The 72089-nt window shown below is 38.3% G+C and overlaps 3 protein-coding genes and 2 pseudogenes across 4 annotated transcripts; 3 read left to right on the top strand and 2 right to left on the bottom strand.

Moving 5' to 3' along the window:
- Positions 1–35953: 35953 nt before the first annotated feature.
- Positions 35954–38344, bottom strand: LOC143617386 (wall-associated receptor kinase-like 1; annotated as a pseudogene).
- Positions 38345–39208: 864 nt separating this feature from the next.
- LOC143617384 (cytochrome c6, chloroplastic-like) lies at positions 39209–40425 on the bottom strand (annotated as a pseudogene). The gene is made up of 5 exons (XR_013150821.1): positions 40248–40425; positions 40053–40140; positions 39940–39971; positions 39808–39862; positions 39209–39737 (listed from the first exon to the last, which is right to left on the bottom strand). The product of XR_013150821.1 is annotated as a cytochrome c6, chloroplastic-like (transcript).
- A 2639-nt stretch (positions 40426–43064) lies between these two features.
- Positions 43065–45692, top strand: LOC143617385 (14 kDa zinc-binding protein-like). The gene is made up of 6 exons (XM_077089962.1): positions 43065–43136; positions 43276–43356; positions 44449–44535; positions 44999–45146; positions 45320–45437; positions 45538–45692. The coding sequence occupies exons 1-6, from the start codon at positions 43090–43092 to the stop codon at positions 45603–45605; spliced, it is 549 nt and encodes a 182-aa protein (XP_076946077.1). The 5' UTR covers positions 43065–43089; the 3' UTR covers positions 45606–45692.
- Positions 45693–54389: 8697 nt separating this feature from the next.
- On the top strand, positions 54390–57133 carry LOC143617387 (wall-associated receptor kinase-like 22). Its single transcript, XM_077089964.1, has 3 exons — positions 54390–55251; positions 55346–55519; positions 55697–57133. Exons 1-3 carry the CDS (start codon positions 54411–54413, stop codon positions 56872–56874), a joined length of 2193 nt encoding a protein of 730 aa, XP_076946079.1. The 5' UTR covers positions 54390–54410; the 3' UTR covers positions 56875–57133.
- Positions 57134–57554: 421 nt separating this feature from the next.
- On the top strand, positions 57555–58425 carry LOC143617383 (secreted RxLR effector protein 161-like). Its single transcript, XM_077089961.1, has 2 exons — positions 57555–58050; positions 58250–58425. The coding sequence occupies exons 1-2, from the start codon at positions 57555–57557 to the stop codon at positions 58423–58425; spliced, it is 672 nt and encodes a 223-aa protein (XP_076946076.1).
- The last annotated feature ends 13664 nt before the right edge of the window (positions 58426–72089 follow it).

The following is a 72089-nucleotide window of genomic DNA, read 5'->3' as shown; positions in this document are numbered from 1 at the left end:
TCTCGCCAGCAATAGGAGAATAAGAAGTTGGGGAGATAACAACTGACAAACAAATCGTACTTTAGGATCCGCCATCCTCAAATAACCAAGGATCCTGGATCCTCCCAATTAAAAATACATCCAAGATGGAGAAATTCCAGCAACAGAGAATCAGAAATCAGCCAGCAGAACCAATGTATCCTATATCCTCTTTTTGGTCTTTCATGAAATGGGGAATGGATATTGTTGGTAAGCTACCAAAGGCACCAGGTGGAAAAGTATTCATGCTTGCAATGACTGATTACTTTTCAAAATGGATAGAAGCAGAAGCTTTTGTTCAAGTCCGCAAAAAAGAGGTGATATCTTTCATTAAAAGAAATATTATTACTAGGTTCGGTATACCTTCAGAAATTATTTGTGACAATGGTTCCCAGTTTATTGGAAAAAGAACTACTAACTTTTGTGACAGTTGGGGCATCAAGATGATTACCTCCACACCGGTTCATCCTCAAGCTAACGGCCATGCAGAGTCAAGCAACAAGATAATCATCAACAACTTGAAGAAGAAACTAGGATCCAAGAAAGGCAAGTGGGCCGAAGAGCTACCTTATGTTCTTTGGGCTGACAGGACAACACCCAAGAATGCAACAGGCCAAACACCCTTCTCATTGGTGTTTGGATCAGAAGCAGTAATCCCAATAGAGATGGTGGTTCCTACAGCCAGAACAAGTATCCGTGATCCTGAAGCCAATAGAGAAATCCTTCTCGAGGACTTGGATGCCGTGGAAGAACTCAGAGACCTAGCCAAGATAAGAATGGCGGCTTATCAATAAAGGGTAGCTGGGGCATACAACAAAAGTATAAGGATCAGAAGATTTCAAGAAGGAGATTTGGTCTTGAGGAAAGCCTTCCAGAATACAACCAATCCGGCTGATGGAAAGCTAGCACCTAAGTGGGAAGGTCCTTATCTGATCGAGTCGGAAGCAGGAAATGGGGCATATCATTTGCTCACTATGGAAGGCAACAGGTTACCAAGAGCATGGAATTCTATCCACCTCAAGAAGTACTTTTTCTAATCAGGATCAAGTATCCTCTAAGGATCGAATATCCTTACAGGATCAAGGATCATAAAATTGGTAATATCTATCTGATCACTTATTCATTTAAGATTTTTAATAGTTTAAGGATAACATATTCTTAACATTTGTTTTTTTCCAAATTTTAAGTAACAATACAGGATACTAGTAAAAAGCTCAATGTCTAAGAGGTTGGCCACCTCTCCTTCACCTTTAAGGTACTTTACTACTTCCCTTGGCCTAGCCCACGATTAAGGTTTGATCCCCGATGGTCATATCTTCCAAGGTTTAAAGGTTTTCACCTCTCTTATAAATTAGAGTTTCTACACTCTCACCTGGAGCGCACGCTATCCAACGTATAGTTCGGGGTAGCGGGACCAGTACACGTTTAGTGGCTGACAATTTCATTGTCTTCCGCTATATGGAGGATCCTACGATTTATGGTAGACGTACCATACCACCGGTTTATAAAATTTTCATGTTATCTCACGTTTGGGCTAAATCACGGTTTGGGTGAGTCCCCAGTTAACATCCGTATCTTGGGCCAGTCCCCAGTTTGGGCTTGTCCCCAGTTTTTGGGCTTGTCCCCAGTTCACGGGCTTGTCCCTAGTTGCACGGGCTTGTCCCCAGTTAATTTATGGGCTTGTCCCCAGTTTGATGGGTCTAACCCCAATTAATCTTATAAGTTCTTTGCAACAGCTGTTCTAAGTTTAATTACGAGAATCAAGACTTGTGGATTAAAAATCCTTAACTTATTTCTACAAGGATCACAGACGGTTCAATACTTATGGTAACTTAGGTCTAGTTAGACCTTATGGTATGATTTCTACTCATCGACTTACATTTATTTGAATAAAATCTTTGTAAACTCTATTACGTAAGAATTTAAGATCCTTAGTTTATTTTTGCAAGGATATCTTATCCTTAAACTTTTTATTCAGAGACATTTCTTACAATTTTCAATAAAGCTAAGACTATATCAAACAAACTGTCAAGATAACAAATAACAAGTAAATAGTCAAAAGTTTTTAAGTTATTATTAAACATAAGTCACCTGGACTTACTCAAAATCCTTAACCCGGATATCACCATACGAGAGATGGACCATCCATCCGGGTTAAGAAGGCGTTTCTAACCGTTCATAAAGTGCAGGAAAATAAAAACAGGGGCATTAAAGGCTTCATCCCCACAAACAAAGGGTCCCTCCACCTTTGTTACCCTTGATAATTGTCTTAAGGATCATAGATCCTTTACCCTAAATTACTATTGTCTTAAATTACACAACCAAATTGTTCATAAAAACATCAACAAAAGAAAACAAAACGGGCTTCGGCCTTGTCTTTATCATCCCTCATTGCCCGTTTCCACAGCATCTCCTTCAGTGGCTGCTTCTTTTCCTTCACTCTCATCACCTGCATCCTTCACACTGCTGGTCCCAGCTTCACCTTCCTCTGCAACCTTGTCTTTTTGACCAACATCCTCCTCCTCTGCTACTCCCAACCTAGCCAAAGACTTCTTCCACTCATCCACCTCCCAGTTAGCCCTGTCAATGGAAGGATCATTTGCTTCAGCCACAAATTGGATCCTTGCCTGGAGGATCAACTTTGCTGCGGACATCTTCGCTTATTCAGTTGCGGCCTTGATCCCTTCTTTCATCTCCATTTCTATAGCATTAACCTGGGTGTCAGCTTGCTTCTTCTCCTTTATAAGCTTCGCAACAAGCTTGTCCTTAGCAGCAGCAAGAGTCCTCATGCCGGTCAAAGTGTCTTCAAGCTCTTTGATGATGGACCCATAATAGGAGTGAAAGCCTTGTACAACCTACAAATCACAAGCTCGGAATTAACAAAAATTACCAAATGAGACTGACACAAGGAAGAAAGGATCCTTACCTCAGTAACCGCTTCTTGAAGATGCTTCTCAATGTCTTTCATTTCAGTTTGAGGTTCCGGTTGCTTCCTCTTCTTTCCAGACTGAGCTTTAGCCTTGGTGGTCACAGTATGAGGGCTAGGAACATGGACGACATACTTGGATAGCTCTTTCTTGACTTTCTTGGGAGAGATCAAATGATCAATGTCGTCAAGCGAGAACTTAGCAGCAGTCTTGTTGGCGGATTTTGGCATGTCTACGACACATAACAAAACATATAAGTTTTCATTTACAAAATTAATATATTTATCCTTATGACTATACTTACTTGACATGTTACTTGGAGGTGAGGTGTCTGATTGTTCAACTTCTGAATCAGCATCAGGGATCCTGATCTTGAAACTCCTGACTGTTGGGCTCAATGCAAGGAATGCGTCTACTCTCTCTTTGGTTCCTGGAAGCTTGGCAAGATGCGCAAAGTTCTCAACTGCACAACAGAAAGAAGCAAATCAGTATTTCGATCTAAATCAACAAGCAACTGTAAAATTCAGAAATCCTACCCTGCCTAATCCACTTATTCGGAAGGGTATTTCCGTTCGGGATCGAGTCGTGCCTGACAAAGAAAGACTGATTCTTCCAGTGAGAATCGTTTTGTGTGACTTTGTCGAGCGGAATCGGTTGGTGAGGTTTGGATTTAAGCAAGTAGCGAGTGGAGCTATGAGTGTACAGAGAATATATGTAGGATAATTCAGAGAGACCAAACTCGAGATCGCGGTCGGCTATTATTTCTTCAAGAGTCCACAAAGCTCGCCATATCATCGGCATAGCCTGGATGTAGCTAATGCCGGTAAGGGTAAAGAATCTCTGGGTGAACTCCGGGAATGGATACGCATAACCGAGGAGGAAGGGATAGGCCGGAAAACAAACCCATACCTTTGAGGATATGTCACTTGGGGTCGAGGAATCATAAGGTCTAAACACGGTATTGGGAGGAAAGAAGGGTGCTATTTGGTCAATCTCGGGGTCTGTGAATTTGCAAATTTCCGATGAAGGGTTTTGAAGTAAGCCTTGGATTTTCATATCTACGGCCATTTGGTTAGACGATTGTGAAAAACAACTATCGATAGACATCAGAATATGAAAGAAAGAGAGGAAGGTAAAGGATTACCTGGATTAGGATGGATGGAAGACGAGAAGCTTCCGGAATGAGGCGAATAAGAAAGGAGTTTATTATTTACTTTTAGTCCCTATGTTGGTTAATTATTTTTATTTAACCCCTATTTATGTCCTTTCGTATCATCAATTTGACAGTTGTTTTGAATTTTGAATGCAACTTGACAGCTGTAAAATTATCAACAACCGCCAAATTGGGGGCAATTGTTGAGCCTCAAATAATTAACTACTGAGAATACATTATTCTTGATGAAGAGGTTGGATCCGTTATCCTTCCGAAGAACTGCAGAGCTGCAGCAGGATCAAGGATCCTCGATAATTGGTATTATTAACAACTATTTCTCGTATGTAGGTGGTTGATTAACAAGTGCAACGGCTCCAAGACCTAGTCTACCACTTATTTCGCTACTAGACTTCTTAAAGCACGTGGTCAAATGGCATGAGGGAAGTGAGTGGAAAGATGGCGGATTAGTAGGAGATATTAGTTAGTTGTTATTTTTGTTAAATACCGAGTAATAATCAAAGCTAGGTCACTGGACAACATACACATTCATTCACTAACGGCATACATTCAAAATACTATGTTAAGAACTCTCTCTAGCAGTTCATACACACACTTAGATTCATTGTAACCTTTGATCATAAACTCCACCTTTGTAACCCAATTTAGATATTAATAAATTGGTGATAGACGAGTTGTCATCACCCGGGGTTTTTTTCCTTTAATCTGATTAAGATTAAAGGGTTTTTCCTCGCAACAAATCACGTTGTTCATCCCTATTTCATTTATACAATCGTTGTTAATACCATAGAACTATACCTCACAATTATAGATTTGGATACATTATCCTTTGTAGATTTTTCTCCAAAACAGCCATCATTGGGGCAAACGATGCAATAGCTTCGGTTGGATCAAAGCCCAAAATGGCATAACCAAATGATTGTTTAGCCAATGATGATTTTTGAGCCTCAGAGTGAATCGAGAAACTAAGGACGTTTCCAATACCGATAGTAGCTCCCGCTGAAGCAATTACAGCAGCTCCGACCCCTATTAGTTTTTCACCTTCTAACATCTCGATTTGATCATTCTCCTCACGCTTTTTCTTTTTAATTCACGATTTGATGTTCTAGATTCCTCTCTAGTCTAGATTCCTCGTATATTTTCCCCTCGTTCTTAATATCTTGGACATCTCACTTTTCCATGTAACGCATTCTTTTTGATCTTGTACCCACTTGCTTCGCCTTTTTCATATATTATAGTTTTTTAGATCTAGTAAATTCAGCAACTCCTCACATCCCCAACTACATATGCCACAAAACATCACATCAAAGTAAGCATCCTCAGAAAGTTTCTCTGAAGAGCTTCATCCCCAACCATCATCCGAACCAGGTCAGGCATGGTGCATTCCGTAGGTAATACCCTTTCGGCTTCATGTGCACACATGTTGTATTCATTACAAATGTCATGAAATAATTGTTCTATGCCAGGTAATACACTCCGCACATCGGATGTTGTTGAAGAATCAGTTGAAGTCGATGAGGACGTGAAGGAACTCTCCATTAGGATTAGATAGTAGACATCGCTAGGCATTGCATTATATAGTACAACTCTTACGTTTTCTTCCATGATATGTATCATTCTTTAACTGCTCTACTCCCAAAAAAATGGAGAGACTTGTTCTTGCTGTTCCAATTTAATAAGACTTCTTTCGCCGGTTGGTCCATCCAGGAAAGACATGAGAATTTTGGGCGTCAGATTCTTCTTCTTCTCATACTTACGCTATTTTAAGTTGGATGAACCAATCGCTCCTATTTAATACGATATTAGATTCTCATTCATCAACAACTCGACTTCCAATTTCTCGCAAGGAAGGGTCCGGTCCGGTAGGAGAGGAAAAGGAGTTCACCTCAAATCAAGGTAACGCGCCCACAATCCATCTATCATGTCTGATTGAGAAAGTCTTTAGGTTCCAGAGTTACGACCTATAAAGGAGTGAAATCGCTTCAAAAGACTCATCGATAGGGTATGCCGTAGTGACTACTCGTATAGAAAGCTTCCTCCAAAGCTTTCTATCTTGATTTCTCCTCGGCTGTGAAGGCTTTTCTCTCTGAAGGCATACAAAAAGCTCTTCCATGCCTAGCATCGTACTTTCCTCTATTCGTGTAAGGTAAGTCCTCCTTCTCTTAGGAGAATCACTCGCTGCAAGAAAATCTTTGATATGACCTATGAATATTTCGGATCTCTTTCTTAAAAGAATGGCCATTTTCAAACTTTCTGATAGTTAGTAGTACCTAGCCAAACCAAAGGCTGGAAAGATCGTTTAGACTACTTATACCCCTCACTAAAAATCAGAGAAAGGAGATGATAGGACCGGTATTAGCGGAATAGATGGCTTCCTAAGAATCCATCTGATGGTCTTTAGTAAAGACTTGAATAGATGCCTTCCTTCATAAGAAAAGGTAACCTGGTTGGTGAGTCACTCTATGCTAACCTGGTAGTGGGACTTGCTCTACTTCTCTATTTTATAACACTAGCCAACCAACGTACCTCATTGTCACTTCACCCCTCTCCTTTCAGTCGAGTGTCAACTGCTTAGCTTTGGTATTAGCCCCTTTTTCATAATAGGTATGTGCTTCATGTTGAAATTCTAGCTCTAACGATATAGTTCCTAGTCTTAGTTTATGTTTTTCACACCCAGCTTGCCTATTTGTCAAGAAAAACAGTTCAGGAGGTATTACTCAATCAAAAGGGAGTCTGATCACACTCCTTTGGGTACCATTCCTTACCTGTCAAGCTACTTTGTTCTTCTAGAAGTGAAAATCCCTATTGACCTTTGAGAAGGGTCAGGCTCTTGAGATTGTTGGCTATGACCAGCCATATTTGAAAGAAGGTGAACGGATAAGATGAATACTAGGATATTGAAATATACGATCTCAATTCGCATAGGAAATGAGAGAATGGTTCCGTGAAAGCAAGAAGCTTACTAAACCATATTACACTTAATGGGAAGGTTTGTTCAAGTCAATAAGTGGTAAGGTCTTGCTTAAGTGTGGTATCTCCCTCTCAATAGTTGTAGGAAATTCTTTGTTCACAGCTGACTGTATTAGAGAATAGGTTCCATCTATTACCCAAGACTGAGGTCCTCTTGGATTGTCTGATTTCACCCGCACAACTTGAATCAGGCTAGAGAACCTATCTTTCCATAAAAAGTACTATTACCCTCACTATGTTACTTGACTGATTCAACTATGCACTCCATCCTTGATCATCGAGCAGTCATTTAGTTGTATTAGAGGAGCATTTTCCCTCTCTGTGTATGATATGATTTGATTGATCTATTTCTTTTGCATCAATTAGTAGCTGGCTTTGGAGTAGCAGGAAGAGAGAGACAAATCCTAAGGTTGTAGTAGCCTTTTTGGATGGGTTTTATCTCTTCACTGAAACACTACGATAGTTCAGATAAGCGCCCTAGCGGCATACGCGAAAGAAAGAGCCTTTGCACCAGGCGCTAATGATCCACCATTCCTTCATGAAAGTACTATAGACTACACCCCTTGGGCAAGCAACCACACCGCATCTATCCTTACCGTCACATCACAACACTACAAGATTGACACCTGTCCGATTTGAGACTTAGGCTTGTGCGCCCTTAAAGGAGTACCGATAGAGCTGGGTTAATTAAAGGAAAGCATACTCGCCTGCCACAACCCCTATTAACTATAAAAATCACGAGCTACCGATTGCTTTCCTTCAATCACCGTTACTCAATCTGAACAGGAACTGACCTGGAACCGAACTACCACACTATGTCTTGCTGCTTCCTTGGTCTGACTAAAACTACTACTAAATGAGATTTCCTAGACCACGTTTATGGTACCATCTTGAGTGAAGGAAGTTGGAGTAGAAAGAAGAAGGCATCGTTGCGCAACCAATCAAATCAGTCACCAGGGAAAATTATGGCAAGTCCTGATCTAAAGAGGTTGCTTGGTGAAGGTGGCTTGCTTCTCTGTTCACAGGGAATGAATGTAACCCAATTATTGTAAGAGATTGTTAGCTAGGGAAGCTAGACTTTCTTCTCTACTCAAACTAATCTAACTTCAATCTCTTCTCAATTCTCTAGGGAAGGTAGGGATTACTTGTTCTTTCCCATCACTTCATCATAAGATTTCTAGGAGATTCCTAAAGAGTAAAAGGAGTGCTTACTTCTAGGCTAACATCACTCCTTTCAATTTTTTTAAGTAGCTGCGGGCACCTAACTTTCTGCTTTCTCACAGGATCTAAGTCGCTAGCAGCATCGGCTCATTATCTGATTCATGCGAAACCAATGCGAGAGGGAGAATCAGTACGGTAGGAGCTGTGATTGAAAGCTTCTAAGAACCAGTGGAAACGAAAGACTTGTTCCCTGCATTCCTTTCTTTCCAAAGAGAGTCATTAGTACTAGGGCATAAAAGCTTTGATTGAATGAACGCCACCTTGGTTGTATTGTTTTCAAAACAAATCCAATTTTGGGCCGGTAATAGCCGAAGGTAAAAAGGGGGAGATAGAGAAGAGGAGATTCAAAATAGTCACCCCACTCCATAGTACACACATATTCTTCTCTTATTTGCAATTCCTTTTGGTTCAGATTCGTGGTCTACTGGTGGGTCAGATTCGTGAACCTTAGAATTCACCCCGATGAAAAATTGGGCATTGATAGGCTAGAGAATCGGAATTTTGTGGAATGTCCTACTCCTTCCCGAGCTTTCTGATCAACCAATTCCCTATTCCCAAGACATCTGTGTTAGGTAGGCCCATGGATCATTTATTAGTCGAAGAAGCCCATCCCTCGGGCCTATCATTTATTGGTCAATCCGGTTCGCGGCTCCTGCGCGGGGGGGGGGTCCTTTATACTAATTTGCTGCTATAGGAGTCCCTCTAGTCGAATCCATAATCCATAGAGGTCCCAATAGGCGTTTACTAACATGGCTCTTCCATCAACGATCTATTGCCCCCTCTTAATTGCAGATGCCCATGATTTGATTCGAAAGCCCTAGCCAATGATGAATCCCCATAATGAGAGGATTACTAAATTCCTCCTCCCTTTAGTCCCGTTTGGACCCGTCCCAGCAACGAACACCTTCCTACTGCAAGGCTTTACCCTACCCTTCCACTAGAATCTACTCCAGGTCGGAGGAGCAGCTAGTCCAACTTCTTGAGTAGCCAAGAGATTGAATAACGAGAATTTGCTTGAATTCCTTGCCTCACCCTTAGACGAGAGGGAATGTTGATTTGACTCGAATCCTGGACCTGGTCTTTAATCCTATACCGGTTAATTATGCGATGGAGAAGTTTTTCTTTTGTCACTTTTCATTAACGATGGCTCGGTCATCAATGTCCCATCCCAATGGACAAACAATAGCCCCTAGCTCTATAATCCACCCTACCCAGTCGCTGAAAGCCCTCCCGAGGCCTAGCCCTTCGAGTCTTAAGCGCCTTTCGTCGTTGACGAACACCTGCGCTAATAAGACCAAAAGGGAGTTTTTTCCTTAAAGAATCAGTAAAGTAATGAAGGATTAGTGGAATGAGGGATCAAGAGACAGATAGGGAGAGAATGGCAATCATTTGTGGACCTTCCGTTGAACGAGTCACGGAGCTCTCAACGGAGTGGTTTAGGTTCTATAATTCCATCTCTAATTGGGTTTTTTGGTTCAAAGGTTATAAAATGTGGTGCGGGTTCATCTCTCTCTACCAATTCAGGTTCAAGGTAGGGTGATCGAGGGGACCCAGATTTTAGATCTCTTCTCTATGACGAGAGGTCTCTTTCATATCAATAGTGTTTTGGGGAGGACAGGGGAGACAGATTGGATCGAGAAGCAATGCTTATACCTCTTCTTTATCGAAAGGATTCCCGTCATTTGCAGTCTCCGACGAAGGAGATAAGGACGAGGGACAGAACATGTTCTATCCTCAACCTCCATACGTTATTAGTAATCTCAATTCACTTTTCCTATTCACTAGTATAATGCGTACTACAACTAGCAGCCCCTAACTAGTAAAGGAAAAGGCTAGTTTTAGCGCAAGGTCTGACAAAACGATGACTTGTTAGGACTAGGCTTTGTCTTGACCTTTATTCTTATTAGGAAGATAGATTTATGGAACCCTATACAAGGGGCTACTTGCCGCTCACCCTGATATCTAAATGGGCGCACACTTGTTCCACTAACGACGAAGCTGGGAGTGGAAGGAAGGACTTGAACCCTAAATGTCAGCCTTGGCAAGGCTATGCTCTACCAATTAAGCTATTTCCACTAGCTACGGTAGTGGCGCACTACTTAGCAAATCATGTATCACTTAATACTAACAACTTCTGTTTTTCCGGCGGACCACAATCGTGACCTCCGATCGAGCTACGAATACGAGTAGGTAGGCGGCTAGGGGCGGCAGGGCTGCGACTTTTCAATCAATTTTCGGTCTCTCCGCTATTAGTGCGAGCCTGTATGGAGTCTTGATCTCGATTCAAGCTGGGCGTCATCTGCCTTTTATCTTTAACTTTTTCTATGAAGGCTCCTCTTATTCTTTCTAAGATAATCGAAACTGCAAGATCCACGAGTCTTTCGGAACCAGAAAATTCCTGACCCATTCGTTCTCCCCTGCCTTTTCCAGCCACTAGAGCATGTAAGAAAACCTACAGCGAAGGCCGCAGATTTTTAGGGAATTGTACACCTTTGTGTCTGCTATATATATGGATGTGCATAAAGAAGAGACGGTGCATCTTTAACTTTTTTTGGGGGAAGAGAGAGGGAAGAAGCTGCAGCAGCACCTCACAAACTTCATAGTGAAGCAGTACTATAGGCATTTTTGAGAGTTTGGGTGCATGTATTTTGTTCATATTCCTACGCAGTTAAGAGAGAAATTGTCCCCAAGGAAACCACTTGTGTGTTTGTTGGATATGCTCAGTCCGGGTATAGACGCTACGACGTGAAATCCAAGAGACTCGATGTATCCTTGAGTATTATTTTTAACTTGGGCGTTTCATCGTTTCCTTAACCTAATTAATAAGCCCCGGGGGAGAATGATGATGGAGATGTATTGCGGCCTTCTCCTATTCATCAACTCTAACTGCATTCTTCTGCAGTTAATGTTACGGGTCAGCCACAAACTTCAAGTAGCTTTGCTCCGCATCTTCTGCCGATTACCAGCCTGTTCAGCTGACCTCAGAGGATTCCATTCACCCGGCGCAACATGTTTATTCTCAGCTTCGATGAGAGTCTCTTTCCCAGAGTCAGACTACTCCATAAAATCAGCAGTCTAGCCCAGTTACACCATTTGCGCTTCCTCTAGTTAAAGAGTGTATTTAGGAGTTCTAGGTAGGCAATAGGGGCTTCGAGGGGATAACATGAATCGTATAAGCCTGAACCCTATTAGTTATGTACCCCCCCTCCTTTAACATCTGGGCTACTACCCTAATAAAGTTATTCCTAGCGTATAGTATTGGGCAGATTGAGTCTTCTCTAATACAATATCTAATATTTAGATTAAGCATTAGGTGCAACATCGACTATAATGCATCCCGTTATTATATTCTCTTTTTGTCTTCAAGCTTCAAGATTTTTCCTAGGATTGAATCTTCTATATCTTCGTTCCAAGCCCATAATTCATCCCGATGAGCGTCCTTAACGTCCAGTATCCTGAAACACATAAACACGCTTGAAATACCAAAGTTCACAAAATATTTAAACTAAAAGTAAACAAATAATATAATAATATACATGACTTTTACCCGACCATCAGTATTCGGAGTTTATATGCTTAAGCTTGAAAGAGCGGAACTTCTACTCTATATCGCGCATTGGGGCTTAAACCATCGGAGGATCGGGACTAGGCACGTACTACGATGCTCGGCACACAAAACGAGGTAAATTGTGTGTAAATGGAGGTGTTTTGGTGTAAGATACATGAACCCCCTATTTATAGTAAATTTTAAGTTCCTTCACGTAGCGCGAAGGGGAAGGGATTAATTCGTTCGCGTAGCGTGAACCGACCTCAAATTAGTTGAGTCATCGACTGGTTGCCATGTGGCACCACGTGGTCTGACACGTGCTGCCACGTGTCCACATGTGTCACACATGCATAATTGCTACTTTGCGTAGCGCGAAGAGAAGATGGGCGGGTTCTTCGCATAGCGCGATACCGCCCTTTCTTGGGTTTTTTTATTTATCCTTCGCGTATCGCGAAGATTTTAAAGCTGCTCCTTCGCGTAATGCAAATGGTCAAAATCTTAGATTTTTCACTTTTGGTCCTTGTACTTTCCAAAAATACTAAGTTGGCTCTCAAGCGGGCGAAGTGCAAAGTGCGCCATTAAAGCGCCACATTGCACCAGTGCACGTCGCGTGCTTCACACTCTTGCTAAGACCACTAAGTGTGTCTTGCCACATAAGAATAGTATTATATGAAATCATCTCTTTATAAGGAGATTATAAGTTTTATAATTTATCAATGTGGAAGGAGTTTCTCTTTCCTATTTATTCTATTGTGGAATGATTCCAGTTTCTTCCTTTTTTCAATGTGAGATGAATCCACTTTTCTTATTTCATCAATATGGATGCTTCCACCTCCATATTTTGTATTTTCCATTACTTGTTTTGAAGAAATTTTAGATCCTTCATTTTTATTAAGTTGTCAAATTTGAAGTAATTTTGAGGATATTACATATCATTATCATGGTACATTAATCAAAATGTAAGGTTAGGATGTGAATGCAAGTGCCAATGAAATATGGACAAATATTATAACTACATATCAACAATGGAAACACAACAACACAAAATAAACAATTTACAGTTTTAGGCTTAACCTAAACGGGTTTGGATTGGTTGAACTTGTTGACTATGTTTGCCTAAACGGGTCATTTTTAATTCAACATGACATATGTTGACTTCTTTACCCCAATTAATATTGTACTTAATATGAATAAGTTTTAGTTATAACTTCAACTGCTCATGTGTTTTATGATCAACATTATAATGTCGAGCTTAAATGTAAACATGTTACATACATTAATATTTTTTCCACAAAATTTTCGAGTTAGTGTCATGTTTTGGTGTGTTTCAAGTTTTCAGGTTTGTCTCAAGATGAGCCGGCAAAACCTCAGGCATGACTCACGTAACAGCCCTACCATGTATCACCACAAATTAGGTTAAATACTATAGTGACACCTGAAAACCGTATAGATATGATGAATGTTGGTTACTAGCAATTGCCTTAGACAAACCATCATCACACCTTAGAGCACAATGGTTCCATCATCGATCTCCACCATTTCCTATGTTTGGCCATCCTTGATCTGCTTGTGACTTGACATGCTTAGTAGAAAGGTATGTTTGGTAGGGAGATTTTAGGATCTTATAGCTTCAAGCTTTTAAGAAAAAACTCCTACTTAATAAAAATTCTTGTTTGGTTAAATGAGCTTGAAGCTTTTAGGTTAGAAAAGGCTACAAGCATTTAGTATTTAATTTTACTTAATAAACCTCCAAGATATATACATTTAATATTATGATTTTTTTAATTATGCTCATTTTGGTCATTTTACGTAATTTATTAAAAGTTCCCGCTACTCTGCCAAACACCTACACATATCTAAAAACTACAACTTCCTGACACTAACCACCAACCACCAGCTACCAGCCATCAGCTAGTTTTGTCAAACATTCATCTTCCTATAAACGAACTCCAAACATGCACTGACCCCTCGGTGTACACATATCTCCAAACCCTTGCATGCACACCATGTCACTATAAAATAAGTTCTATTTAGTTAAAACTACAGACTCTTAACTAAAATCCAAGCTCAACTCAAAGTAAGTGTGTGTGTGTGTGTGTGAGAGAGAGAGAGAGAGAGGGAGATGGGTTAGAGCAGGGGAAGTCAAGTTGCAGTTCGAAATTGTGGATAGCATATTAGCAGCGTTGTTTGTGAAATAGAGATTACGTCAAAGTTTCTTGCTAAAGATTTAAGCGTAAACCCATAATCGGGTTATTTGGGTTAACTAAATATCCTAAACCTATATCCTAAAAGTTAACCATTTAAATCATATTGGGTTCAGATTATCCCTTGTTCGGTTTGGGTTAATTGGAAAACGATTTAACCGGGTTCGGGTTTGGTTTGTTTGGGTCGGGTCGGTTAAAAACCCACCCATAAAGGCTAAAGTGATTCAAAAGATGGTGTTTCCTTTCTGTATGCTATTATGTGATATAGTGTATCTGAATTGCCTATGTCAACACGTTCTAACTCAAGCCCGTTCTGATCCAAACCCGTTCTGACCCAAACTTGTTCCAACCCGAACCAAAATAACTTTTTTAGTTGACTCGTATTAACCTGATCCCATTATGACACAACATGTCGCCTTACCCAGCCCGCCTGTTTTTCTTATCTACACTTGACATTACCCTACCATTTGCCGGCTTGTTTTGCTGCTTCAGCTAATTAAGTTAAGGTCACACATGACTTATTGGATTCGCCACTAATTGCACGTGGCAATGATAATTGGCCCATGATAATATCTGCAACGGGTCAACAGCATCAAGCGTGGAGGCTAAAACAAAAATGTTACACACAAAAGACCCACCGCTTGTGTTAATTAATAATCAATCAAAAAATGCCAAACACAAAAAGAAAAGGAAGATAATAGATGCATATTTTAGAGCATTTCCGGTCCGTCCCCTGTCTCCATCTCTATAATTACACCAAAATATATTACATTTCTCTTTCCTGTTCAATTAAATAATATTTTTATACCTTTATCATTACAGTTTTCTTTCTCCATACTCACAACTAATCCAACAAAAATTTAAAAATAAATAAGGGCAAACAAAGTTTCCCCAAATTTAAAAAAAAAAATTCTATATTTTCTCTCTTCATCGTATAATTTATACTCACAATCACTCACAACCCCACCCTATAATTGGCAAATTCCCTTCACATAATTTTAGGAGATCGGTTGAGAATGCTTTTAGTCTTAACATACAACTTATTTATAAAAACAATTGGAGGAATCAAAACTTGATTAAACATCATTTTATAACATAGCGTGTCAAATTACTCATTAATGTTGTAGGTGAAACTCATTGTAGTTGATGTTGACCCATCATTTGTAAACATATGAAGATATTCATTATCATTAGCGTGTCTAAAACTAGTTTGGACTGTAGAAGGCGCCTCTGACATTCTCATGCCTTCTAACTTTATGGCTACTACTTTCATTGTTGGCATGTGCTTCACATTGACATTCAAACATCGCATTGCCAAGTTGGCTATTTCCAAGACCACACCCTTTGACTCCTCGTTTATAATTGCCAAATCAAATATGAACATCACACGAGCTTCTTCCATAGGAAACATTAAGTAGTTAGCTAAATTTCCATGTTCACCAAATTGTGAGTGCATAAGACTTATACGCCATGAATACATATACGCCCACACATATACGCCGGATATGTGTTGCCTATATAAATAGTTTTCTTGTTTCTTGTATGTGTAGTTTTTCATTCTAAGATAATAAAGTTTTCTTCCATACTTCATTTCTTCTTTTATTTATGTGTTATTGTTTTCTATGATTACATGGTATCAGAGCAAGGTTGTTAGTCATACTCTTCGTTTTTAAGCGGTTTCTCTCTATTCACTGGTTTTTCTCTTCATCCGTTGTTTCTTGTTGATCTTTCTATCATTCTCTTTTCATCGTTCATATTTTTCTTAGGGTATTTATCTTGTTATATTCTTGATAAATCTCTTTTTAATCTCTTTTCTTCTTTTCAGAAGATTAACCGTTCAATCTTCACCAAATTTTCTCAACATATCATGTTCTTGGTTTTAATATGTTTCTCAAAGTTTTAGATTGTTTCTCATTCATCTTCACTCAACTTTTTGTCAAAGTTCTTCCTGATCCACTTATACGTTGTATAAGTTTTTCTACTTACACGGCGCATATATTCCTCTTTTCCTCTTCTCCGCCATATAAGTCTTCGATCTTATACGTTGGTTCTAATACAGCGTATATCTTGTACGCTTGCTTTTAGCGTATAACTCTTTTGTTTCTTCTTGTGCATTTTTTTTTGTTCTCTCGTGTTCTAATGGCAGCCTTAAGCAGTTATGTTGTCCAAAATGTGACAATTGATTCCTCGAATCCTCTTTATCGTCACCCTTCTAATCATCCCTGTATGTTCCTCGTTTCCAAATTCTTTGATGAAACTAGTTTTGGAGCTTGGAAAAGAGCAATGAAGATTGCTCTTTCAGCCAAAAACAAGCTCGGTTTCATCAACGACACTTTAACCATGCCGGAGAACGAGCAACAACTGGTTGTTTCGCTATGTTGTAATAACATGGTGATCTATAGTGTTTTGTATGCTGAAACTGCTTAGATTCTTTGGAATATGCTTAATTCTCGTTATGGTCAGGAAAATGGTGCTAAGTTTTACCAGTTGCAAAAGAATCTTTGCCAAATCGGTCAAGGAAGCAGTGATATTGCTACCTATTTTGCCAAAATGAAATCAAACTTGGATGAGCTTAATGCGATTAATATCATTCCCACGTACACTTGTGGAGCTGCTCATTCTTTTGCTAAGAGAGATGAGGATCAAAGGCTTATACAATTTCTTGTTGGCCTTGACACAATCAAAGGTAACATTATAATGATGCAACATCTTCCTTCTATCAACTGTGTAAATGTTATTATGATGCAATATGAGAAGCAAAAATAAATTCACACCACCACCGATTATACAACATCTTCTACATCCATGAATGCAACTAGTGGAGGTCCTGCAAGTGGAGGAACTGGGGAAAATAGGAGAATTTTAGTGTGCACTCATTGTAAGAGAAATGGGCATTTAGTGAACAAATGCTACAAGCTGGTTTCCAAAAATTTTCAAGTTCACTAAAAGAAAGAAGTTTTCTAACCTTGCTGAAGAACAAGAAAAGTGTGGTCAAAATCAATATGATCAACAAATGTATCACTCAGCAATAATATCATGACTTGATGGCTTTATTGCGGCAGAATAAAGTTCAATCTGGTCCTTCAACTACTTATGCTGCTAACAATGCCATAACCATCAATCAAGACTCTTTCCGAGGTATAATGTCTTGCGATTCTTTAAAATATTGTTCCAAATGGATCATTGACACTAGTGCTAATGATCAAAATTTGTTTTCAAGCGTTTCTTCTCTCAAAAATCCAATTTTCGTCACTCTTTCTAATGGCACATCCATCACAGTCCATCAATATGGGATTGTTCCTTTAACTGATAATATTTCTTTGTCAAATGTTCTTTTAGTACCACATTTCAGAAATAATCTTTTTTCTGTGTCAAGATTATGTTCCGATACCGATGGTATTGTTCTTTTATCTAAAAACACATGTGTCTTGCAGACCCCTTCTCTGAATAGCCACAAGTTCATTGTGATCTAATGAATGGTCTTTACCTCCTCGAGGCCACCAAGCACTTTCCATTTTCCCTGTCAATTCTATCTAGTTAAGGATATTGGCTTTTCTTTAGTAAAAAGTTCAAGCAAAATAACTTCAAAACTATTGACGTCACTCTTTTCAACAAACTGACTCGATTTGAAGTATTCTAGGTCAAAGTAACCACATGTTCCTTTCACTAAGGTACTTAAAGGAGTTTGATCTATTGATACCAACCTTGAAGTTCCAAAGTCAGAAGCTTTGGCTCTATACTTTTCATCCAAAAGTATATCAGTGGTCTTCATGTCCTTGTAGTATATTGGAATGTGGTTCTTGGATGTAAGTAAGAAACTTCTCTTCCAACCTCGATAGCAATTTGCAATCTCATGTTCAAAGAGAGTGGTAACTCAGAGGTAGTATCTTGAATATAAGCATACAAGGTTCCTTTTGAGACAAATTCAGAGACAAGTAAAGGAACCTCTGTCTCTAGACAACATCTCATTAGTTGGACCACATGCCTATGATTAACATGTGCCAGAATCACAACCTCATTGGTGAATTGCTCTAATTGGCTTTCATCTACAATATTTGCTTTCTTGACAGCTACAATCCTCTCATCCGATAGCATGCCTTTATACACAGTCTATGTTGCACGGGAACTAGTACGGGAACGGGAAACGGTCACGGGTACGGGAACAGGAAACGGGAAAACTCAAAACATCAAGAAACGGGTACGAAAATAAATACATATAATAAATAAATATATATTATAAATAATGTACCACAAAGCCCAAAATGTATTCATACGTTGATGTAAACTTCAAAATTCATACATCTTCGAATGATAATCAATCATAAGTCTTTCAAAATTCATACATCTTCTAAGGCAAAGGTAATCAAATATTATCAATCAAACCGTTTTCAAGATCCGGCTGAATCGACTGAATAGGGTTGGGATATATGAATCGACTCTTTTCTGGAAACTCACGTAAATAGCTCCATAACTTACAAGAATTACTCCTGAACTAACCTTAAAAAAACGTCCCCAAAATCTGGAAACGGTATGAAAACACCCTTTGACTTATCGAAGCGGTCAAGAAACGTCCCCAAATCTCAGGAAACGTTATGAAAACGTCCCGCAGCCGTCCCGTAGGCGTTTCCGTCCCCGGCAAGTTTCTGGGACGGGGTACGGTGGGTTCCAGGCGTTTCCGGGCATCAGAGTACACAGTTCCTTGACCTCCTCGTCCAAGGATTCCACTCTCGTTAAAATGGTCAGTGGCTATCTCCGACTCCTTCAAGGTGAAAAGCATGGTTTTATCAACAAACCCCTCTTTAGTTGTTTCTTTGTTTAAGAAGCAGACCACCATTTCGCTTAAAAAATCGCCTTTTGTCTTTTGGCTATTGTTTTTTGATTAGTTTGTGTAATTCATAGATGAACTTTGCTAGGACAAGCAACCCCATGCATATACTAACACTTGAAAATTAACAATTTAAAATAAATGAGCATATTAATTCTCGAAACTGATATACCAGATAAATTTTCAATCTTTTATAACCAGAATTTCAAAGTGAAGTCACTGCATGTATGAACGTAGAACTAAAATAATTGAAAGTTTCACCAAGAATATTGCTTACCTAGAATAACACCTAGAGGTGATTAATTTGCTTCTTCCTAAAATTTGAGTATAATAATATAGCTTGTTGGATATAATCACACTCAACTCGAACACAACTCAGAGGGTCACTTTAGTCATTTATTATTTATATTATGTTTTAGTTTAGTATGCCAATGTAAATATAGTAAAAGGGTCAAATATGTTATTAGTTTATGGTTGTATGTATGTACGTATCGTGTATCTATAAACAGATGTCTGATCATTCAGTTTGTAACGAACGAACCACACATATTATTAGCAAGTTACAGATATTGTTTGATCAATCGTTGTTATAAATCAATCATATATATCAGTATTTATCAAGAATTGGTATCAGAGCATAGGATTATCAACAATTGATTAACCCTCATCATCCCTGGTTATCATGCACAGGCAGATTGAAGATTGAATCCCTGTCCCAGTCTATCTCAATCAAGTTCAGTAATTTCATATTGAAATTCTCACAATAGTCAGGAACCCAAATCAAAATTCGATTGATCCGTTATTGGTGAATTCCCCGACACGCTTCAAACAAATTCTGGCCCGTTTCAAGAAATTCTTTTCAATTTATTGTTGGATTTAATCCCGGCAATAACCGTTAATTGAAACAAGATTTGGAAAACTAACGACCCAGACTTGTTCATTGTTGTTCATCGCTGGTCATATCAGAAAGTCAAAATTCGAATCAAAATCACAAAAGTCAAAGATACATCAGATTCATCATTATTCTAGAAGAAACTCAGAATCTGTTCACTTCTAGAAGCCGTCATCATCAGGTTTATTAATCCAATTTTGGAAATTTATTTCGTTTTTTGTTTTACTAGATATCAAAATTCTTTTATGTTGTTGGATTATTATAGAAACCGTAGATTATTGAAAACATAGTGATTTATAGGATTCCCCGTTAGAATTGAATTGTTGATGAAAATTGTTAGTATGTCAAACACAAATCAGAATGTTGGTCCGGTGATATATTACAAGGAAGTGGCAACACTTTCTAGTTTTCAATGCCCAATCTTAAAATCGACAAATTATACGGTTTGGGCAATACGTATCAAGACCATATTAGAGGCAAATGGCCTTTGGGGAATGATTGAACCGCTTGAAACCACAGAACCCGATGTGAAGAAAGATAGGATGGACACCGCCTATCTTTTTCAATCATTACCCAAAGATTTGGTGTTGCAAGTTTCAAAGTGCAAAAGAGATATGGGACACGTTGAAAACTAGACACGTAGGAGTAGATCGTGTGCAAAAGGCACAGTTACAAACCCTTAAATCCGAATTCGAATTGTTGCAAATGAAAGAAGATGAATCTATTGATTCATTCACCGCTAAGTTGAACGCCATAGTTTCTAGAGCAAACGGTTTAGGATCAACTTTTGATGAATCAACCCTAGTACGTAAGTTACTTAACTCCGTGCCAGAAAAATTCATCCAAATACTAGCATCAATAGAACAGTACTCGGATTTAAATGAAATGACTTTAGACGAAACCATCGGAAGACTTAAAACTTTCGAGGAACGAATCAAGTCAAAGAAAGGTAGTCTAGTTGAAAATCAGGATAAGTTGATGTTCACATGGCATGACGGTAATCATGGCCGTGGACAATCAAATGCAAGATGAGGAAGTAGGAGGTTCAATCCACGAGGCCGAGGCCGTGGACGGTTTACACCATAATCATTCCGGGAAGATTCCACTCAAGAACCGTCCAAAGATTCTAACCAAAATAAAAGGAAGTTCACTAATGACACTAGTAAGGTTAGATGTTACAAATGTAGCAAACTTGGACATTATTCTTCAAATTGCCCTCAAAAGGATCATGCACAAGATCAGGCCAATCTAGTGCAAGAGGACGAAGAGCCAACCCTTTTTAATGGCAATCCGTGAAGACCATATTGATACTCAAGTAGTTTTCTTAAACAAAAAGGAGATCAAGACCAGTAACTATAGGTTAACTGATGAAAGCATGTGGTATCTCGACAATGGTGCTAGCAACCATATGACCGGTTCACAAGAACATTTCACTGAATTAGATGAGAAGATCAGTGGGAATGTTCATTTTGGTGATGGTTCGTATGTAGAAATAAAAGGCATGGGCTCAATATTGTTGGAATGTAAAAACATGGAGCAAAGAGTTGTGATCAATGTTTATTACATTCCCAGTCTTAAAAGCAATATTTTGAGTCTAGGGCAACTAACAGAAATCGGATGTAAAGTCGTTATGGAATACAATCAGTTACGTTTGTATGACATAAAGGAAACACTTCTCATGAAAGTCGAACGATCGAAGAATAGACTTTACATAATTAATTTGAAGATTGGTACACCCATCTCACTGTTAGTAAATTTGCAAGATGAAGCATGGCTATGGCACGCGCGACTTTGTCATATGAACTTTAACAAGATTAAAGACATGACACTGAAGAAGTTAGTTAACGGAGTACCTCGAATTACACACTCCTCACAAGTCTGTGATGCCTGCTTACTTGGAAAGCATAGTAGATCTCCAATTCCAAGGCAAGCCGAATCAAGATCAACTAAACCGTTAGATTTAGTTTCAGGAGATCTTTGTGGTCCTATCTCGCCATCAACTCATTCAGGAAAAAGTATATTTTCTTATTAGTCGACGACTGTTCAAGGTACATGTGGGTATACTTTCTCGAATCAAAAGATCAAGCGTTTGAGACATTTAAGGAATTTAAGTTGATGATAGAAATAGAGTTAGGAACTAAATTGAAGATGTTTAGAACCGATAGAGGTGGAGAATTCATGTCCAAAGATTTCTCCAAGTTCTGTAAAGAAAATGGAATAGCAAGACAACTTAGTGCACCATACTCCTCGCGATAGAATGGCATGGTAGAACGAAGAAATAGAACAATACTATCTGCTACAAGGAGTATGCTAAAGGCAAGTAATATGTCTCAGATATTTTGGCAGAAGCAGTAAGACATGCTGTCTACATCCTAAACCGAACACCGACCAGAGCTTTAGTTAATAGCACACCTTTTGAAGCGCTTAAAGGTGATAAGCCAAATTTGAAGCATCTTAAAGTTTTTGGTTGTAAGGCATATGCAAAAGTGTTACTACCACACTTAAATAAATTGGATGATAGAAGCACTGAAATGGTATATTTAGGTAGTGAACCAGGATCAAAAGCATATAGACTATTTGATCCTAGAACAAATAGAATTTGTGTAAGTAGGGATGTACATTTTAAAGAAAATGAGTTTTGGAATTGGAAGGAGGATGCTAGAGGTAATAATCAAGAAGAAAACGAGTGGACATAATTTATAGTTGAAGATGGTTCAACAACAATTCTACCACCTCAGTCTGAACACATTGAAGTTAGCAATCATGATGAAGACGAAGAAGCACCTCATTCACCCGTTAATCCACCAAATTCACCAATCACTCCACAATCGTACACCCACGAACCAGACTCTGAAACATCTGCAAGCTCCTCTAAACCTTATGATCATACACCATTACGATTTCAAAGTTTAGAAGATATTTATGCTCGAGCACCAGAAGTAGTTTTAGATAAAAATGAATTGTTACTAGTTGAAGAAGAACCTAGAACGTATAAGGAGGCAGCACTAGATGAAAAATGGATTGAAGCTATGAAAATTTAATTAGATTCAATCAATAGGAACAAGACTTGGATCTTGACCGATTTACCCAAGGATCATAAAGCAATAGGTTTGAAATGGGTATTCAAGACCAAGAGAGACGCAGGTGGAAATATAATAAAACACAAGGCACGTCTAGTAGCAAAGGGTTATGTACAACAACATGGGATAGATTTTGAGAAGTCTTTTCCCCTATAGCACGAATAGAAACTGTACGTTTAATTTTAGCCTTAGCTGCTTATAACAAATGGGAAATACACCATCTAGATGTTAAAGCAGCATTCTTACATGGAGAATTGAAAGAAGAAGTGTATGTTTCTCAACCTGAAGGCTTTGTGAAACCACAAGACAAAGGAAAAGTTTACAAACTTTCAAATCTTTGTATGGACTACGACAAGCACCACGTGCATGGAATGTAAAGTTAGATAACACGTTGAAGTCACTTGGATTTCAAAAGTGTTCGTTAGAACAAGCAGTCTATACCAAGGCAAGTTCAAACTCTAATATGATAGTTGGAGTTTATGTTGATGATTTGATTGTCGCCGGATCACCGAAGAATGAAATTGACAAGTTCAAATAACAAATGGATGGAAAATTCGAAATGAGCGACTTAGGTATAAAAGTCACCCAAACAAGGGGTGATATCTCAATTAAACAAACTGGTTATGTGAACAAGATTCTCAAGGACTCAGAAATGCTTGAGAGCAATGATACAAAGATACCAATGGATCCAGGAATTAGACTAACAAAAGTTGAAGGTGGAGAACTAGTTGATCCCACCAAGTATAGAAGTCTAATAGGATGCCTAAGATATCTCCTTCACACGAAACCAGATTTAAGTTATTCTGTAAGATTACTTAGTCGTTTCATGCAAGAACCAAAGGAGCATCATCTCAAAGCAATCAAGCAAGTTATCCGTTATATCAAAAGAGCAAAAGAATATGGTATAACTTATCAAAGCAATGGAGGATGCAAGTTAATTGGTTATAGTGATAGTAGCTATGGAGTTAACACTGAAGAAGGGAAAGGCACAACAGGAATAGTATTCTACTTTGGAAACTCTCATATCAGTTGGTGCACTCAGAAACAACCTACCGTAGCATTATCATCATGCGAGTCAGAATTCATGGCAGCAACCGCAGCAGCATGTCAAGCATTGTGGTTAAAGAGATTACTTAGTGCTTTAATAGGATGGAAAGAAGAAAGAGTAACCTTGATGGTTGACAACCAATCACCAATAGCCTTAATTAAGAACCCCGTGTTTCATGGAAGAAGCAAGCACATAGATACTCGTTATCACTTCATACGAGAATGCATTGAAAATGAACAAATAATTGTGGAACACATTGCTGGAGAATTACAAAAGGCTGACATCTTAACAAAGGCGCTACCAAGAATCAAGTTCATCACAATGAGGGAACTACTTGGCGTCAAAGACCTACTACAAGTTGATCATGATTAAGGGTGTGATTGTTGGATATAATCACACTCAAATCGAACACAACTCGGAGGGTCATAGTCATTTATTATTTATATTATGTTTTAGTTTAGTATGCCAATGTAAATATAGTACAAGGGTCAAATATGTTATTAGTTTATAGTTGTATGTATGTATCGTGTATATATAAACAGATATCTGATCATTCAGTTTGTAACGAACGAACCACACATATTATTATCAATTTACAGATATTGTTTGATCAATCGTTGTTATAAATCGATCCTATATATCAGTATTTATCAAGATAGCTTAGGTTGACAATTAAACGACTGGGTATCATTACCATCATCAGGATATTCTAGTTCATAGTTACAGGTTCCCCCAACATCCAGACATGATCATTTGTTACTTTATACCTTTATTAATTAATATAAAAAAAGAGCAACAACTTTTCCTTTCCTTTCCTTCCATAAGAAGGAAACTTGGGCAGTCACCTGCGACCATGGCTTCCTCCGTGCGGTTTGTGACTAGATATTTCCTCCATCCAGCTTCTGCACTTCACAATGTCATTGCATCCAACGGTCTTCGTTCTTCACCACACATCCTCTGCTCTTACGCATCACTCAGACACAAACACAAACACAAACACGCCCCTATTTTGTGATTTTTTTATAGCCGTTGAGGGGGGCACACCAAAAACATTCCATCCGCGCCGGCCGTTGGATTGATGGGCAGGACAGTGCCCCACCACCAAGGGCGCCCCTTGGTGGAGTTGAGCGCCCAACGACGCCTGCCGAATGCCCTTTTAGCACCCCATAGCGATGGGTCTAAACCAATCGAATTCTAGTAATGGAAAGTGGAATTGTGGAAACACGGCACTTGGTATCCCAGTTTTGACTAAGTTCCCTATGTTATGGGGCCAGTGCGAGTGGTCCCAATCTTTGTAAAAATCTGGGGTTGAACAAGCCATTAAAAATGAGCCACAATCCATGCATGTATTTTGAACTTTCTTCTAATACCTTTCTTTCTTCTCTTTTCTTTTTTTTTTAGTAGTATAGATACATCTCATCGATCTATGGCATGGAGCTATAAAGCTGATTAAACGAGATCCCGTAAAGCTAGTGGTGGGTCTAGAAAGTTTTCGCACCGAGGTCATAGATTTTTGGTTTACGTATCAAAAGGACATTTTTAACTAGTTGGCCAGGTGACCGAAGATTTCATGCCAGATTGAGTCGTCACCAAAATATAACAGGTCACCTAATTTAGATGTTAGGTTTCATTGGTTTGGTTTTTAACTTTCAAATGGATTTAAGTGAAGTGTCATCTTTGAAATAGATAAATTAATTAGTTACTATAATTTTTTTATCACTCCTCACCGGTCCAAAAACCAAGTTTCAGTTATTATTCATTTTTATGTTAAAGCCATCACACTCTTTAATTCGGAGAGTCCCGATGCCCCACTCTGTCTTAGTCGGGCCCACTTTGGCTTTAAAGTTTGGCTTGGCATTCCTCCGGAAACCATACCGCCGACTGCCACTTGACAGTCATTGTGCCGCCACAAGAGCGGAACTCTTTGGCGTAACACACGGTGGGACAAACACTCGGGTGGGCTCGGGATCCGAACTGACAACCTCGCATGGCTAAGTTCAAATCTTTCATTGTTAATAAACACCCAAAGTGACAAGTGAAGAATGAACTTTGAGTATGCACCGGAGAACCCGAGCTTTCCTACCACTAGAACACAAGTGCGGATCCATGTTTCAGTTATTTAATGTTGGTGCATGATGCCAGTAGTTCATTTATCTCGTGTTTATTGTGTCTGTAATCGTTACATTGTTCTTATCTGTTTGAACTTGTTAGTTTGCTTTTAGTGTTAGGCGAACTTGTGGGATAGCGAAGTTAGGGACAACTTCGCCTAGCGTATTAGGCGAAGTTGTCGTCATATATATTCCCTAACTTCGGCTCTTTTGTATTAACTTTGGACGGCTGTGTTTTTTATGACATTGGGTGTTACGTGTTTGGTATCATTGGTTATCGATATTGCAATATAACAAGTATTCTTTTGTGTTTGCGTGTCATTTACGTATTACTCATGTAAACACTCGTATCGTCTACGTAGGGGATTCCTCACCCTCGTGTTACGAGATACTCCTGTGTAGATCCGGCTGGGAACCTACAATTGGTATCAGAGCTTTTGCTCGCGATTGTGTGGTTCGGGAATATCACACGAGTGTTAAAGTTATTCAGATAGACTATTCTCGGAATCGTTTCACGTTGATATACCGTTCTTTTGTTTGTTTCTCAACTATACCCTTCAAATCGCACCTCATTGTTAACCCCACAACCTTCAAAATCAAAGAATCTGAGTTGCAGATCAAAGCCGAGCTCCCAGCGAAGTTGCCGACATAGGAACTAGGGTTTTCGGCAAAGATATAACTTCGAGCGAAGTTATTGTTCTAGCGAAGTTGTTAGCGAAGATTTTCGGCGAAGATATAACTTCGCTGTTCACTGTTCACAGAAGATTTTGTTTCTATTCTTGGTCTCGTTTCGGTTAAGTATGACTTCAATAAACATCACTGAACTGGTAAAGATGGAAGTTGAAGCTGGTTCAGCAACTAAAGCACCAAAGCTACTTAAAGGAACTGATTTTGTTGCGTGGAAAGATAGGTTCGAGCAGTATGTGAAATATCAAGATGCAAAAATGTGGGTCTGCATTCAAGATGAGTACATTCCTCCAGCAGCTATGTTTGAAGGTAGAGAGCAGCTTAAGAAGTACAATAATATGGAGGAGGATGAAAAGAAAATGTATGAGGCTGAAAGTAAAGCACTAGCTGCAATCACCATGGCACTACCCCCAAGAGATTCTACATACTTTCAGAAAGTACAATTCTGCCAGAGAATTATGGGAAGCGTTAGAGAATCGCTATGAAGGCAATGTCGGGATTCGTAACTCAAAGTCAAAATTGTTGAAAACTCAATTCTCGGTGTTCAAAGGATTTAAGAATGATTCACTTGATGACATTATCACATGATACTATCACTTGATGACAGAACTGAATAACTACTCCTTGAAGTACACAGAGCCTGAAATTGTAGAAAAGCTTCTGGATGCTCTCCCACCAAAATGGGATATATACACAGTTTTGATGAGAGAAGATAAAGAGTTTGAAACCTTTGATTTGGAAATGGTGGTCAATAAGTTACGCAATTATGAGCTAAATATGATAAGGAAATAGACTCCTACTGATCAGGTTCAGGATCCGGGAATGTATGGTGCAAAAGGGTCTCCAAACTCAAGCTCTAAGTCAGAATCAACTGCGTATTACTCAGGAGGAGAACCAAACTCTACTCAAGATGGTTATATGATGATGAATATGGATGGTGACATATGCTTTGTAGCGGGTGGAAGCAGCTCGTCAAAACTGCAGTTCTCAGCTGGCAACTCCTCAGCCAGTGCATCTAGCAAGAATTACTCACAGATGCCTATGAGTGTGAAATCAGCTGAAAAACAATTTTCTCTTTATGCCTCTTTCATCGCCTCATATGAGAATTATATCAAAGGAAAGATAGTTGACCCTGCAACCTTAGATGAGGACTATGATCAGATAGATGCTGATAACATGGAAGAAATGGATCTGCAGTGGCAAATGGCAACGATTGTAAGAAGGGTGAAGAGGTTTATGAAGAACACTGGTAGAAATTTCGTTGGAGAGAGACCGGGGTTCGACAAATCAAAGGTTCGCTGCTACAACTGCTAACAAAATGGACACTTTGATAGAGAGTGTACAAATGAAAGAGTCGAACGAAGTCAGAACAGGCCTACTCAACAGAATGGGGGAGTAAATGAAATAAAGGCTATGGTATCTCAACAGAACGGTGGGTATAATTGAAATATACAAGTTGAGGAGGTAATTGAACAAGCAAATTTGGTGAACATCGAGAGTGGAAGAGGTGACAAAGAGTCAGTGGAGAATCAAGCGTACATGGCAGAAGTGAACGATCAGCTCTCAGAGGTATGTTCAGAATCTCAATATGAACAATGTGAGAAATTGTCTGAACAACTAAATGCTTTAACTGATCAGTATGTTAGCTTGGATAAAGAATTAAAAACGTTAAAAGAGGAACATCACTATTCTAAAAATAAAGAAAATAGTTTCTCGGTAAAATTAAAGGCTAGTGAGAAAGATATAAGAAGCCTTAAGGCCACACTTGCTGAGAAAATTCAAGTCATCGATTTAAGCTATGAAGTTGTGGAAGAAAAGACTAAAATTATAGCTAAAAAGGATAAACAGATAGCTGATTACCAAGTAAAAGTGGTGGAATTAAATAGGAAGCTTGAACAGTTTAGGAATTCCTCCATGATGCTTGATCATGCCCTAAGTGTTCAACGTTCCCCTATAAACAAAGGGGGAATTGGATACAATGAGGTTCCACCACCTTTTAAGATGGGCTTACAGGTAGATCAGAAGAAGGATGGCATGTTCATTCATCTAACTAAATATGTTCACGATGTCCTCAAGCGTTTTAAGATGGACGACTCCACCCCGTTTGACACTTCAATCTGTGTCAATCACAAACTGGGTGCTGATTCAGAAAGTGATGAAGATGTGGATCCCACTCAGTATCGAGCAATCATAGGCTCTTTAATGTATTTAACTGCTTCTAGACCTGATATTATGTTTGCAGTTTGTCTTTGTGCTCGTTTTCAGGCCAACCCCAAGGAATCACACATGAAGGGAGTGAAGAGGATTTTGCGGTATATTAAAGGAAAGCCCAAGTTGGGTCTTTGGTACCCAAAAGGAGGAGATCTGGATCTGGTAGCATACACCTACTCCGATTATGGAGGATGCAATCAGAACAGGAAATCAACAACAGGTGGTTGTCAGTTTCGTGGAGGAAGATTGGTGTCATGGCAATGCAAGAAACAGACCTCAGTAGCCATATCCACCTGCGAAGCAGAATACATAACAGCATCGAACTGCTGCTCCCAGGTTTTATGGATACAACAACAAATGCGCGATTATGGTCTGAATTTTACTCAAACTCCTATTTGCATTGATAACACTGCTGCAATCTCAGTAACTAACAATCCCGTTAAACATAGTAAAACTAAACATATTGACATTCGTCATCACTTTATATGGGATTGTGCTGAGAAGACATTAATCGTGCTTGAAAAGGTTGATTCACTGGATAATTTTGCCGATCTTTTTACAAAAGCGTTTGACCGAACCGGTTTTCAAAACCTTGTTGAGCTTAATGGGATGATCAATCCCGAGTAACCTTGTTTTTCTTGTGTTTTTATTTGGAAAAAAAAACATCACTATCGCTGAAAATTATGTCGGTAGCTTAAGTTTGAAGGACATATTCTTGAATATGTTTGGTCCTTACATCTACTTGTAGACTATAAGGATAGCCATTAACCCAATAACTTAAAGCAACCGGGGCGGTTTATGATGAGTTTTTATTCCTTCGCTGAAAATTATGTCGATTATACTTAGTCGGAGGGACACATATTCGTATGTGGTTGGTCCTGCTGATCCACTGGATCTTTAGGATAGACGTTTACCTAAAGACTTCGAATTGATCGGGGCGTCTGAATTTATTTTTTTTTGGGAAATGATATACTTATTCAGTCTATAACTTCGCAAGAAGTTTCAAAATTAATGTTAAATGTGAAAATTGATCCAACCTTGGAAAGTGATAGTTTAACTGATTTTGAGTGCCAAACCGGTGAAGTTATTAGGCCTAAAAGACTCTAGAACAGTCATTGTATGTTATGGTAGCTTTCTATGGTGCGTAAAAGTGGAAGTGATACAAACTAAAACTACTCGATTTACTGTGGAGAATCATTTTGAAATGTGCATGTCTCCACATATATCTCTCCGAATGATAAGCAGAAAAGTAATTACCCAGTCATACACGAGCCCGTGAGTGTATTGATCCTCCGCGAAGATTGTGTTAGTTTTCTGCAGTGATCCAGATTCGGGACTTGCAGGCATTCGTTATAAAAAAAGTTATTATTAAATATTGTTATGTCTTACTAAGTTCATCAAGTCACAAATATCAAAGATATAGCATCGACTAAGTCTTGTGAAAGCAAATTGAAAGTGTCGAAGAGATAACTCGTGTATAATGATTGATCAGACACTATGGGTCGAAGTCAAATCGGGGTGATCTGGGGAAAGCCAAATACGCCTTGAGAATAGATAGGAGGCATCACAACTTCTCAAGTGATGTATATCTAAATTTTGAGCTTAATTGAACTTATTCTATATCACATATAAGCAATGAAAACCATACTAAGTTTTATACCTGCTTACAACCTGTTTCTCTACGTCATAATAACGCTGAACATGAATTTGTGTGACAGCCTCTTAATTAGTATGATTCCTGTTAGGATCTTTTCATAAACATGCAGGGTTTCTGGAAGACTGAAATTTGATCCCGTGTTTTTACTTATTTAACTTTTGTTATGTAGTTTGTCTTATGGTTTTTCCTCTTTAAAATCTTGGTTACTCGTTTTTAATTGATTTATAAAATTAACTACGCTGTGGCGAAGTTACCTTTCAAGAGAACTTAATTACTTGGGCGAAGTTACCATAACTTCACCCCTGGGGTTTTCAAAAATGATATAACAGGCATTTGAGGTCAAAACTGGTCAAACCTTTTTCTTCGTAAACCCTCGGCGAACTTAATTTGTGAATCAATCTCTTTTTAATCCGTTTCTCGTGTGCGATAAAGGTTTATTAACCTTTTTTGGATCATAATTTATATCTTATTGTTGATTTTCTGCACCACAATGTCAGTTTAAATCAGTTTGGTTCGCAAACCCTTGAAGCACTGATCATCATCGTTTGAGGTTGTTTTGGTAACACTATGGTAGTTCGGAACCTTAATCTCTATATCTTATACCTATGGATATTGTTTGATTGTCCATTCTTCAAATCAACTGGGCGATTACTGTTGCAACATTTATGCGGCGAAGTTAGGGTTAAGGCGAAGTTAATCTTAACTTCGCTCATATAACAACCTCGCTGCATAAACACTTGTGTCTAATGTCTTCATCTTCGTTTATTTACTGTGCACTTGGGAACATAACTGCGTAACTGTTCTCCATACCTAGCGAAGTTATGTTTCACGCGAAGTTCCAACTTCCCTTTAGCCATAACTTCACCTCTATCGTCCTTGCGAAGTTAAACGTTGTATGCACTAATTATATAACTTAGCTCATTTGTTTGTTCAGGTATGGCTGTTATGGCTGGTGCTGGTGGTACAGGTGGTGATGAAGGCGGAGGTGACAAGAGAGAGTTCTTTCCGGGTCACAATATGTACGTTACTTTGGATCCGGATAGTCGTGGGGCCGAGGATTTTCGTTAAATCATCTTGTTTCTCATTCGTTCTCGTATTTTTCATGCTATTACTACTACTCTACCGATATCTCTTCCAAACATTGAAGACTTCTGGAGAATAATGGAGTATGACTGTCGAGTTGAACCTCCGGTTATGCGTGCTACAGTGAACAATCGAGTAGTGCAGTTCTCGGCCAATCAGATTAGGGAAGCCTTATAGTTTGGGGTTGAAACCACTCAGGATCCTACCGAGTTTTCGGCTACGTTCAGAAATGGAGCCTTTCTTCGTATGGGGTATTCGGGTCTGTTGGGAGATTCACAACAGCGTAAGGGTTTTCTATTGGACCAGTGGCGGTTCTTGATGCACGTATTAATTGTGTGCATGTCTGGTCGAAATGCTGGATCTGATGGTATGGGTGCAACGATGCAACTCCTGTGTTTCAACCACCACCCGTGGTACAACAAGCACCTATTGTTGATCCAGTTACAACTCCTGCAGAACAGGTTGATCTTGAAGTTGCCTTTGGAGGGCAAGGTTTCTTTGATATGGGTACGGTAGATCCTACTGAACTTCAAGCCTCTATAGCTGCAGTTTTCTGGTGTGGATGTGGGTCCGTCTGTTGCCTCTGTGGAGGATTCTGAGGGAACTTTATCTGATTCCTCCACTGATGACGTTTTTTAAGCACAGAGAGTTCTTGCCAGACAAGATAGAATTTAGGGTAAACGGAAGAAAGACTCAGATGATAGTGAATCGGATTATGAGGAGGAGTTGTATCGTTTGGTACGAAGATAAAAGAAGGCCAAAGTCGGTGAAAGTTCAAGTGTGGTGCATTTTTCCCCACCATCGTTATCTGGTATGTCTATGTTACCTCCTTCTTCAGCTGATTCATTGCAGGTGACCTCGAGTGTACCTTTGGTGGCCGTATCTGCACCATCTGGTATAGCTGCATCTACGGTCCAGTTGTCAGCACTGGAGATTGTTTCTTTACCACCCCCTACTATTACTCCATCAAAAGTGGTTGCTAGGTTTGTTGAGTCTACATTGGTAGCAGCTGTTGGGTTGTCTGTTTCTATCTCACCCACAGTTCCTATACAGCAGATATCTGATATTCCTGTAATCTTGAAAATTCCACCACCATATGCTCAGGATACTTCACACATGAACTTTGATTTTGATCCTAATTTGTTTGATTCAGAGAGGATTGCGGCTCTTGAAAGGGTGGTTGCTGCACAGTCAAGGGTGAATGTTATTCAAATTCAAGCTATTAATCGTTAGGTGGCAGAGAATCAACTTCATACTACACTTCTTGTTGAGCATGGTAAGTTGTTTGATAAGCTAAAACAGTTCTTAGCATCTCAGGGGGAGTCGAGTTGCAAGGGTGATGAGTTAAGAACGAAGAAAAGACAGTTAAGAGATGATGATCCCAATGCATCGAAAGATGCAGGTGGTGAGCTGCCAAGAACTGAGCAAACTCTTGGGGCTTCCACATCTCAGGGGGGGTCTGCTGGTCCATCGGGCAGTGCAGGTGGTGAGACAGTGGTTGTTGATGATGAGGATGAGTTGGGTGACGATGTGCTGACTGTTAGTGAGATTGAGAAAATTGGTGAACAGATAGAGATTGACAGTGGGTTAGAGGAAGGAGAGATAATTGATGATGATGTTGAGCATGATATTCCAAGCGTTGATCAAGAGAAACTGGTTCAAGATGAAAATGTGTCGGGCGACTCTGAGTGGGAAGAGCAGCCTAGGTGGAAAGAAGGCTGTGCTAAGTGGTTCATCAAAACTAAGAAGCCAGTGGTACCCGCGATGTTCAAGAAGAGTTATAATATCAAGGGTTATGTTGAATCGAAGAAAGGTATTATCTGCTGGTTGTATGATGAGCAGTTAAAGTTGTTTGTGATAAAAAGATATGACGGGATTCAATATTTTGCTAAGGCGTTGAGATCGCTTAACACTTTGCCTGAGTGTGAAGTGAAAGATTTGGCTCGGTTGAGATTGATAAATAGAAGTGATGATGATTTTGCAAGATGGGTTGGAAAGATAGTGTGGAAGGAGAGTGTTAAGGAGAAAAAGTTTGAACTTTTGAAGCCTCAAAAGGGGAAGCTGATTGAAGATAAGGAACGAGGTATGCGGGCTGATGGCAAGCCCTGGATGGTGATAAAGTACAAGCCGATTCGTTGTTTGAAAGAGGTTCCTATGAAGCTTATGCCCCAGGATGTGTTGAAGGATCTCAAATGGTGGTATGTTGATTGTCAAACTGCTGAAGCTGTGATGGAAGATGAAGACGAACAGGAAATCTTGAGAGTGTATGATCCAATGCACCTGGTTAATTTGTCTCAGGCTGATTTGCAGGTACTCAATGATAAGAAGATTTTCTATATTCCTGTGTGGAAAGACGAAGAAAAGAAGTACCAGAGGGTGGTCTCTGTCTGCGTGAGACAGGGCGTTCATGCTTGAAGACGGTGGGTACGTGATTTTTGGATTACAAGACATGGGAAAGATGTTAGAGATATGAAGCTACTGCCAAGGGGGGGTCTGTTGGTGCATGATGTCAGTAGTTCATTTATCTCGTGTTTATCGTGTCTGTAATCGTTACATTGTTCTTATCTGTTTGAACTTGGTAGTTTGCTTTAGTGTTAGGCGAACTTGTGGGATAGCGAAGTTAGGGACAACTTCGCCTAGCGTATTAGGCGAAGTTGTCGTTATATATATTCCTTAACTTCGGCTCTTTTGTATTAACTTTGGACGGCTGTGTTTTTTGTGACATTGGGTGTTACGTGTTTGGTATCATTGTTTATCGATATTGCAATATAACAAGTATTCCTTTGTGTTTGTGTGTCATTTACGTATTACTCTTGTAAACACTCGTATCATATACGTAGGGGATTCCGCAGCCTCGTGTTACGAGATACTCCTGTGTATATCCGGCTGGGAACCTACATTTAATTCATAGCAATAATTATTAAATGATGATGATGATGATGATGAAATGAGATCGTTTTCCGCGAGGGGGGGCGGGGGTTTGTGGAAGCCCAAACCAAAATTCTAAATCAGTGTGGACCCGATTAATACAATATAGTCTGATCATATTGGGCAATGTGGCTCTCCAAATTAAAGAGTGCGATGCTAAACACAAAAAGGAAAATCATTGTTCCAAAATTTATAATAACTAACATAATATAGCAACTAAAAAGTGGGCCTTGAAACTGGGGTTAGTAATGCGTTTGTGACTTGTGTTTAATAACTAATCAAGCATTATTCATATGCTTCAAACTACTTTTACTGCTCAACAAAATCAAAATGGTACATGCTAGGGAGGGGGGCAATCTTGACCCACATCATTTCAAAAAAGTTAATTTGAGTTTTTTTTAAATTAAATAAGTTGGTTTGGGTCAGAGAATTTATTTAAATGAGTCAAAATGAGTCATTTAAAATTCCAACTTGTTATTTTTGGGTCAAAATGGATCGACAAATTCAAAGAAATGGGTCGATGTGTGTTAGTGTCCTAAGAAAATGTAGCGAGTTTCAGATCGGAACGGGTTTTCACATGAGACAGGTTTCAACACAAAACGAGTTTCAGAATGGAACGGGATTGGTTCAGGTTTCAAGCCAACACGAGCTTTAACACGGAACGGACTAGGTTTGGTTTCTTTTTGTTCGATTCCGGACCCGTTTATTGTTTCGTTATTGTCCATTTTTTCAATTTCATTTTTGTTCAGTATCAATTTTTTTAGTTTTGTTTTGATTGATTTTTTCGATTCCGGTTGATTTGGTTCGGTTTGCCTTTTTGTTTCATATTCGTAGATTTTTTCGGTTTCGGTTCGATTTCTCGGTGGGTTTTTTTATGGAACAAGGACAATGGAGGAAACATTTTAGTTTTTATTTTTATTTTTATTTTTATTTTTTATGATTTATATATTGAGCTATGATTTTTTATTATATTTTAAATATTTTTTGAGGGGTTTTTTTATCTTAACAAGAAACCCATCAGAAAAAAATTCAAAAAAAAATCGTAACTCAAAATATAATATAAATAAAAAACAAATAATCTAAAAAAACTAAAATTTTGCCTTCGTTGTCCTCATTCTATAAAAAACGAAACTCGTTCCGACCCAAACCAAAACAACTTTTTTTAATTGACCCGTTCTGACCCTAACCCATTCTGACCCAAACTCGTTTCGACCCATGAGTCGTTTTAACCCATGACCCGTTCAACCCAACCCAACCCAACCCAACCCAACCCATTTGCCACCTCTAGTATATACAGTTTAGTAAGAAAGAAGATAGATAAATTCTTTATTCTTTACATACAACTTTTTTTTTATCTAAACAGAACACTAGCTTGGAGAGAACAAGACTAAGTTAAATAGCACATTAAAACATAGCGCGTCCAATTACTGATTAATGTTGTCTTTGAAACTCAATGTTGTTGGTATTGATCGACTCGTCATCTGTAAACATCATTAGATGTTCATTAAGTTTAGCTTGTCCAAAACTAGTTTGAATTGTAGAAGGCACATATGACATTCGCATGCCTTCTAACTCCATAGCTACTTCTTTCATTGTTGGCCTATTTTTCCCAATGGTATTCAAGCATCGCATTGCCAAGTTCGCTATTCCCCAAATCACACCCTTTGAATCCTCATTTTCAATCACCGGATTAAGTATAGGAATCGCACGACCTCCCTCCATGGCAAACATAAAGTAGCTAAACTTCTGTGCTCTACAAATCTAGTTAAAGATTTCGGCTTCTAGCAAAACAACACCAAAACTATAGATGTCACTTTTCTCAGTGAACTAACTCGACTAGAAGTACTCGGGATCGATCAAAGTAACCAAATGTGCCTTTGACTAAGGTAGTTAAGTGAGTTTGATCTAGTGATACCAACCTTGAGGTTCCAAAGTCAGAAACTACTTTTCATCCAAAAGTATATTTGTTGTCTTGATGTCCCTATGGTAAATTGGAATGGGGTCTCTGAATGTAAGTAAGACACTGCTCCTGCAAACTTTGTAGCAATTTGCAATCTCATGTTCAAAGAGAATGGTAACTCGCCGGTATTATCTTGTATATAATCATACAATGTTCCCTTGAAACAAATTCTGAGACAAGTAGCGGAACTTCAGTTTCTAGGCAACATCCCAACAGTTGGACCACATTCCTATGATTGACTTGTGCAAGAATCGCAACCTCATTGATGAATTGCTCTAACTGGTTTTCATCAACAATCTTTGCTTTCTTAATTGCTACAATCCTTCCATCCGCCAACATGCCTTTATACACCGTACCTTGACCTCCTCGTCCAAGGATTCTATTCGCGTTAAAATGGTCTGTGGCTGTTTCCAACTCCTTGGAGGTGAAAAGTATGGTTTTATGGACTAAACCCACTTGAGTTGCTTCTTGTTGTTTAAGAAGTAGACCACCATTGAGTTTTAAAAACTTTTCCTTTTGTCTCTTAGCTATTGTCTTTTTGATTAGTTTGTACAGTTCATAGATGAACTTTGCTAGGAAAAGCATCCCAATGCATATACTAACACCTGAAAGAAGCATATACAATGCAGAAAATTGATTGAATGGAATGAATTATGTGTCAGTAAACTTCATTGTCTTTCTAGGAAACTGATCGAATTAGTTCATTCTTAATATAATGGTCATGGAGAAAGTAACAAATTATTGTTTCCTTCATGCATGAAGCTTGAACTGAAATACTTAAATAATCCACCAAGAGTATTGGTTACCTAGAATAACACCTTGAGGTGATTTGCTGCTTCTGAAAATTCAAGTATGAAATACCCTAGGTTTACAGCGTGGCCGCCAGGTACCGTCAAAATCATCAAGGAATGATTGTACATAGCGACATTGACAGATTCCTCCAGCATCCTGGCATGTTCTGCAACCTTCAGATTCTATAATCAGATAATATAATGGGTAAATTTAATGCAAAAACTCAAGACGAAAACTTCAGATTCTAAAATCACATAATACCTTTGCAGTTGAGCAAATACGGGTTCCCTATACGACCAACACCACAGGAACACTTTCTAAGATGAATAGAACTACCATTACCAAAATCCAGTGAATATTCTCTCCTCTTACGTTCCCAACAATTAGGAATTTCGTGTATGTCATCGTTTGTTGGGAACCATAAAAGTGATATGGGAAAATAAAAGGGGTTCCTCATCGTCAGGTACCCATAATGCCGAATGGTATGAGATACCAATGGTGTGATGCCTAAGAAGGCAGACCCACAAGCTCCATCTTCACCCAACCTTTTCAAGCGAGTAAGATCAACACTATACGACTTCAAATTCCGGGGAACGGTTACTCGACAACAACCAAGGCCAACACAAAGATCTCTTTCTTTGGTAGTGTAATTAATGCAAGTAGTTGAACATCCAGTACTTACCACTTCCCCATCACCCAAGATAGCAGCATAACCACAACCCTCAACAGTGAGTATGTTATGTGATCCAGAAAACACAAAGGGACTCTCACCAAGGTCGATGCTTGGGATGTAATTGATATTCAGGATTGGATACCCGCAACGAGAGATTACCGAGGCATTAATAGTGACCGTTTGTTCTTCCAAACTTACGTCCAACGCCTCCATGTTGTTGAATGCAGAGAGGTAAGGTGTGGAGGAGTTGCAATCGACAACGTATCATTTTTTGACAGAACAATTTGCTCCTATTCCAAAAGGGTATGGAATCATAACGTTACCGCATGTATCATTACATCCTTTCTTGGCGTAATCAAAGGATTTTGCTGATGACTTTGTTATTAAAATCATGACAAGTATATGAAAGACGTGAAATTGCTTCATATTTTGTTACGTACGTTTAAGGATTGATCATAGCAGAAACCTTAAGATCATACATTTATAGATGGATTATGGATAAATATGCCGTGTAATTACAGTTTTGTGTCGAACAATACGGTTAACGAGAAAATGACTTCAAATTAATGAGCTTAGTTGCAGTCAAAAACTGGTAATTTTGTTAGAAATAATTAAACTAAACTTAGAAGGGTATTTATAGTCATTATTGTAATGTCAAGGTTAGAGTCGTATTTATTATTGTAATTAGTTAGGGGTCATTGTGTAAACTTTAGAAGTTAGAAACTAATTTATACGTAGGTTTGTGTCTGTATATATTGATGGAACAAACAATGTCATATTGTTGACTGCGACTTCAAGATTGATCTTATTTCGATTAATCCAAGATTCTTATTTATCAATTCGTTGTTTATATTATCGTGTGTTCTTTGATATTCTACAAATTTAGCCCGGCTAATTCTTCGCACGCATCTGGTTGATGGTCAGTTAGCCTATCTATAATATAGGTTTTAGTTATCAGACATTAAATGCATTTACATTTTATAGCAGGTCATTATTGTGGTAGATTAGTCAAAATGTTAGGTTAGGATGTGAACGTAAGCACCTATGAAATATGGACAAATATTATAACCATACATATCAACAATGAAAACATAACTGTTTTGCCTATGAAGTGAAGGGCTGGTGCTCCCCGATCAACAGAAAAGTCTTCGGGTTGAACACGACATAGGCAATTTATAGTTTTGATTTAGTCTAAACGGGTCAGGTCATTTTCGGTTAAACTTGTGACACATTTACCTAAACTGGTCATGTTTAGGCCAATGTGACATATGCTGACTCGTTTAACTCAATTAGTTTTGTACTTAATCTAAATATGTTTAGGTTATAACTTAAAACTGCTTATGTGTTTTATGCCAAACTTTAGCAGAAAAATATTATAATCATGAAGTACTATAGCTTAAATGTAACTATTTTAAATGTAATATTATGCAAAACCTCATACACGACTCGCTTAACACCCCTACCATGTATCACCACAAATTAGGTTAAATACTATAATGACACCTGAAAACACATACATATACGATGAATGCTGGTTACTGACAATTGCCATAGACAAACTATCCTCACACCTGAATGTTAAAAACACAACAGATCAATCTCCACCATTTCCTATGTTTGGCCATCCTTGATCTGCTTGTGACTTCACAAACTCGGCTAGAAGTCTTATTTCACCTTCCTGTAAACGAGGTCCAAACGTGCATTGACCCCTCGGTGTACACATCTCCCCAAACTCCTGCATCCACCATGCCATTATAAAACAGATTCTATGTAGTCAAAACAATGTATTTCAAGATGTAACTTACAGGCATTCTCCCTTTCCCATAATATGTTATATCCTCGGTCGTGTCAACTCCATTCCTATCACAGCACAATCATTTTACAAAATTCAAATTTAAATTACGAAAAAATAAATTTATGTTGATTATTTTTGATACCTTTGAAGATCTTTAAGAAACAAAGTTGCACCCTGGAAGAACACATTGAAATTAAATTATAAAAATTGTTACTGTCACAGATAATAACTATTGTATTGTTTAAAGAAACACACTGGTTGTAATATGTTTCCACCCGCATCATGACATCCGATGCAAATAACGAAGCTCCTCGCTGTACATCTATTGGCTGACCATATGAAACTATATAAAACATACAAATAATTACAAAAATTAAGTGTTTAACCAGCATTTGGGGATCTTGTAATTTACTAAATTTTAAATTGCAATGAGATAAGGTTTGAGTAAACCTGGGGGAGTGATGACAGGAGATAAGGCTACAAATGCTGCAAGTAAAGGTGGGGCTAATCTTTGTACAAACTTCAATTTGTGTTGTGGGTTCACCAATTGGACTTCATCTTCTTGTTTCCTCCTTTTCTGGGTTAAGTTGCTGCTGCAGTTGAGATTAATGGTGGATAGCAGCAGCATAGTTTGTGAAACAGAGATTATTTAGATCACAATTATGAAGATTTAAACCGTTAATATTACCTAAGAAAAATAAGATTATCTTCGAATATGTGCGTTTTAATCACTACCGGAAAAGATGAGCCGGTCCAATTAGGAACTCGGCACTGACCGGTCCGGTTAAGAGTGTAGTAGAATTTATTACTATTATTTTTATTATTGGGTTTACCAAGTCGACACCAAACTAGAAATATTTGATTAAAATTTGTATGTCACTTGAATTTGATGGACACACATATTTTTCCCAAACAACTGAATAGTACACTTTCACAAAGTATTATAGATCTTCATACCAAGTTGTTTCAGACTCCAAATACCTATCAAACATGTGTTAACCATTCTCTTACGTTAGTTGACGTATCACTAATATGTACTTCGGTAACGATGTAAAACATTAATTACTTTAGCATAAAAACTTGCTTTGAAACTATTGAAAGTTTCTCTATATCGATTATTTGTAGGAAGAGCTCCATTTGCATATGAAACATTCGTTTGAGCATCTCAACATTGAATATTGAAATATCGGTGAACTAATCTTGCATGAGACTGTCAAGTGTGGGTTCATGTTCCCTTTGACTAGGGGTGTTCACGGTTCTGTTCGAAACCGCGAAACCGCCCAAACCGGTCATTGGTTTGGTTTCACGGTTGGTTTTCTTTCTTAACTTTTGGTCGGTTGGTTTGAAAGTTTTTAGACCGTGCCGAACGATTTGGTTTACGGTTTGTATCGAAAACCAACCGTATAAAACCAACCGGACCGTATAATTAATTATATTTAATTTTTAATAATATATGTGTGTGTATATAAATTTATTGCTAGACATATTTAAATAAAAACTGTTAGTGCATATATACATTAACTATATTTGCACGGTAAGTAAATAATTGGGCTCAGCCCAAATACGAAATACACAAAACTTGCTCTGTCTAATTTTTAAATGAAAACTCAAAGTTGGTGTTTAAGATTGTAAAAACTGTTAGTTATTGATTACTATGATACATCAAACAATATTTTGGACATTTTGTATAAAAGTCTAACATGTTCAAACCGTGAAACCAAACCGGAACCAAACCGTTACTAACGGTTTGGTTTGGTTCGGTTTAAGAGTTTAACGGTTTGGTTTCGGTTTACGAAAATAAAAACCATTACTAACGGTTTGTTTCACGGTTTGCCTTAAAAACCGTGAAAACCGGACCGTGAACACCCTTACTTTGAACATCAACTCTTGACCTAGCGATAGAGATGAAAAAAAATCATAAAGCCAATAGGAATACATGTTGTTTGGCATGCTAAGGTAGGAAGGCAGGCGGTTGGGAACCCAAAACATTTTAGAATATTGGTAAATGGTATCAGGTTATGAGACAGAGTATGAGATTATTTAAAAAAAAATTTTTACAGGTATATCATAGATAAAAGTGTAGATGTGATACGTAGTCTGGTCATCTGAAATCATATCCAATTGCATATGCCATTTCCCACTTTCATTTTGTATGCTTAAGAACTAAGGTCACCCATATAGATCACCTGGCCGACCGAGTTTAAATCAAGAAATAAAAATCTTGAGATGTTTATAGAAATAAGCAAATCTAACTTATATCCATGACACAATTCAAGGTTAGTGACACAAATTGTAATCTCTTTATACAAAGAGTTTATTTGTTTAGATCGAGATGATAATAACCAGACAGAAAAAATCAAAGAATGAGAGTGTGAATTTTCAAAACTTTTTCGTATAATGTTGTTTAGAGCTAAGTGTCATTTTAGTACCTGTGGTTAGGTTAACTACGCAACTTTAGTACCTATTCTGTATTTTGTGCAAATGGCTACCTCAGTTTCAAAAAACTCGCTTTTTAGTACTTTTTTTCTAACCCCGTCTATTTTTTCCGGTAAGTCGGAGATATTTGGTAACTTCGTTATTTTCTTTGTTTTTTTATTTTCTTTTAAACACTTATATATTGTAAACCCCAAATCCACAATTATAACATCAAAATCCAAATCCTAAATTCTCAAACTCTTTCTCCATATCATCATAGGGTTTGAATTTTTTACGATATTTGGGGATTTAGGATTTGGATTTTGATGTTTTGATTTTGGGATTTAGGGTTTACAAATATAAGTGTTTAAAAAAAGAAAAATCAAAGAAAATAACGAAGTTACCAAATTATACCTGACTTAACAGAAAAAATAGACGGGGTTAAAAAAAGTATTAAAAATGCAAGTTGTTTGAAACTGAGGTAGCCATTTACACAAAATAAAGAATATGTACTAAAGTTGCGTAGTTGACCAAACCACATATACTAAAATGGCACTTAACTCATGTTATTTATTATTATTATTACTTATAGATTCAATGACATCAATAGTGATCAATATACCAAATTACCTAATAAATTTTATTTTATGGTAATAAGTAATTTATTACACTAAATTATAAAACTTACAAAATGCTGCTTTAAAACAATATATAGAAAATAATGAAGTATACTTTATAAAAATAAAGTAATTCGACACCTTTTTATATTTGTGTTTTTTTTTATTAAATAAAAATGAAAAAATAATAATAATAATAATTGATTTATTCTACAACACAGTCTTCAATATCTGTAAGACGGTAAGTGGCGCCGGCGACTATGAGTTGCCGATACATGGCTGCTGCCTTCAGCTCCTCTCTCCTCCGGTAGTAAAACTCCTCTTTCTCTTCTCAATCTCACCCACATCTTCTTCTTCTTCTTCTTCTTATCAATTATTATGTTTCTTCTTCTTATTATTATTATTATCTCCCCAATCATAATTATAGTTATAATTATACAACACAGGAGCTCAATAACATTTTCACCTTTCAAGCCATCAAATGCCATTTACCCATTTCAGTTTCCAGTTCGCCAATGTGCACGCAGGTATTATTATTCCTTCACTCCGCCTTTGCTCGTAGTAATTTTAGAATAGTAAAAAAATTGCATCTTTTGGGGGTAATTAAATATGGCTTTAGGTTACTGAAATTAACCTGCAATTGAGATTATATATTGGACCTTAGTTCTTGAAACTAGCAGCATAATATTGAATATTTGATGGTTGTTTTGTTTATGTAAATAAGATGTTGCTCACTTTACTCAAGTTATGAATTTCTCAGTTAAGCGGTTTCATAATCATGTTGTGTATCACACTTAAAGCAATATGTAAATGTTTGTGTGGTTCTTGTGGTTTGTTCTTAAAAGTTGTAAGTGTATTGAACTATGTAGTTAATGCGGTAAAAAATCAAACATTGCTCAAGGAATTTGGAGGAATTGGAATTTATATCCCTTAGACATGGCGTGTTCACTTAGAAAATGGAAGGAATTGGAATTCAAGAATCCTTCCACTTTCAAAAGAAAAGTTCAAAAAAGCATTTGAATGTTTAATTTGGTTTGGGTCGAAACAGGTTTCGGATCGGAACGGGTTTCGGCTTGGCACTTCGGGTGGGACTTCAGGTTTGGAATGAATTTCGGATCGACATGGGTTTGGGTCGGAACAAGTTTCGGATTGGAACGAGTTTTGGCTCGGTACGGGTTTTGGCTCAGCACAAGTTCCGGTCCGGATGGGTTTCCGGTTGGATCAGAACGAGTTTCGATTCAGCACGGTTTCGAATTCCATCAATATGTTTACCAACCAAATACATAATGGATTTTTCGAACAATCCATTCCATTTCCAGTTCAAAATCCAATTCAAAATCCAATTCCAATTTCAATTCCATTTCCTTTATAAAAAATTTGCGAACTAAACAACCCCTTAGTTTTTGAATCTAGCAGTATAGTTGTGATGGCTATCTACGCAATCTCTTTATGTTTATGTGATTCTGGTAATTCTTTGCTTAAAATTTATACTTTATTGAACAATTGTCTACACACACATATATGTGGTTGCTATTTTTATAATATTATTACCTTAATGCTGATTTGTTTCTGTTTTAGTTCCTTTTTTCACTCTTGTTCTTCTTATATATAAACTTTAGGGAAATGTCTCGAGTGAGTGCAACTCATGATGAAGAAGCTTCTGCTAAAGCAACTGCAACTGAAGCCAACAGTGGAGCTCCAACCATGTATTGTTCTTATCTTGCAAAAATGTTGATATGTATTCGATGGCTTGTTTACTACACGTTTCCTTTTCTCAAGTTAAGGGTGTTCAATATTCGGTTTTAAAATGTAAACCCACTAAACTGAAAACTAAACCAAAAACGAAATCGTTTAAAACAAACTGAATTACATATTCAGTTTTTAGTACGGTTTTAAAGCAAAACCGAGTTGGGCTATGCATGTTTTTTCATGTACCCCAACCCAGTCCAATAACAAATAATGGTTTTATTTGTTTTTTTTTTTCGGTTTTGAACTACCTGAATTCGGTTCGTTTTTGGGCGTAAAAACCTTCAACCTGAACTGATGAACACCCTTATCTCATATTTGTTATGACCTTCATCTTCTGGTCGTAATTTATAGATTTTTTTTTTCACATTTCCTCTCATTGTCTCATCTTATGAGGACGATAGATTTTATATAACTTTGTAGATTTGACAAGATTATTTCAAAGGAGATCCCTTCCAGCATTGTGTATGAAGACGAAAAAGTTCTCGCCTTCCGTGATATTAATCCTCAAGCACCTGTTCATGTTTTAGTTATCCCGAAGCTTAGAGACGGGTTAACCGAACTTGGCAAGGTTATTTCTTATACTTAACTTTTAATTGCATCTATTCTGCTAAGTTATGTCCTCTTTTCTTTTTTAATAATTTATAGCTACATTTTGAAGCAATGCAGTTAATCTCTTGTTTTTAACTAGGTTTATCTTTTTTGTTATCTTGAAATATTTGTTTTACTCTTACAATATATAAGGCTGAACCAAGACACGAAGACATATTGGGTCATCTTCTTCACGCATCAAAGATTGTTGCAGAAAAAGAAGGCATTGTTGATGGGTTCCGTGTGGTCATTAACAGTGGCGCCTCTGCGTGTAATGTTTTAGTTTCTATTTATTCAGAATTCCATATAAGCTGTCTGTACCCTATTAATTATGACATGTATTGAATTCAATTGTTGATTTGCATGTGTAGGTCAATCGGTTTACCATCTTCATTTGCATGTTCTTGGTGGAAGACAGTTGAAATGGCCACCTGGTTGATTGAGGTATAAACCAACACCTCCCTGCTTCAGTTTTCATTTTCTTAGCTCAGTTTGAATTGTATTAACGTATAACATTTTCTTAATATAAATAAAAATCATGTTACACCATCGTGGGTAATCTGTCGCTGCCAGTGCCCCCACAAAGGTACATTTGTAATTAACGGCTTCCAGTTTTCCTTTAATCTTTGACCCAGTATCTGTTTCAGTCTAAAAATGAATTTCCATACCAAAGTCCGTGAAACACCAGACCCGTATTCTAAGTTCACAATTATAATTTCTTGTTTGTTATGGAAAACAAAGCAAAGCAAGTGATAGTGTAAGAGTACGCCTCGGTCCTAAGATCTTTGGTTGTGCATATTATGCCCACGATCATAATGTCTCCTAAAAAATATACCCCCATCCCCACCATCCATGAAGCTTCACAAACCATCCTTGACCGGCTTGACGCCAATACCACCCGCATGGCCACTCAATTTGATACTATGAACACCACCCTCAACACTGCTATAACATCCCTCACCTACGCCGATACCAACTTCAACCTTCCCACTTCCACCGCCCCCGCCCTTCTTGTTCCTACATCACCGCCGCTACAGACTCACCCCACCACTGAACACCACGACCTCGCCAAACCACACCCTATTGCTGAACAACCCGCCACCTAACCACGCTTCTAACCTTCGCCCTCCAGATATTCATCTACCCATGTTCGTCGGTTCCAACCCTCTCGATTGGCTCTTTTAAGCCACCAACTACTTCGAGTACTATTCCCTCCAACTTGCCCGACATGCTCAGTTCTATTTTACCATTGAAGCCGTATGTTGGTACAAATATATTTCCAAAAGTAACATCCTCACCACTCGGCCCGAGATCTCGCGACATTTTGAACTCCATTTTGGTCTTCTTATGAGAAGCACCAATCGGCCTTGTTCAAGCTCCACCAAATCACCATGATTACTGCCTATGTTGTGGAATTTGAACGTTTGAGTAATTTGTCGCCGGCCTTCCACCGGAGGCTTTGCTAAATTGCTTCCTTTTCGGCCTCTATAAGGACATCCAACAGGACCTTTTGGTCCTCAAGCACACCTCCATTCAACTGTCATCGGCCTTGCTAAATTGCTTGAAGAAAAGGCCTCATCATCTGTGCAATTTCCCCCATCCTCTCACCAACAGTTTACCTACCGAAGCCGCCTCCTCGCCTCTGATCCCGTACAAAATCACCACACCACCTCTCCAGCCCCATTGCCTGCTCCGAAAACCGCTAACCCAACTCTGCCCACTGCTCGTTTATCACTCGACCAGTTGTAGCAGCATCGCGCAGCGAGTTTATGCTTTCGTTGCGCAGAGAAATACGCTCCAGATCACCAGTGCAACCCACCTCAGTTTCTGCTCATTGCTGACAACTCCGTCATCTTACAATCGTTAACCCCAATGCTTGACAAAGCTATGGCTGTACCCTGTTTTCTCGCGGCGATCTTTTGTATGGTTCCATCGACATCGATGCGCCTTACTGGGTTTATTCAATGTTGGTCGGCTAGCATTCTCGTAGATTCACATGGTACCCATAACCTCATTCAACTCCACGTTGCCTCCTTGTTACACTTGGTCGTCCAAACGACCCCTCCCTTTGTGGTACTCGTTGGCATTGGCAACCCAATTCACTGCTCCAAGTTTTGCCCTTAAGAAACTGTCTCCTTGAATAAGACTTCTTTCGAGGTTCCGTTCAGGCCCGGCTCCGAGAAGCCAAAAATGTTTTTGGACCGAAGGCGAAAAATATTTTGGGCCTCAAGTAAAATGAGTATTTTGTTGCCTTTAAACAATTTATTTTTTAAATGGGCATACTTGGTTATGATTTGGGTTGTGTAAAAAGCTTTTGTATAAAAATAGGCTTAAACATGTCCCAAATGAGACTAGAACCCACAACCTTTTGGTTGAGAGTCATACCCCTTTGCCACTAAGCCAAACTAGTTGTTATGTAATTGAGTTTAAACATTAAATATACATATTGTTTTCAGTGGCGAAGCTTGAATTAAGACACCGGAGGGGCCGGGATCAAATATTTGGCCGAAAACGGCTAAATTTACACTGCGTATAAAAAATTTCGGACGAAAACAGGTAAATTTACACTATTACGCAAAAAAACCGGGGGGGGGGGGGGGGGGGAACCCCGGCCCTCACTAACCTTCGCCCCTGATTGTTTTTCATAAAATACATATAATTTTTTTTAAATGGCCGTCGACCACCCAGCCCTCCCTAAAGGCCGGCCCTGGTTCCGTTGTTCCTTTTGGCTTTCAAAGGTTACAAACTTATTTTAGGGTTTGATCCCTAGGATCGGTCGCAACCAACTTTTCTGTTCCTTACCTTTCGTTTCGATACAACAACCATTTTCTGTTCCTTGCACACATCGCTCCTTGCCTGGTCCCATGCTCAGGCGCGTCGGGTGCTTCACGCTCTTGCAACTGCCACTGAATGTGTCTTGTCATACAAGAATACATTCTTGTGAACCCTCCCACTTCTAATTCACTTAAAAGTTTATCATTCCACCTTTGTGGGACAAACCCATTTTAGGTAGTTCAAATTCCCAGATACACAATTTAGATTAGCGATGTCGCATTCATCTTTACTCCATTTTGGCCATGTAATAGTTAAAATATTAATAACAAATACCATTAAATATTTGTGTCCAAATACATGTAAAAATATTTTTCACTAAAGATTTTAACAGACTAACCCGGTGATAAAGCCCACCAAAGTTACCACTGTTACTACATCGAACTATGCCTGGGCGTTGATCATTTGCATGATGCAGTTGAGAACTTTGGGTTTGGGGATTCGGGTTGGGGCATTTTGGGATGGGTGATTTACATTATGAGGCCATAATTGCTAGATAAACTTGGTAAACGTATTTTGTATATTGCATGTTAATAACTGATTACAATAGGGATATAAATACCGGATACATTTACAATCTAGACCCTCTAATATAATACATGCATATAATAAACTTAATTATCTATACTGCTCAAGAACTGCAGCTACTAAAGAAATTTTTTTCAAACATTTTGAATGTTTTGAAGCCAAGCCATAAACACGGTAGAAATTTCAAAGAGAGAGAGAGGTAGGTTGATCTTCATATTTTGGTTTCAAAGTTTAAGAGTTGTTCCACTCCATATGTTATATCTAGAAAAGAGAGGAAAGAACTCAATATATCATCTTTAACCAGAAATGAGTATACAAAACCCTAATGGCGTAATCGCTTTTATATGTTCCTTAGGGCTTTTTGATCGGTCCGCGGGTACAGATGTGTTAGTTCATTTGTGTTCGTGAACGTATGGTAATATGTTCATTGATGTTCGTGTACGTTCATTTGTCTTTGTGAATACATTACCGAAAGTTCACGAACACAAATGAACGAACGCAACCTCTGTTCATATTCGTTCAAAATTAATTTCTACTGCTAAATAAGCATTGTGTTTATTTATTTAAAAAATACTTTTTTAATTTTTTTTGAACAAAATATTTGAACTTAACTCTAAAAGGAAAACCATTTTAAAAACACTTCTAAGTGTAGAATATGACAACTTAGGTGGGGTTATAACAAGATTTTTTTTGTTGGGGGGGGGGGGGGTTAAAATTTAGCATAACTTTTTCTTGGGTTTAACGCTTGAATCTGTATCCACGGTCCGTTCAAAAAGCCCTAGGGAACATATAAAACCGATTATGCCATTAGGGTTTTGTATAGATGTTCTGGTTAAAGGTGATATTGAGTTCATTCCCCCTTTTATATATATATAACATATGAATTGGAACCACTCTTAAATTTTGAAACTGAAGTTATAAGATCAACCTACCTCTCTCTCTTTGAAATTTCTGATGTGTTCATGCTTGCCTTCAAAACCTTCAAAATTTGTTGAAAAATATTTCTTTGGTAACTGCAGTTCTGGAGCCGTAGTGGCGGCCTCAAAATGAAAATCACCTATCCCAAAATGTGCTAACCCAAAATCCCCAAACCCGAAGTTCTCAACTGCATCGTGATCAACGTCCAGACGTAGTTCAATGTGCATGTCCGACATTTCTACAACTTTGGTTATTTTGGTGGGCTTTATCACCGGGTGTGTCTGTTGGATGCTTTAGCGAAAAATGTGTGTTCACTTATTTGGACACAAATATTTATTGGTGTCCAAAATGGAGTAAAGATGAATGCGACATTGATACTCTAAGTTGCGTGTTTGGGAATTTAACAATGGAAAATGGGTTTGTTTGAATGATAAAGAGTGTTCACAAGAATGCGTTATTGTATGACAAGACACATTCAGTGGCAATTGCAAGGGTACAAAACAGACTAGATTGGAAGTAATCTGAATCCAAGTATCCAGATGTACCTTTGACTAAGGTAGTTAAGTGAGTTTGATCTATTGATACGAATTTGGAAGTTCCAAAGTCAGAAACTTTGGCCGTATACATTTCATCCAAAAGGGTATTGGTGGTCTTGATGTCCCTATGTTATATTGGAGCAGAGGCTGCTGAGTGCAAGTACAAGAGTGCTCCTGCAACCTTTGTAGCAATTTGTAATCTTGTGTTCACAAGAATGGGAACTCATCCGTATCATCTTGAATAAAATTATACAAGGTGCCATTTGGGACGAATTCCGAGAGAAGCTGAGGAACCTCGGTCTCTAGGCAACATCCCAATAGTTTGACTACATTCTATGATTGACTTGTGATAGAATCACAACCTCATTGATAAACTGGTCTAACTGGCTTTCATCAACAATCTTTGATTACTTTACTACTACAATTCTTCCATCAGCTAACATGCCTTTAAACATTGTTCCTTGACCAAGAATTCTATTCTCATTATAACTGTTAGTGAATTTTATATAAATATCTTCCCAACTTTTTTTATGCTCCAAAGTCCGTGAAACACCAGACCCGTATTCTAAATACACAATTATGATTTCTTGCTTGTTAAAGAAAACAAAGCAAAGCAAGTGATAGCTTAAGGGTACACCTAGGTCCTAAGATCTTTGGTTGTGTATATTATGTCCACGGAATCGTCAAGAACATACTAAAATTAAGCCACATGCTATTGACCGTGTAATTTATGGGTACTCATGAGGCAGAAAAAGGTTATCGCTGTTGTAGTCCATTCCTTCAACATTTCATTAGTGTAGAAATTGTTGGCTCGGGCCCCACTCAACTCACACTACACACACAATTTTGAATGAAATTATGTTGTGTATTGAACTTTCAACTAGATTACAACTTTCAACTAAATTGTTGGCTCGGGCCCCACTCAACTAGCTACTGAACCATTTGACCCGTGATCGATAGCGTGCCGCCCGTGACCGTAAACGAACCGATTAATCCAACAGAAATCACTTTCGGGTGAGATGATACAGTCCCGGACCTGATAAGCCAAGCCCAACCACTTGATGGACTGAAGCCCATTGCCAACATAAAAGATCCAGGGCCCACTAAAAAGTATTAGTGAATAGTGCTACTGCTGCACAACCAGTTAGCTAGTTTGTTGGGAGATAAGTCTTTTCCCCATGTTTGCATGTTTACATTTCAACCTACATATCCTGATAAAATGCATATAGTTAGGTTGCATTTTTCTAGCATTGTTTTCTATTTAAAGCCATGTGCTTTCATTCGAGAATATCGGAGAAAATTGCTCCAAACTTTTGTCTTCCTAATTCTTAATCTTGGAGACTGACTTACTCTAAGGGTTTGTGGGTTACCAGTCAGTTGATTTATATGTCCTTGTACAAAACCCAAAGAACCCAGGCCCAACTATATAATACATAGATATCGATTCACAGATATCACCGGGAAGTGCCATCGAAAAATGAGAACTCGCTTCAGTGTCATATCATTGAAACTAATCCCACAAAATTTACCTTGGCCATACAGCCACTGCTGCGACCCATGTCATCGCCTCACCCATGCTCCTGCCGCCGCTTGGGTGTGGGCGGTTGTAATGAAAGATTGTTGAATTCTGTACCAAATCTTATACAACTAATGATGTATAACAACCACAACTCATTGGAGTAAGTTCAGGTATTATGTTTTATTGTTCAAAGAAATAAAGCTGCATTCCACATTCAAGTATAAGATAATTTGGTTTGGGGTAGAAGGGATGCCCTCGGGTAGTTCTGTGAACACCATTGCAAGTGGTTTGGGTTGGGTTTTGAGTTCACGAAGCCGAAGCAGAAGTCTATCATGTAAATGTTGTTTTTTTTGTGAAAGATGGTTTGGGGTATAACAAAAATGGCGCCCCCGTCCTTTGGGTAGTATATGGTTATTGGATAAAAAGAAGCCGTATAATTGGTTTGCGTTGGTTTCATGGAACACAATAGTTCATCTAGTCACGCCTATTGAGGATTGGGTTGCTAAAAGTTGGTGGTTCAAAGATCCATCATGACGGCTCGAAAGTTTAGGGTATGCCGTATGTTACCAACAATACATTTTTAAGAAGAGAATCCTTATGCATAGAAACTGAAACTTTGTTTCTTTAATACCAAAAAAGCTGGTAATACTCATGTTGGTACCAAACATGAATTCTCATTGAAATCTTTGTAAACTTCTTAAATTCAATGGGTGCAATGTTGATAACGTATACCGGTCCGTTAATTCGTTGGATCTAGGTAAGTGAGTCGCCACAAACCAAAAACACAGACGCATAATTGTTTTTATTACATAGAGATCACTCGTCTAGAAGCAATAAGTTATAGTTTAGATTATTTTTTCTGAATTGGGAAAATTAGTAACTTAGGCATGTTTGACCAGATATTCTCAAAATAGGTATAGAAAAATTTCCTAACCAAAATAGGCATCACTAATAACACGCCCACATATAACCCTCTTCGGCACCGTTAGGCGCCAAAGGGGTCGACACAAAATATAGCCAGATTGTGACGCACGCCATAATATGGTTTTGCCAATTGTTCGTGTCAGCTAATTTGGTGTGTCTAATGGTGTGCCCAAGAGGGTTGTGTGTGAACAGGTGATTAACTAACTATTTTTGGTAATAAATTTTCCTAATAATCTATAGCTATTATTTAATCACACACGTATGTGTGTGTATACACATATATATATTTTTAAAACCATGGAAGAAGAGGACCGTTAACTTTGTGAGGTAAGGAGGCCGCCTTTGTTGAAGTAGACAGGAAGTCGCCACTGGAAAACTTGGCCCAGGCCCGGCTTCGAGAACGGTTAAAAATTTCTGGGTTGAAGACGAAAATTTTTTTGGGCCTTAATAAAAAAGGGGTATCTTGTTGGGTTTACAATTTAGTTTTTTTAAAAAGCCTTAATTTTTTGGGCCATATGACTTGGTTGTGTAAAAAAAAGTTTTATATAAAAATATAGTCAAAATGTCTTAAGTGAGGTTGGAACCCACAACCTTTTGGTTGAAAGTCATACCCCTTTACCACTAAACCAAATTAGTGGTTGTGATATTAAGTTTAAACATTATATATACATATTGTTTTTCATAAAAATATATATATATATATATATATTTTTAAATCCGGGCCTATCGAGGTGTCGGGCCGGGGTCCGTCGACCACCCGGCCCTCCCTTATAGCCGGGCCTGACTTCGCTTAAAAAAATCGTTCGCTTCACATGCATGTGTAAGGGGTTCAAGTGTGGACACCAGCAATAACAACACTTTGGATATATTATTTAATAATAATAATAATCAATCTGCATTATGGCATGCTAGCTTCATATGTTTAAATATTATTGCAAGTGGCAATGTGGTGGAGGCGAGTTCATACAGAGAATACATATTCTTGTTGTTCATGATACGGACACACAAATTTACATGTCAACATTGGCGAAGCTTTTACGAAAACATTCGGGTGGCGGCCAGACTCAAGCTTCACCCTTGCATGTTAAAGCGACTAGTATAATCGATCTAGGCCCACGGCCTAACTACATAATTCAGAAGGAAAAGAAATCATTTAAACCACTAATTTGTATATCTTAGCCCTCACTAGCTAATTCAATCTTTACATAACATTAAAGTTGTATTCATAAACATAAATCCTAAATGTTGCTTTTGTACTGCCCTCATATAAATCTCTTATTGTAATCTGATTAACATGTTTTGTTGGTTGCTAATCTATGTTACTAATTTTATTGTTCGTTCAATTAAGAACTGATCAACTAGGTACTTCAAATATTTCTAATTTCTTTTTAAATGTTTTTTATAGAACAACAATAAGTTCGTCAAATAAGTACAGATGTATTAGATTACTACGTACCAGCCATATTAAAATTCCAAGTTGTCTCTTAAACAACTATGAATTTCAAGTCGGTTTTTGTTGCTAGAAACTTTCTTGTTTCGAGCTCTTCGTATACACCAACACATAGTATCTAAAGATTGTTAAAATCTGTTTATATGATAAATAAGTATTTTAACACGATTTCAACTTGTAGACCCCCTCAAAATAAAATACCGTAACACGCAAAGATTTTATCGCCTATTGAAAAAGTAGAAATCACGAAAAAAAGGTAAAATCTCTAAAAGATTTTGATAACTATGTCAAAAGAGAATAATACCAAGTTGATCAAAGTGGGCATGCTAATGATTTTCTTCTCTATATTTCTTTTCTAATCTATTTGACTATTTTCCACAAAATTGCATTTTTATATAAAAACACGTAAACTCTTCGATCTCCTGTTTATTTAATCATTTCTCATTAGGCTCCCCTAACCATACATATCCCCACCATTATAAACATATAAAAGCCGCCTTGCCTTTGTTCTTTGGCATAGTCATTATTCATACAAACATGAAGTTATTTCATGTTTACCATTTACTCATCTTCCTTGCATTATCATTAACAACACATGCAGTTGCAAAGTATGCCATGACAGGTTGCAATGATACATGCGGGAACGTGAGGATTCCATACCCTTTTGGAATCGGTGCAAATTGTTCTGTCAACCAATGGTACACCATTGACTGCAACTCCTCAACACCATATCTACCTGCACTCAACCACGTGGAAGTCTTAGGTGTAAACTTGGAAGATCAAATAGTCACTGTTAATACACCAAAGATCTCCGATTGTCCGAATCCAGCTCGGATTAATAACAGTCAAACCATGAGCATCGATCTTGGTAACACCCCATTCTTGTTTTCCAAATCACACAATAAATTTGTTTTTGAGGGGTGTGGTAACGCGGTTATGATGGATAATGGGAGTGTACTCACCGGGTGTTCCACCACTTGTCCCAATAACACTCGTATCGACACAAACAATTGCATTGGCATCAATTGTTGCCAAGCCAGCATTCCTCACTATCTAAATTCGTACAATATTAACATGGAAAGACGGGTTGAAGATGGATCATGTGGGTCCGCCTTCTTGGTGGATGAAGATTCATACACTAATCGAAGCTTCTCTAACCGATCTATTGGAGGGGAAGACACTTTTGTTCCAGTATCACTTCTTTGGACACTAGAAGAACGTGATATTGATCGAATAACTTGTTGTGATAGTCTGGAAATAAATATATATTGGATTAGTCGTAGTGTGGATCGAGGTAATAATATTTCAATGGATATTCAGAAATGCTCCACGTTTATCTATATAGACGGAACTCCATATCTAGCAGATGGATGTGAATGTACGTAATTCTGTAATGACTATGATTTCTAGTGTACATCTGTTTGTTGATTTCTTTAACATAAGGAACTTGGTCTTTTTTAATCTGCCTACAGTTACAGAAGCGTGTACAAGGTGTAGGAACAATGGAGACTCATGTAGTGACGGTGCGATTTATGATGTTGATGGCTTAGTTACCAAACTGAACTTCACTTGTGCCTCTAGTAATCCTTATCCTGATAATGGTGTAGAAATCAAATCTAGCAAATCATCCTTGGGTCTTATTCTAGGTACTATAATATTCTTTTTGTTTTTTGCTTCCTGCAAAATACGATGAAAATGAAAACTTTGATTTTTTGGCCATCAGGGGCGACTTCTGAGTTCAGATCCTTTGAGCATGAACCATTGACTTCTCTTGAATTTTAGGCTACTTGAAAACTTACCATTTTGTATTATCCTTCGTTTAGGTGTTAGCATAAGCGTGGGTGTAGTTTTATTCATGGTAAGCAGCTATGCATTGTACAAATTCATCAAGAAAACTAAAGACAGGAGACAAAGACAAAGATTTTTCAAGAGAAATGGTGGTTTACTTCTAAAGCAACAAGAAGAGGCTGACCCATCTTTAGTTGATAAAACCATAATTTTTACATCACATGAGTTGGAGAAAGCCACCGACTACTTTAACGAAAATAGAGTTCTCGGTAGAGGAGGTCAAGGTACAGTCTACAAAGGTATGTTAGTTGATGGAAGGATTGTGGCAGTCAAGAAGTCGAAGATAGTTGATGAAAGTCAATTACAACAATTCATCAATGAGGTGGTCATTCTTTCCCAAGTCAATCATAGGAATGTCGTAAAACTATTAGGTTGTTGTTTAGAGACAGACGTCCCCCTCCTAGTTTCTGAATTCATTCCAAATGGTACATTGTCTGATTGTCTTCACAGCGAGACTGATGAGTTCCCAATTTCTTTAAATATGAGATTACAAATCGCTACAGAGGTCGCAGGAGCACTTGCTTACTTGCATTCAGCAACTTCTATTCCAATATACCATAGAGACATCAAAACAAGTAACATACTTTTGGATGATAAATACCGAGCCAAGGTTTCTGATTTTGGAACTTCAAGGTTTGTATCAGTAGATCAAACTCACTTGACTACCTTAGTCAAAGGTACGTTTGGCTATCTAGATCCCGAGTACTTTCAATCTAGCCAGTTCACTGAAAAAAGCGATGTATATAGTTTTGGAGTAGTTTTGGTTGAACTCTTGACGGGAGAAAAGCCAATTTCCATGACTAGATTTGGTGAACATAGAAGTTTGGCTACACACTTTATGTTGGCTATGGAAGAAGATCGTGTGATGTCAATTTTTGATGCAAAGGTGATAAAGGAAGGTACAACTGATGACCTCCTAGCTTTAGCTAACCTCGCTACGAGATGTTTAAGCTTAAATGGGAAATATAGGCCAACAATGAAAGAAGTAGCCGCAGAGTTAGAAACCATCAGAATGTCGCATGTTCCCTCAACTATTCAACATAAATTTGAACATGTGATGTACCGAGAGGAATTTTCAACGCTAAACTACAGTGAGACGAATTCAACGTTCACGTCAACATACAGGAGCTGTGATGATAGTATTGGCCAGTGATGCAGAAAACATATATCTTAATCAGATTACCTTCCTTCTTCTGATACGCCACGTGATAAATCGATCAGGGTGTTTTTGAAAGGCCAATTTGGGCACTTATGTTTTAGTTTTGCTGATTTTCTGTACTCATTTTCTGCTGTAATGTTATTGGGAGTTGGTCTGCAACAATTCTTTGGCTTATCTTGCTCTCTTTGAATGATTAGAACCTACAAATAATGAACTTTTTGCATATAATAATAATAATGGAACTTAAACAAGTTGGACTTAAACGAGCTTGAGCCTAAAAATATGCTCGCTTTATAAACGAGCCCGAGCCTAGACAAGCCAATTCTTTATATATGTTTTTTAATATATGTAAATAGTTTTAATAATTATTATATATAAAGTTATAAGTTGAACTTAAACAAGCTTGAGCCTAAAATCAACGAACCAATTCCTTTTATAATTTATTTTAATAAATATATATATATATATATTTAATAATTATTATATATAAAGTTATTAGAAAAATAACTAAATAGGGTATATCATCTCATGGTTGTAAAAGTCAGCCTAGACAGTCCTCGACCCTTCACTGCACCGCTCTTCTCCTACTAGGTCTAGGGAAGATGAAATTGGGAGTAATCGGTCCTAGCGGCTGACTCGGTATAGAAGTCTCACAATCCAATACTGGGATCGAGATGAGCAAGTTGGGATTATTGTCATTCTATCTTAGAATAGAAGTCTCACGATCTAAAACTGGGATCGAAATCAAGCAAGAAGCCTATGCCAAGAAGATCTTGAAAGAAACAAATATGGAGATTTGTAATCTTACCAAGTGTCCACTTGAACCAAGCACAAGGGTTTTAAAAGACGGGAAGGAGAAACCCGTTGATGCTAAAGCCTGCCGGAGAATAATTGGGTGTTTGAGGTATTTGTTACACACGAGACCGGATTTGAGTTTTTCTGTTGAAATAGCGGGTCGGTATATGCAAGTGCCAAATAAATCTCACATGGACGCGATTAAGCATATTCTTCGGTATGTTAAAAGAACCGTGTCTTACGGTTTAAAACATTCGAGGGGTGGAAGTCGTCACCTTTACGGGTATTCCGATAGTAGCCACGGAGTTGATGACGATGATGACAAAAGTAGTACCGATTATGTTTTCTACTTTGACGATGCCCCGGTTACTTGGTGTATTAAAAAATAGCCAACGATAGTTTTATCTCCGTGCGAGGCGGAGTTTATGGCAGCAACCGCGGCTGCAGGTGAAGCCATTTGGCTCCAAGAATTAGTTAGTGAAGTAACGGGATGGCCGATGGAAACCGTAGTATTATATGTTGATAATACATCTTTCATAGCACTTATGAAGAACCTAGTGTGGCATGGTTGAAGTATCACTTCATACGAGAGTGTATCAAGAACGGAATATTAGAGTGGAACATATTCCCGGAAGTGAACAACGAGCCAACACGTTGACGAAGGCTCTAGCTCGTGTAAAGTTTGGGGAGATGCAAAAGCTACTTGAAGTGGATGATCTCTCGAAGGCCAAACCGAAATTAGAGGAGTGATTGTTAGCCTATAATTTGGTTTGGGCCGGTCCATCGAGCCTATGGTGGATCGGTACTTTGGGGACCAAGTTGAGGACATTACTTTAGCTACAAGTATTTAATTAATAGTTTAAACTAGGGTATATACCCGCGTAACACGCGGGTGGAATAACATGTCACTAAACATAATATATTTATATAGCAAATTCAAGCACACAAAACTTTTTCAACTTTCAGATCAAAACGTTAATCATTTACAATGTCTAGATATTAAAATTTTAAAGTTACAATAAGTTAGTGTACACCAAACCACAAAAAAACATCAAAAAAAATATCTAAACATGTTCTTTCATATTAAACCACCATCAACTTCTTCAAATATTCTAACAAAAAAAACTCATTTTGTTTCACCACCTAAAAATTTAAAAAAACTATATTATCCAAATTAAATATATCATTAAAATAATAACATGTTTAATAATGAAAGTCTGTGTTACACACGGATGAAAGTTATAATAAAAGTAAAAAAAAATATATCATGTAATACGTAAATTGATTTATATAATATAATGATTTTTTATTTATGACTTTTATAATAAGATTTTGATATATTTATACACTATTAATTATAAACTATAATTTGCAAACCAAACATTGGTGTTTGATTTATTTTAAAACAAAACATTCATACCAATATCATTATACATTTTATGTTTCTAAAAATAACTTTTAGAACAAAATGTTGTCACATATTAAAAAATGTATTTTTATAACGTTGGAAGAATTGGAGACGAAGACTCAAACAATGATGTAAAATTTCAATATCTTTCAATGGTTAGTAACTTGTATCATACGCGTGAAAAGTGTATATAAATATATATATATAGGGGATGGATCATGCGAGAAGTCAAGTTACAGCGAGAAATGCGAGAAATCAATCTAGACCATTGATTACATTAATCAAAGGTACATATTGATTATGGCAAGCTGGTAATTATTAGTAATCTTATATACATGATTTTTAGTGTGAAAAGGGTATTTTTTGTATTTTAAATGCAACACTCAATAATGAAGTTCCCACCTATTACTCCTAAAATTAAGCTAAAAACATTTATAATTATCAATAACATAAAACGATTTATATTAGCTACATTTAGCTTTTGTTCTTTTTTGAAATGGATATTATGTTTGTTCTTTGACAACGTTCTTTAACTAATAATTTGAGAAATTTTTTTTAGTATTTTTTGGATTATATGCCATCATAGTATATACATTAGTTTTACATTACATTATTAGTTAATGACAACAACATGTAAACATTTAAAAGTGTATCTATACTATATTAGTTTTGCATACACTATATTAGTTATGTCTACACAACATTTAAAAGTGTGTCTACACTACACTAGTTTTGCCTACACTACATTAGTAAGGACACCGTAAAATTTAAAAGTGTGCCTACACTACGTTAGGTTTTCCTACACTACATTAGTTATGACCACGCAACATTTAAAAGTGTGCTTACACTACATTAATTATGACTACGTAACATTTAACAATGTGCCTACACTACACTAGTTTTTCCTACACTACATTAATTATGACTACGCAACATTTAAAAGTGTGCCTACATTACACTAGTTTTTCCTACACTACATTAGTTACGAGTACATAACATCTAAAAGTGTACCTACACAACATTACGTAGCTATATCTACATTACATAAGATAAGCCAACAATATATTACTTTATTGAAAATCAAATTAACACACTTTATATTTTTACATTTGAGATGAAATAATAGAATAATAATTATCCATGTTTAAAATAAAATGAATTTTGATCAAATTGATTTAAGTGTTACAAATTTTAGATGAACTAATAAAAAAATAGTTTGTAACTTACATTAGTTAATAACTTATCATTAATTCAACTATTAATGACTATTGGTTACAAAACAAAATACTTTATTTTTTTTTACTAATATACCCTTTTACTTAAATAATTATAAAATAAAAAGGAAATCATTTGATTGCCTAGAATCACTTCTCGCACTAAAAAACACTTCTGAAATGAACCTAATCCTATATATATATAAGGTAGGGTTACTGTAAAAAACAATATTTTTGTGAGAAGAATAAGAATAGATCTAGGCCCTTGGATCTATGATCTAGTGGTTGAGATTGGTAGTTTCTAAATAATTGTATTGTTTCATATTTACATTGTATAGTGTCATATTTAGGTGGTTTGTTTTATTTTAAAGTTCTTCTCACACTTCTCACAAAACACTTGTTTTTTATTTGAACTCTTTTCTATATATCTATATATATATAACAACAATGATAAGAATAATAATGAATTGATAGTGTAATATTTATAAGAACAAATAATTTTACATTCATTATAAGGTATTACATTGTTGTTTTTATTAAAATAAAATAACATACAACAATAAATAACGTAAAACGCCAACCTAAAACATCTTTCTAACTTAATCCATGAAGCCAAAAAGATATATCAATAAAAACTACATCATGATATATGAAGTCATAAAGTCTTGTTTATTAAACAATCATTGAAATATAAAGAAATGTGTTGTAATTTTTTATACTTACAAAGAAGAAAACTAAAATCACTACAAAATCAATTCAATGCATTGTTAAAAAGAGAAATAAATGTACAAATACAATTCACAAACTTATAAACAAATCATAAATCTCTATGTACATTCTTGGAATGAAAGAATGAATTTTATGATAAGAATTATATAAAGATAGTCATCATATTATCATTTTACTACCCGGACCCGACCCGAGAGGTTGGACCGGACATTAACCCGGATGACATCATAATTAATATATATATATATATATATATATATATATATATATATATAATAACTAATGTTGATTAACATTTCAAATTTCAAATGATTATTGATAATGTATTGAGAAATTCAACCATTGCCATAATTACAAAAACCTTCCATTTACAATGGTTCTTTAAATATATAGGATTTGCATTTCAAATAATTGAACACAATAGTCCTTGGTTGGTTGGCCATTGTTGCAATTGTTAAGTTTCCATCTCGGGATTGTGTCAGGGTTCGATTCCCATCATTAACATCATTTTTGATTTAATAATGTACAAGATAGGAAAGGAAATAGATGACTTGGCAATGATGTGACATTGATGTGGAGAGGCTAGTTGAATGACATGTGGACAATTGATGTGGAGAGGCTAGTTGAATGCCATGTGGACAATATGTATTGCTTTAATAGTATTGTTAGATGTTATTTTTACTAATTAGTATTTGAATTAAATCTGGCAGATAATTACGATGATCATGTGCGTGTGTGACAATCGTCAATTTCAGGTTAACTCCGTTAACTCAAGTCCGTCAATTCAAACTTTAAGATCGTTAAATCTATAACGCACACTTCATTACATTTAAACTAGGGTTTAAATGACGCTTAACACTTACTACATGTGTAGTCTTTCAGGATTTGCACCGAAACGCAAACGAGTTGACGCAAACGATTGATAAATGAACGAAAAACGTCAAAACAATAATTATGTGATAATTATGTGTTAGATATATGTGTGTTACTTGATTATGTTATGTGGAATGTTAAACAAGAAACAAGAACCAATTAGTTAGGCTAGAGATGTAACACTTGGAAGTAGAGGGACTAGAGTGTAACTTGTATAATTATAAATATAACCTTAACTACAAACCCTAACTTATTTTCTTTTCTTTTCCCCCACACCACAAACCCCGATCGGTCCTCCCTTTGTTCTCCACGGCTGCCGTCCACAAGAACACACACATATACACATCAAATCAAGTGATTAATCCAAGAACTAGGTGCTAGGAAGAACGCTAGAGAGTTTCTACGACGCGCATCACTTGGTGATCTATATCGGGATATTCTTCGCAAACAGTGAGTTTCACTTACCCCGCTCTTTGAACTGTTTTCAAACGTTTTTCACTTGGGGGAGATAACATACTCCGATAAACGCATTTTCTGAGATAAACGCATATTTAAGATTTTGTTATAAATTATATATCACTTGTAAAGGCTAAGCGGCAAACGTAACATTTGAAGTCCCACACATCGAACCGGTTAATATTTGGAATAGCGAGTCACTGTTGAGTAGTACTACTGGGTTTGACAAACCCCACCCGACGCTAAGCTCAACTGGAGGTTGAGTGGGTGTAATTTTGGCTAACACTTACCATGGTCTGGGTTGACCTGGTGACGGGCACTTGATAAACAGTCAGCTTCGGTCTCGAACCACTTAGCGATACTTGTTGTATAGATTAGCTACCTATCGATATATAATTTGACGTAACACTATCTGGTAATGCAAAACACTTAAACGCCGTAACGTGGTTACGCAACACTTAAACGCCGTAACGTGGTTACGCAACACTGAAACGCCGTAACGAGGTTACGCAAAACGCTAAACGATTTATCTTATATAACTTGTGAACTCACCAACCTTGTGTTGACACTTTTAGTATGTTATTCTCAGGTAGCCGAGGCGGGCGCGCGGTTTAGGAGCATGCATTAAGTGAAAACACTTTTATTCTGCAAACTTATTTTTAACAGTTATCTTTGGTTTTAAGTCGTCCTGCGTGACGCAGCTTTTGAATTAAGGTTTTTATGCTTCCGCACTTATTTGCATTTAAACGTTTTTATGGTTTGATTATAACTGATGATTCCGATCCTGCCAGTTCACACCCTCTGACGGTAAAACTCCGTTAGTGGATTTTGAGGGTGTGACAGATTGGTATCAGAGCCATTGGTTATAGCGAACTAGAAGCTGCATGCATACTAGACTATAACCGCGACGACCCATTAGTTATAATGATACGCACTGCATAGGTTTGTGTAGTCTTGAAATCTTATCTCTTTACCTATTTTCACTCATACGAGCGCGCATACACGGCTTACCTGTAAGAATGTCGACGCCACCCTCATCATCATCCGATTCGATGACGCATGCTCACGGGAAGGAACCTCAGTTACCTACCGCCTCGCCACCCCGCGTAGTCCCGGAACTCGAAGCTCCCGCACCGAAGAGGTACCGCCTATCCGGAGGCCTTTACGAAAACGACGTTAGCTGGGATTGGTACCCTAACATGATCAGACGTATGGTCTATCGCGAACAAGTTCCCCCGTTGCCTCACCCGAACCATCCTGCTTATCCCAACACCCTACCACCCATAACCGAACCTGTAGAGCGAGTTCTCGCAGCTGTCGTTTCTTGTTTGGAGCGTGATGTGGGTTACATGCGCTACACGAGAGAGAACGTTTCCAGACTGTTTAAAGACGGAACCGAGACTAAGGAGGAGATTGCCCGCATGGCAGCGGCAATGAAAGATATGCAAGAGACTAGTGAGCAACAAATGAAGGTTATGATGAAGATGCAAGCTGAGATGATAGACTTGCAAGAGCAACTCCAAGAAGCAAGGACCCGAACTGAGATAGCGTTAGAGCGTTGCGATGTCTTACAAATGCAACTTGTTCAGAATGCAGCCGAACCTGAGGCAGAGCCTGAGGCCGAGCCTGGGGCAGAGCCTGAAGTAGAACCTGAAGAAGATCCCGAAGAGGAGCCTGAGGAAGATCTCGAGGAGGATTCCGCCCTCACTTGGTGGAATTCAAACGTCCAGATCCTTGGGTTGGAACTGGCTAACGCGATGAACTGGGAGGAGTTCAAGAGCATGATGCGAGAGGAGTACTGTCCGAGGGAAGAAATTTCGAAGTTAGAGTCGGAATTTTGGTCGTTGAAGATGGTGGGCTCGGAAATCGAAGCCTACACTACTCGTTCGCACGAGTTGGCTGTGATGTGTCCGCGGATGGTGGATCCGCCGAGCAAGAGGATAGAAATGTACATTGATGGTTTAGCACCGCAAATTCAGGGCATGGTGACGTCTTCCAGACCAGCCACGATCCAACAAGCAATCCGTTTAGCTCACAAACTGACGGATCAGGCTGTGACCCAAGGTGCGTTACCACCTAGGGGTTCGACCACTAAAGCCCGTGACAACCCGAGTAATGACCACGTCAGCAACAGTAACAGCAACAGCAACCCGAACAACGGGAAGAGAAAGTTTGACAACACCAGATCTTCATCCTCGAACCTCCCACCGCAACAACACTACCGTAAGCCCGAGTTCACTCGGAGCTTTAACACTCAGAATCACAACAACAACAACAACAACGGTAGCGGGCAGGTTTCGAGCGGATATGCTGGGAAATATCCAAAGTGCAACAGGTGCAACTATCATCATGTTGGCCAGTGTGACCGTGTCAAGTGTCAAAGATGCGGAAAGATAGGTCACCCAGCAAAAGAGTGTAGAGGAGACCTTGCGGCAAAGGGTGCTCCTAAGCCACCGATGACAACTAAGGGATGCTTTGAATGTGGGCAGGAAGGTCATTTCCGGAAGGATTGCCCCAAGCTGAAACAGAATGACAATAACGGGGGTAATGGAAGTGGCAATAATGGTGGAGGCAATGGCAAAGGAAGAGCGTTTGTGATTGGATCGGGTCAAGCCCGCAATGATCCGCATGTGGTGTCTGGTAAGTTCCCTGTAAACGATTGTTTTGCTTCTGTTTTATTTGACACTGGAACTGATAGGAGTTTTGTGTCGAAAGCCTTTAGCCAACTTTTAGACCTTACTCCAACCCCGTTAGACGCTAAGTTTCCTGTCGAATTAGCTAACGGTAAAACTGTAGTAACAACTCATATACTTGCGGGATGTAAGTTGAAACTGTCAGGTCATGTCTTTGATATCGACCTTATTCCTTTTACGCTTAGTAGTTTCGATGTCGTTGTCGGCATGGACTGGTTATCCGAGAACCGAGCGGAGATTATATGCCATGATAAGATAGTCCATATTACCACCCCTTCCGGCGAGATCATTTCGGTCCGAGGCGAGAGAAGCGGCATGACCACCAGCGTCATTACCCTTTTGAAGGCACAGAAGTATCTACGAAAGGGTCATCCGGCAATTTTGGCGCAGATTGTTGAGAAACCCGCGTAGGAGAAACGAATTGAAGACATACCGGTTGTGCGAGACTTTCCGGAAGTTTTCCCAGAGGATTTGCCCGGACTCCCTCCTATTCGTCAAGTCGAATTCCAAATCGAGTTGACACCCGGTGCAGGACCCATAGCACGAGCCCCGTATCGGCTCGTACCGGCGGAACTTCAGGAGTTGTCCACTCAGTTGCAAGATTTGTTGGATAAGGGTTTTATCCGACCTAGCTCATCGCCATGGGGAGCCCCTGTCTTGTTTGTCCGAAAGAAAGACGGGACTTTCCGAATGTGCATCGACTACCGGGAGTTGAACAAGGTGACGGTCAAGAACCGTTATCCTTTACCCCGAATTGATGATTTGTTTGACCAGCTTCAAGGATCGAGTTACTACTCGAAGATTGATCTACGATCCGGTTACCACCAGCTGAGAGTGCGCGAAGAAGATATCTCAAAGACGGCTTTCAGAACACGGTATGGTCACTACGAGTTTTCGGTTATGCCTTTTGGCCTAACCAACGCGCCAGCCGTATTTATGGATCTCATGAATCGAGTATGCAAGGCGTACCTCGACAAGTTCGTGATTGTTTTCATCGATGATATTCTCGTCTACTCCAAGAACGAGACTGACCACGAAGAGCACCTAAGGGTAATTCTGGAACTATTGAAGAAGGAACAACTGTATGCTAAACTCTCGAAATGTGAATTTTGGCTTCGCGAGGTTCACTTTTTAGGACATGTGATCAACGAGAATGGTATACATGTCGATCCCGGTAAGGTAGAGGCCATCAAAAACTGGGAAGCACCTAAGACTCCGACTGAGGTGCGACAATTCCTAGGACTGGCCGGCTACTACCGGCGTTTCATCGAGGGATTTTCAAAAATTGCTCAACCCCTCACCGCTTTGACCCACAAGGGCACTAAGTACAACTGGGGTGACGCGCAAGAATCCGCTTTTCAACTGTTGAAAACCAAGCTTTGTAGCGCCCCTATTTTAGCCCTCCCCGAGGGAACGGAAAATTTTGAGGTACACTGTGACGCATCTATACAAGGTCTCGGTTGTGTGCTGATGCAACTCGAGAAGGTTATAGCCTACGCCTCTAGACAACTACGGGTTCACGAGAAGAACTACACGACCCATGATTTGGAACTCGGAGCTGTGGTGTTTGCTCTTAAGATATGGAGGCATTACTTGTACGGTACCAAGTTTACCATTTACACCGACCACAAGAGTCTCCAACATATCTACGATCAGAAGGAGCTGAACATGCGACAGCGTCGTTGGGTCGAGCTGCTTAAAGATTACGATTGTGCCATCAAGTACCACCCTGGCAAGGCCAATGTGGTGGCCGACGCCCTCAGCAGAAAAGAAACAGATAAACCCAGACGGGTGAGAGCATTGCAACTCACGATTCATGCCAGCTTACCCGATCAGATTCGCGATGCGCAACTTGAAGCTTTGAAAGATGAAAATCTCCCATCGGAACTCATGCGGGGCATGAACAAGCAACTTGAAACCAGATCGGACGGGGTCTGATATTTTGAGAACCGGATTTGGGTTCCACGATACGGAGAGTTGAGAACTCTAGTGATGGACGAAGCTCACAAGTCTCGATATTCTATCCACCCTGGCTCAGACAAAATGTATCATGATATAAAGGCACTTTACTGGTGGCCGAACATGAAAGCCGACATTGCCACCTACGTGAGCAAATGCTTGACTTGTGCCAGAGTTAAGATAGAATACCAGAAACCATCTGGTCTACTGCAACAACCGGAACTCCCAATGTGGAAATGGGAGCACATCTAAATGGATTTTATTACGGGTTTGCCTAAGACACCGACGGGATGCGATACCATCTGGGTGATCGTTGACCGGTTGACTAAATCGGCACACTTCCTAGCAATTAAGGAAACGGACAAAATGGAAAGACTGACTCGCGTATACATGAAAGAAGTGGTGTCTAGACACGGAGTGCCTGTCTCGATCATTTCCGACCGAGATTCTCGTTTCACCTCGCACTTTTGGAAGTCGCTGCAAAGCGCACTGGGCACCCGTCTTGATATGAGTACAGCATACCATCCTCAGACGGATGGGCAAAGTGAACGGACTATTCAGACCCTGGAGGATATGTTGCGTGCATGCGTTTTAGATTTGGGAAAAAGTTGGGAACCCCACTTACCCTTGGTAGAGTTTTCGTATAATAACAGCTACCACACAAGTATTAAGGCAGCGCCGTTTGAAGCGCTGTACGGAGGGAAGTGTCGATCACCACTCTGCTGGGCAGAGGTGGGTGACAGCCAAATCACTGGTCCGGAACTGGTACTCGAAACCTCGGAAAAGATTGTTCAAATCCGAAATCGCATGGCAGCAGCACGAGATCGCCAAAAGAGTTACGCCGACAAGCGCCGAAAACATCTCGAATTTCAAGTGAACGATCGGGTGTTACTCAAAGTCTCACCTTGGAAAGGTGTGGTTCGCTTTGGAAAGCGAAACAAACTCAACCCACGGTATGTTGGTCCGTACCGGATAACTGAGCGCATTGGCCCGGTGGCGTACCGACTGGACCTACCAACAGAACTCAGTGGCGTACACGATGTATTCCACGTATCAAATTTGAAGAAATGCCTATCTGATGAATCCCAAGTAGTCCCTTTGGAGGAACTACAAGTTGATGAACAGTTACGTTTCATTGAAGAACCAGTCGAGGTTTTGGACTGGGAAACCAAAACGCTCAAACACAGCAAAATTCCAATCGTTAAGGTTCGTTGGAACTCGAGACGTGGACCGGAGTTCACGTGGGAACGCGAGGATCAAATGATGAAAAAGTATCCTCACCTTTTTGAAGGGCTAACCAAACACAGAAAACCGCGAAACTCGGCAAACCGTCAAACATCACCGGAGGTATGAATTAAATTTCGGGACGAAATTTCTTTCTACTAGGGGATGATATGACAAACTGAAAATTTTTTTTTTTTTTACTCTTTCAGACTCTCATCACGACTTGACTCAAATTTTCGGGACGAAAATTCTTTAACATGGGAATGATGTGACAATCGTCAATTTCAGGTTAACTCCGTTAACTCAACTCCGTCAATTCAAACTTTAAGATCGTTAAATCTATAACGCACACTTCATTACATTTAAACTAGGGTTTAAATGACGCTTAACACTTACTACATGTGTAGTCTTTCGGGATTTGCACCGAAACGCAAACGAGTTGACGCAAACGATTGATAAATGAACGAAAAACGTCAAAACAATAATTATGTGATAATTATGTGTTAGATATATGTGTGTTACTTGATTATGTTATGTGGAATGTTAAACAAGAAACAAGAACCAATTAGTTAGGCTAGAGATGTAACACTTGGAAGTAGAGGGACTAGAGTGTAACTTGTATAATTATAAATATAACCTTAACTACAAACCCTAACTTATTTTCTTTTCTTTTCCCCCACCCCACAAACCCCGATCGGCCCTCCCTTTGTTCTCCACGGCTGCCGTCCACAAGAACACACACATATACACATCAAATCAAGTGATTAATCCAAGAACTAGGTGCTAGGAAGAACGCTAGAGAGTTTCTACGACGCGCATCACTTGGTGATCTATATCGGGATATTCTTCGCAAACAGTGAGTTTCACTTACCCCGCTCTTTGAACTGTTTTCAAACGTTTTTCACTTGGGGGAGATAACATACTCCGATAAACGCATTTTCTGAGATAAACGCATATTTAAGATTTTGTTATAAATTATATATCACTTGTAAAGGCTAAGCGGCAAACGTAACATTTGAAGTCCCACACATCGAACCGGTTAATATTTGGAATAGCGAGTCACTGTTGAGTAGTACTACTGGGTTTGACAAACCCCACCCGACGCTAAGCTCAACTGGAGGTTGAGTGGGTGTAATTTTGGCTAACACTTACCATGGTCTGGGTTGACCTGGTGACGGGCACTTGATAAACAGTCAGCTTCGGTCTCGAACCACTTAGCGATACTTGTTGTATAGATTAGCTACCTATCGATATATAATTTGACGTAACACTATCTGGTAATGCAAAACACTTAAACGCCGTAACGTGGTTACGCAACACTTAAACGCCGTAACGTGGTTACGCAACACTTAAACGCCGTAATGTGGTTACGCAACACTGAAACGCCGTAACGAGGTTACGCAAAACGCTAAACGATTTATCTTATATAACTTGTGAACTCACCAACCTTGTGTTGACACTTTTAGTATGTTATTCTCAGGTAGCCGAGGCGGGCGCGCGGTTTAGGAGCATGCATTAAGTGAAAACACTTTTATTCTGCAAACTTATTTTTAACAGTTATCTTTGGTTTTAAGTCGTCATGCGTGACGCAGCTTTTGAATTAAGGTTTTTACGCTTCCGCACTTATTTGCATTTAAACGTTTTTATGGTTTGATTATAACTGATGATTCCGATCCTGCCAGTTCACACCCTCTGACGGTAAAACTCCGTTAGTGGATTTTGAGGGTGTGACAGCGTGAACACATGTACTGTTTCTATCATTATTTTCAAACCTAATCACCTTTACACATATTTCTATTGCCAGTTATTGTTACTGACACTCTATTTTTCTTTATTTATAAGAAGAACAATTTCACAATCGAAGAAACTGCTATTTTTTGGTTTGTTTTTTTTTTCTCTCGATTTTAAACCCAAACTTAGAATTCATAGCAGTAGCAAAGCTTGACAAAGGAGAACGTAGGTGGTCGTTTTATATTTTCATCTAAATATTGATATAATTGTCTACCCTAAAATCCTACGTGTCGCTCTCAAGTTGCTACCCCCACCCTCTAGATACATTAGATTTGCTTGATTTCTAAATGGAGATTTCTCGTTAATTGCTTTAATTTCGCGGGTATCCTATGGGTTTGATAATCCGAATATCTCAAAACGGGTTATATCACGTAAACCGAAGAAGCCATGTTGTTCACATCTCCCCTATACTCTTCCAACCAAACCCTAACCTCCGTTTCATCAAATCGTATAAAGATGTGACCACCGTCGCCTCTCACTTGAGATTTGAAGCAAACTCTAACTTCTATCGTTCCACCTGATCTTGAAAATTGGCAAGAAGTATCCAGAGTATGTGTGAAAGGGCTTATGAGTTGGCCACAAGAATCTATGAGTTGGCAAATATCAAAAAACGCCTCAGTTGGTGGAATTGGTTGGTTATCTATACTATATATAAAGCATGAGTGAATGACCTCTTAAATTTTAAGAGGTATAGTCACTATTGCTTAAGGTATAATCACTTATGCAACCAATTTTGAAAATCTAAGGGTAGTATAGTCTTTGCTTACTATGATCATGTATGGTTAAAACTTTAACAATTTAGTTTTAAACATACTTACAATTATGGTTCTTAAACTTAAGGGTAAGTTTTGTTAACTTATTAGATAGTTACATATTAAACCCCTTATTCTAAACCAACAACCCCACGAAGTTCTAACGACCATAATTTTTTTACATGTTAATATTTTTTTTAAAAAAAATTACACCATAAAAACGAGCATTTTATTCTCTTTAATTTGAGTATGATTTTGTTATACGTTTTAAAACTTAAAAAATAACATGTTACGTGACATGCAATTAGGGCCGCAATGGGTCTAGTGGGCTTGGGTCATGTTTCAGATCGAGTTACTCGTTCATCGACGAATGGTTACACGTTCGACGTCGCATTACATGCATACTATAGTCAGGCTACGTGCGTACTATAGTGAGGTAACCGCTTATGCATTCGATGTCGTGTTTGAGCATGTACCTCGCTGCATCGCGCGGGCACCAAGCTTGAAGACCTCTTAAATTTTAAGAGGTACAAAAATCATTGCATAAATTACTATCCTTAATGCATACAAATTTGAAAATGTAGGGGTACTATAGTATTTTAGACATCTTAAACGGTTAAGAATATTTAGTTTAGAAAATAATTACAATTATGATCCTTTAACTTCAACAAAACTTTGTTAATTTATAAAGTAGTTACAAATAAACCCCTTAACTTAACCCATTTATTTGGCATATTCATTTAAAATTTTTATTTCTTCTATAACTTCTAATCTATTATGTTTTAAAAACACCCGACTTTACCATTGCAACGTGCTTAATTTTGTCGACGTTTCAATGTAAATTTTATTTTATTTTGAGATGTTTATGATAATGTACAAGTCAATTAAGCATAAGAGTACAACTCATATATGCACTTATAAACCTAAAATATAATTACAAATTTAACCCTTCAATTATATTCAACTTTTGCAAGTTTAATTTATAATTACCGTTCCACTCCTTTAAGTTTACCTATATATTCATCTATATTTCCTTTTTTCTTTGTTTTTCTCTTATATATTAGAATATATAAATTTTAATAAATTTCAACCTTACAATCACGACGTGTTTATTTTTGTGGACGTTCCGATGTAAGATTTACTAAATATAGACGTGCATTTCGTGTCACTTTAAAAGAAGTATAAATTTTGGTGAGTTTTGATTATTTTTTTAAAATATTTTTTGTTATTTTGGGTCAACGATCAAGGACTTTGATAGGTCAAAACGCGTTCGAGTTATCACGGGTTGTAAGCCAAATGGGTTTAGGTCATTATA

The sequence above is a fragment of the Bidens hawaiensis genome, unplaced genomic scaffold (assembly GCF_021521415.1).
Source record: "Bidens hawaiensis isolate Kalapana, Puna unplaced genomic scaffold, B.hawaiensis_p1.1 tig00054172_1, whole genome shotgun sequence".
Classification (NCBI taxonomy): Eukaryota; Viridiplantae; Streptophyta; class Magnoliopsida; order Asterales; family Asteraceae; genus Bidens; species Bidens hawaiensis.
This window is presented reverse-complemented; position numbering and strand designations above follow the sequence as displayed.

Coding starts and splice junctions, on each gene's coding strand:
- LOC143617387 (XM_077089964.1), top strand. CDS start 54,411: ATGAAGTTATTTCATGTTTACCATTTACTCATCTTCCTTGCATTATCA. Junction 55,252..55,345: donor TCTAGCAGATGGATGTGAAT/GTACGTAATTCT, acceptor ATCTGCCTACAG/TTACAGAAGCGTGTACAAGG. Junction 55,520..55,696: donor ATCCTTGGGTCTTATTCTAG/GTACTATAATAT, acceptor TCCTTCGTTTAG/GTGTTAGCATAAGCGTGGGT.
- LOC143617383 (XM_077089961.1), top strand. CDS start 57,555: ATGAGCAAGTTGGGATTATTGTCATTCTATCTTAGAATAGAAGTCTCA. Junction 58,051..58,249: donor CGATGCCCCGGTTACTTGGT/GTATTAAAAAAT, acceptor GCATGGTTGAAG/TATCACTTCATACGAGAGTG.
- LOC143617385 (XM_077089962.1), top strand. CDS start 43,090: ATGAGTTGCCGATACATGGCTGCTGCCTTCAGCTCCTCTCTCCTCCG. Junction 43,137..43,275: donor TTCAGCTCCTCTCTCCTCCG/GTAGTAAAACTC, acceptor TATACAACACAG/GAGCTCAATAACATTTTCAC. Junction 43,357..44,448: donor GTTCGCCAATGTGCACGCAG/GTATTATTATTC, acceptor TATAAACTTTAG/GGAAATGTCTCGAGTGAGTG.